This window comes from Narcine bancroftii, chromosome 2, assembly GCF_036971445.1.
Source record: "Narcine bancroftii isolate sNarBan1 chromosome 2, sNarBan1.hap1, whole genome shotgun sequence".
Taxonomy (NCBI): domain Eukaryota; kingdom Metazoa; phylum Chordata; class Chondrichthyes; order Torpediniformes; family Narcinidae; genus Narcine; species Narcine bancroftii.
The window spans coordinates 344895047-344967135 of NC_091470.1; the positions used below are offsets into that span (position 1 = coordinate 344895047).

The window sequence follows — 72089 nt, forward strand, 5'->3', positions numbered from 1 at the left end:
TGGACTGGGGCCGCCGCCTCCCACTCCCTGTCCGGACCGGGCAATCCAGGAAATCCAGGAGCTGCTGGCAAAGAAGCGAGCTGCCCACCAGGCTCACCTTACAAAGCCGTCCTGTCCAGAGAAAAAACAAGCCTTCCGTCGCGCATGCAGCCATCTTCAGCGCAAACTCCGGGAGATCCAAAATGAGTGGTGGACTAGCCTCGCCAAACGAACACAGCTCAGCGCGGACATTGGCGACTTCAGGGGTTTCTACGAGGCTCTAAAGGCTGTGTACGGCCCCTCACCCCAAGTCCAAAGCCCGCTGCGCAGCTCAGACGGCAAAGTCCTCCTCAGCGACAAGATCTCCATCCTCAACCGATGGTCAGAATACTTCCAATCTCTTTTCAGTACCAACCGCTCAGTCCAAGATTCCGCCCTGCTCCAGCTCCCTCAACAGCCCCTAAGGCTAGAGCTGGATGAGGTTCCCACCCTGAATGAGACATATAAGGCAATCGAACAACTGAAAAGTGGCAAAGCAGCAGGTATGGATGGAATCCCCCCAGAAGTCTGGAAGGCTGGCGGCAAAACTCTGCATGCCAAACTGCATGAGTTTTTCAAGCTTTGTTGGGACCAAGGTAAACTGCCTCAGGATCTTCGTGATGCCACCATCATCACCCTGTACAAAAACAAAGGCGAGAAATCAGACTGCTCAAACTACAGGGGAATCACGTTGCTCTCCATTGCAGGCAAAATCTTCGCTAGGATTCTACTAAATAGAATAATACCTAGTGTCGCCGAGAATATTCTCCCAGAATCACAGTGCGGCTTTCGCGCAAACAGAGGAACCACTGACATGGTCTTTGCCCTCAGACAGCTCCAAGAAAAGTGCAGAGAACAAAACAAAGGACTCTACATCACCTTTGTTGACCTCACCAAAGCCTTCGACACCGTGAGCAGGAAAGGGCTTTGGCAAATACTAGAGCGCATCGGATGTCCCCCAAAGTTCCTCAACATCATTATCCAACTGCACGAAAACCAACAAGGTCGGGTCAGATACAGCAATGAGCTCTCTGAACCCTTCTCCATTAACAATGGCGTGAAGCAAGGCTGTGTTCTCGCACCAACCCTCTTTTCAATCTTCTTCAGCATGATGCTGAACCAAGCCATGAAAGACCCCAACAATGAAGACGCTGTTTACATCCGATACCGCACGGATGGCAGTCTCTTCAATCTGAGGCGCCTGCAAGCTCACACCAAGACACAAGAGAAACTTGTCCGTGAACTACTCTTTGCAGATGATGCCGCTTTAGTTGCCCATTCAGAGCCAGCTCTTCAGCGCTTGACGTCCTGCTTTGCGGAAACTGCCAAAATGTTTGGCCTGGAAGTCAGCCTGAAGAAAACTGAGGTCCTCCATCAGCCAGCTCCCCACCATGACTACCAGCCCCCCCACATCTCCATCGGGCACACAAAACTCAAAACGGTCAACCAGTTTACCTATCTCGGCTGCACCATTTCATCAGATGCAAGGATCGACAATGAGATAGACAACAGACTCGCCAAGGCAAATAGCGCCTTTGGAAGACTACACAAAAGAGTCTGGAAAAACAACCAACTGAAAAACCTCACAAAGATAAGCGTATACAGAGCCGTTGTCATACCCACACTTCTGTTCGGCTCCGAATCATGGGTCCTCTACCGGCACCACCTACGGCTCCTAGAACGCTTCCACCAGCGTTGTCTCCGCTCCATCCTCAACATCCATTGGAGCGCTCACACCCCTAACGTCGAGGTACTCGAGATGGCAGAGGTCGACAGCATCGAGTCCACGCTGCTGAAGATCCAGCTGCGCTGGATGGGTCACGTCTCCAGAATGGAGGACCATCGCCTTCCCAAGATCGTATTATATGGCGAGCTCTCCACTGGCCACCGTGACAGAGGTGCACCAAAGAAAAGGTACAAGGACTGCCTAAAGAAATCTCTTGGTGCCTGCCACATTGACCACCGCCAGTGGGCTGATAACGCCTCAAACCGTGCATCTTGGCGCCTCACAGTTTGGCGGGCAGCAGCCTCCTTTGAAGAAGACCGCAGAGCCCACCTCACTGACAAAAGGCAAAGGAGGAAAAACCCAACACCCAACCCCAACCAACCAATTTTCCCTTGCAACCGCTGCAATCGTGTCTGCCTGTCCCGCATCGGACTGGTCAGCCACAAACGAGCCTGCAGCTGACGTGGACTTTTTACCCCCTCCATAAATCTTCGTCCGCGAAGCCAAGCCAAAGATAATATGATGCTATTTTAACACATCTTTTCAAGAACATTCCTTTTCAAGATTACTTTGAGTTTTGAGCATGTCTAATAACAATAAAAAAAATGGCCACTTTAACATTGTATGAGGTCATGAGCTGGAATAATTAATCACAGATCCACTAGCAATGAGGATGAAGGCTGCAAGTACCGCTGTTTTGTATATTTTGTATGAGTAGCATTGAAGTCATATTGTTGATTTCTGATAAAGTGTGACATATTCTCACCCCAATATACTAATCGTGTGGGGCAATATCAAAGCATATGTTTAAATGGGCAATAATCCCCAATATGTTCAGTGCTTCATTTGCATGCTATTAAGATGGCTATCTTTTTGATAATTTTATGATATTTGACGTGAAATTCTTAACTATCTTTGATCCAACTAAAAAAAAAATTGTGCAGGTTTGAAAGTGGATAAATTAAGGGGAAACAAAAGTTCTTGGACTTGGGAAGTAAGAATGACAGGATACAGTAATGACTACAAAGGAACTTGGATATATATTTTTACCTCACTATACAATGTTATATTCAGGATTATTGTGTTCTGTCGGACAAGGCAAGAAAGAAAAGAAGCAATTACATTCATCTGAGACAAATTGCCTCAATTTTTCCTTCATTTTGAGCTAAAACACAAATCACTGAAGTGTTCATTTCAGTGTAACTTCAGCAAAAATACAACCCTTAAAAAGAAATCAAACTATCTGAGGTGAAACAGGAAAGTCTGCTGGAGCTGTGATTGTAGTAAAAACAGGGAAATGCTGGAGGATCTCACCAGGTCTCGCAGAGTCCACAGGATGTAAAGATATATCACCAACGTTTTGGGCTTGAGCACTTCTTCAAGTAAAAATCAGGCAGGTACCTGAATAAAAAGGCTGGGGAAAAGGAAGAAATGGCAGGGAAAGGGGCACAGTCCAATAAACAGAAGATGATGATTGGAGATGGATAGGAAGACAAGAGAGGAAAGGTGAGAATTGATCAGGGGAGGGGATGGATCTGTGGAAACAGAGCTGGAGGAAAGGAGAAAGATGGATGAAAAGACAGGGGCTAACAGAAATCGTAGATGTCGATGTTCATGCCATCTGATTAGAGGATGTCCAAACAAAATATGAGGTGTTGTTTCTCCAATTTGTGTATGATTTCTGCCAGGGAATGCATGACACTATGGACAGACATGTTGGCATGGGAATGGGCCAGAGAAATAAAATGGATGGCCACTGGGAGATCCCCACTATGGCAGCAGACAGAGCCAAGATGCTAAGCGAAGCGACCTTCACCTGTATCCAGTTTCTCCAATGTAGGAGACACCACAACGGGAGTAGATGACCCCTGCAGATTCACTATTGAAGGGTTGCTTCACTTGGAAGGGCTGTTTGGGGCATCATTTGGTGATGAGGGAGAAGGTATGGATACAAGTTGGCTTCCCTGTTCACTCAATAACTTTACAGCACCAGCGATTGGGACCTAGGTTCATATCCCGCATTGTCTGTAAGAAGTTTGTTTGCTCTCCCCGTGTCTGTGTGGGTTTTCCCTGGGAGCTCCATTTTCCTCCCAAGTACAGGGGGTGTAGATTAATTGGATATAAATTGGGCAGCATGTGGGCCAAAATGTCCTGAAAATGGGCTATATGTCTAATTTTTTTTTTAATTAAAGGGTAGCATTTCCTGCTGACACAATGGTAGGTGGCAAGGGGGCAATTGGTGGGAAGGGAGGTGGATACTATAATCACAGAGGGACCAGTCCTTAAGGAAGGTGGATAGAAGATGCGTCTGGTGGTGGAATCATGTAGTAAGTTGTGGAAATGGCAGATGAGCATATGTTGGATGTGGAGGCTGGTCGGGAGGTAGGTGAGGACAAGGGGAATCCTGTCCTTGTTGTGTGTTGTGGTTGAAAAGTTCAGGGCAGATGTGCAGGTAATGGAGGATGTGTGGGTGAGGGCTGAATTGATGGTAGAATAGGGGTAGCCATGATTTAACACAATTGGAGGATTATAAGAATCAAATGGAATCCTTATGAGGGATCTTGACAGGATGCCAAGAGGTTAGTTAAGGTAACTGTGAGAGTTGGTGGATTTGTAGAAAACATCTACCGAGAGTTTGTGTCCCAAGATGGAGACAGAGAAATTGAGAAAGGGCAGAGTGTTTCTAGAGATGGACCAAGTGATTTTGAGTTTGGGGTGGAAGTTGGCAACAATGTGGATAAAGTCAAAAAGCTCATCATGAGTTCATGAGGCAACACCAAAGAAAAGAAATGGAGGAAGAGTTGAGGAGCCTTGTCTGGGTGTTTGTACCATTTATTGCTCTATGGAACCAACATACAGTCATGCATAGCTGAGACCCATGCGGGTACCCATGGCTACCCCTTTGATTTTGGGAAAAAGGAGAAGTTACTGAGGGTGAGGACAAGTTCTGCCAGCCAGAGGAGAGTAGTTGTGGATGCGGACTGGTTGGGTTTGTGGTCGAAGAAGAAACAAAGGACTTTGATCTTATTGAATGGCAGAGCAGGCTGGATGGGCCAAATGGCTGATTCTAGCTTCTATTATGTTCTTGTAATTGTGGTGGCAATGAACCCCATGAAGCAGAATGCCTTGCCAAATGAAAACAATGAAATTGGTGCCGAAAATGTAACTATTTAATGAAGATTTATCATTCATCAAAGCTAATGCATCAGAACACAAGGAATTTGTGAGTGGTTAACCCAATGCAGAGATAAACATCAATTCTGTCAATTCTGCAGTTGTTATGTAACACCCTCAGAGAGAAAACAACTTGGTCTCAACTAAAAGTGAACAAAGGCAAATTGCCCATCAATATGCAGGTTGATACAGGTAAATCTATTACATCTATTAACATGATGAGTAAATGACTGTGTGGCTAGGCAGAAATGCCATCTACAAATTTGCCGATAAGCATAAAGGAGTGAGATAGATCAGAGTTGAGTTGGTGTCTCAACAGCCTTGCACTTAATGTCATCAAAACTAAGGAATTTGTTGTGGGCTTCAGGAAGGGGAAGTCAGGAGAACACATTGAGAAGCTGGCAGTGGAGTGGGTAAGGAACTTCAAATTCCTGGGTGTCAACATCTCTGAAGATGTATCCTTGGGCCTTCATGTTGATGCAATCATGAAGAAGACTCGCCAGTGGCTATATTTCGCTAAGAGATTGGGAAGATATGATATGTCACCAAAGACTCTTGCAAATCTCTACCATTATTTCATGGAGAATATTCTGACTGGTTTCACAGTGTCTAGTATGGAGCTGCCAATGCACAGGACAAGAAAAGACTACAGACTACAGAGAGTAGTAAACTTGGCCAGCAACATCATGACCTTTAGTCGTTACTTCATTAAGAACATCATTAAGAGGCGGTGCTTCAAGAAAGCAGTTTCTATCATCAAGGACCCTCACCTCCCAGGCCATGGTCTATTTACATATTGTCATCAGGCCTAGATTAACCTTTAAGCAAAATAATCACATGCTTAGGGCACCAAGGTAAGGGGACACCACAGAGCTTTTGCCAGTGCCGGATTTACCTTGGTGCAGCTGAATTAGGTCACCTCACTAAAAGGGAGCCCCCCCCCAATATACATTTAAAAAAAAATGTGTTGGGGGATTTGTCCTGGAAGAAAACTGCATTTTTAATCTATTATTTCACATTCAGCACTTATTGAGGGTCTTATTGTCTTGTCACTGAGACAATGGGAAGGTCGAGGGGGATCCATTGTTGGACTGTGCTTAGGGCATTAGTTGGTCTTAGTCAGGCCCTAGCTGTCATTAGGAAGGAGGTACAGGAGCTGGAAGGCACACATTCAACAATATAAAAACAGTTTTTTCCCCCTTCATCAGGTACCTGGATGATCAATGAACCTATGGTCACCACCTCATTTTTTTTCTTCCTTTGCATGAATTATTTACTCTGTTAAATCTTGTATTTGTTGTATATTACTATAAATTGTTATTTATAGTAATTTTGTATCTTGTCCAGCACAATACTGCTGCCACAAAACAACAAATTTCATGACACATGTTCGTGACAATAAACAGGATTCTGATTCTGAAACAGTTTCAACAATCTGCACTGTCGATTACACTAATTTAGCAAGGAAATCCCGGTATACTTGTTGCAATTATACTACACCTTTAGTGGTTCTTGGTAAAATTGTGTCTCAAATCACATTCTAATACAAGTTGATAATGCGGTGTTCTAATTCTCTCAGATTGTCGTTTCATTTGACATTTTTTTGTCATAAAGTCATCTCTTCAAACTTTAGAAATCTCATTTATATTGCTTACAACTGAAGTTGCAGGGATGACATATCAATTATGTCAGTACGAACACAGTGGCAAAATGGTGATACAGAGCAAGGACTGCACAAAAGAAATATATTGTTTTGTCAGTGTCTGACACCAATTCAGTTACAAAAAATGAAACATATCATGGAAAGTACACCCTTGTGTGAGCCACAAGATGAGCACGCATTTCAAGAAAATGAACTCTGAATTGCAGTTACTTCAACACTTGAGCTATGGAATTATCATACTTTCATCCCATGGATGCTAATAAAGTCCAGCAAAAGTACAACCTTCTTTGGCTTGGCTTCGCGGACGAAGATTTATGGAGGGGGTAAAAAGTCCACGTCAGCTGCAGGCTCGTTTGTGGCTGACCAGTCCGATGCGGGACAGGCAGACACGATTGCAGCGGTTGCAAGGGAAAATTGGTTGGTTGGGGTTGGGTGTTGGGTTTTTCCTCCTTTGCCTTTTGTCAGTGAGGTGGGCTCTGCGGTCTTCTTCAAAGGAGGCTGCTGCCCGCCAAACTGTGAGGCGCCAAGATGCACGGTTTGAGGCGTTATCAGCCCACTGGCGGTGGTCAATGTGGCAGGCACCAAGAGATTTCTTTAGGCAGTCCTTGTACCTTTTCTTTGGTGCACCTCTGTCACGGTGGCCAGTGGAGAGCTCGCCATATAATACGATCTTGGGAAGGCGATGGTCCTCCATTCTGGAGACGTGACCCATCCAGCGCAGCTGGATCTTCAGCAGCGTGGACTCGATGCTGTCGACCTCTGTTATGGTTATGGTTATACCATTGTTATGGTAAAGGTCTGTCACAGTATCAACTCTCCAAGGACTGATACAAATGTTCAAGTTACACAAAGACTGTTGGATTAAAGTTAATGTTGATTTGGCAGATCGACAGATCTAGGGTCATAATTTTCTTATAAATGTCGCTGACCACAGTAGAACTTTGTTTGTAGAAATTGTCATTTCTTCACTGTTGAAGGTACCTTCTGTGACATTGACCACGTCTTTGCTCTGCTTGGGTGGTTTGCAAACAATTCAACTGACATTAATAAATTGCCCTTCATCGATATAATCTTGAGAAATGTTTCAGCTTTCTTAGGTTGCCAACATCGCAAAATCAAACAAACACTAGCAAAGGTTTATTTGCCCTGCTGTTCATGCTAAAGGAATATCATAGAATTAAGAAAATTATTATCATATATGAAACTGCAGAAAATTCACACAAAATACAGCATGCCCTTCAAAGCACTCAAAACACTGCCCAGTCTCTTGGGAGTGGCTAAAAAGAGAGCAGCCATTGTTTGAATTATGTTCAACGGAATGTCTTTATAATTAATCATATGTAAGTAGTCAGAGTTTACGAGCTGATGTGATGGGTATTTATAATAATGGAATTAAAGCAAATAAGGTAGCCTATAACAATTTAAAAGTTGGATAATACCAGGGAAAAAAGATTGAAGGGACTTGCGTCAAATCAAGGACTGTTCACTGAGCAAAGAAGATGAAGGGTAACTTTCAAGGTTATTAATAGTTGCAATAATATAAATCACAAAAGATTGTTTCTACTTTGTTGCAAAACTATGACACTAGATCATAGGTTTCAGACATTAATGAAAAAAAGAGATTTAATAGGGATGTTAGTAAAATTTCTCCACATGATTAAACTCTATCATAAATAGTAAAACCCATAAACTCTTTGGAAATGAACTGCACAGATACTTGATAAAGAGCAATATTAAAATTAATGAATTGTGACTGTGTCTGAAAGTGATCATTGACCAGCATGTTCCTGTTCTGTTCATTTCGAAAGCCAGGGCTTTGATTGTGAGGCAGATCTCGTGAATGATGAAGGGTGTGACATCGTTTAGGGGTTTGAATACACATGTCTCTGACAACAGTTGAGATTTTGAACTCTCGTGCCTTGCAAATTTGTTTTGCAGTCTTCTTGTTTTTTTTTTAAAGTTGTTTTACTGTGGAAAACTATTTGAGCTGATAAACAAACATTTGTGAATTAAATGATCTCTTGGTGCTCCGTTGGTTGACTGTAATTGTCCTTTTTTTAATTTTTTTTTATTTTTCACACTATGAACCATACTAACCAAAACACACACCAACATTTCCCTCTTGAATATACACAGTGTCATTTTCTCCCCTTTCCCCCCCCCTTCCCTCCCTCCTTCACCAACCCCCCTCACCACGCACTCAACGTTCAACCTATATGATATGTTAAACCCATTAAACAATGTCATCACACAATGAAAATAAACAAGAAATTTGTGTCTTCTTCTTTTACATACTGGGTCAGTTCATTTCGTCTTCTTCTCCTTCTGTCATTTTAGGTGGTGGAGGTCCGCGGTAGGACTTCTCAGTTATGTTCCATGTACGGTTCCCAAATTTGTTTGAATACTGTGATGTTATTTCTTAAATTATATGTTATTTTTAACAATGGAATAGATTTATTCATTTCTATGTACCATTGCTGTATTCTCAGGCTATCTTCTAATTTCCAGGTTGACATAATACATTTTTTTGCTACAAGTAAGGCTATCATAATAAATCTTTATTGTGCTCCGTCCAAATCGAGTCCAAGTTCTTTATTTCTTATATTACTTAGAAGAAAGATCTCTGGATTTTTTGTTATGTTTCTTTTTGTGATTTTATTTAATACCTGGTTTAGATCTTCCCAAAACTTTCCCACTTCCTCACATGCCCAAATTGCATGTACTGTTGTTCCCATTTCCTTCTTACAATGAAAACATCTGTCTGATACTGTTGGGTCCCATTTATTTAACTTTTGGGGAGTGGTGTATAGCCTGTGTAACCAATTATATTGTATCATGCGTAACCTCGTATTTATTGTATTTCTCATAGTTCTGGAGCATAGCTTTTCCCATGTTTCATTCTTTGTCTTTATGTTTAGATCTTTTTCCCATTTTTGTTTGGGTTTACAGCTTGTTTCCTCATACTATTTTCTTGCAGTTTGATGTACATGTTTGTTATAAATCTTTTAATTATCATTGTGTCTGTAATCACATATTCAAGATTGCTTCCTTCTGGTAACCTCAGCCTGCTTCCCATTTTGTCCTTCAAGTAGGTTTTCAGTTGGTGGTATGCAAACATTGTACCATGAGTTATACCATATTTGTCCTTCATTTGTTCAAAAGATAATAATTTATTTCCTGAAAAACAATTTTCTATTCTTTTGATCCCTTTTCTCTCCCATTCTCTAAAGTAAAGGTTATCTGTTGTGAAAGGGATTAGTTGATTTTGCGTTAATATTAATTTTGGTAGTTGATAATTTTTTTTATTCCTTTCTACGTGAATGTTCTTCCAAATGTTGAGCAGATGGTGCAGTACTGGTGAATTCCTATGTTGCACCAGCTTTTCATCGCAATTATATAGTATATGTTCAGGTACCTTCTTCCCTATTTTATCTAGCTTTAATCTGGTCCAATCTGGTTTTTCCCTTGTTTGATAAAAATCTGATAGGTATCTTAATTGTGCTGCTCTATAATAATTCTTAAAATTTGGTAACTGTAAGCCCCCTTGTTTGTACCATTCTGACCTTGATGACAACCTGAGAAGGTCAGAAATGTAACAGCTGAATGGCTGCTTTCGGCTGTAAGAGACCAAGCGACTGAGATTGTCTGTAGATCAGCTAATAGCACAATCGGCAACTGCTTCAGCAGCAAACATTAGTCCATAAAAGCAATGTCCTTGGGTTGTGCAAAGGAGTTTCAATGGATAATATTTGCAGCAAAACATATCCAAAAAAACAGCCAGAAAATCATGTGCTGAATTGTGATCGAAAACTGTGTTCATTGTTCCCATTACTTCCTGTAGCATCAATGCTTATTTAAGTTGTTTTTGTTTCTGTTCATTAAAATTCACGCCAGATGGTTGAGGACAATCTTTAGAAAAGCTACTCCTTAAAGTGACAATGCTTTACCACACAAGTAATGTAATTTGCCATCCACTGCATTTATAAACTTCATATATTTTCCTGTAAAGTTTGCAGTGTCAATGCTCAAATATTGAAAAATGTATCTCTGCCGCTATTTTCCAGCATCAAGCTACTTTTTAAAGAAGTCCAGCACCAAAATCATTCCCTGCTTGCATCCCATTCTGACAACAAGAGTGATTCTTCCAATTGACACAGTAATGTTGTTGGAGAGGGAGGGCAAAGGAGTTCAGTGTCCTGACTAGAACCAAAACCCCTGAGTATCTTGAGACACGCATTCAAAATTCATTGTGACTGCAATTCTTGTGACCGAAAGCTGCACTCATTTACAAATATATTTATCTAGTCTGGTCTACATGCAACTCCAGGTGTTTAAACTTTTAATTGTCTTTTAGAATGGTCTGTAAGCTACTTGGGGAGCAATTTGAGTTGTATCATTGCCCATATTCCATGACTGAATAAACAATGAACATTTGTTTTCCCTTTGGTGTTTTAGTTGTTGTCACAATGTGACTGTGAGTTAATCTTTGTTGCTCTTTAAGCTCTGCATAGTGTGGATCTACTCTTTGACTTTATTTTTCAAGGAGATTTTTTAAAAAGTGCTGTCTACTGTTGCTGTTAAAAGTACAGAACATTTAAGAGAGCAGAATAAGTTCAACATTTCAGAAACAAGAATGGCCTGTAATTATCTGCTTCTGAAATTTGGGTCAAACTAGATATATCTGGTTCTCCTTGTCCAAGTGCCACTTAACAACAATTGTAATTTGCACTGACGCAACACATTTTAACAGATGTAACATTCCAAAGGATTTTTGCAGCAATGTTTTTATTCAATTGTTGATGAGCTGTAGGCATTACTGGCTGGGCAAGAGGGAGATGACTTTTTAAAACCATCTGCAGGCAAAGAATTGCTGGACGAACTCTTCAGGTCGGACAGCATCCATGGGTGGATTTCGGGTCAGAATCCCTTATCAAGAGAGAGATGGATTGGGTAAAATTACACATATAAGAGGGGGAAGGAACACTGTGGTTACTGAAATAAAACTGAAGCTGTGGGAGGTGGAGAGACAGGTAGAGGGAGAAACCTCTGGGAGGGGTGGGTCAGGAGGAAAAGTTAGAGAGAGGGGGAAAAATGAAGTCCAGGAGTATGTGAATGTAAATCTAAATTTGGCTTGCTGGGTTCTGAGGCAACTGTTCATTTTTCAGATCAAAATTCTTCTGAAAATGGAACAATAGGAAAACATTGAAACAGAAAATGGGAATGTATAAAAGAGGTGAAATCATAATGTTTCTCATAAAATAATTCAACATTGGTACTTAAATGATGAATGCCATTTAAGCACAAAGTTTAAAGAATTCTTCATAAACTCAGAATAAAAAAATGTAATACAATCATTTATTTGATGGTTTTTGCAAAGAATTTAGTGTAGTAGTTAGTGCAACGCTGTTAAAACACCAGCAACCTGGGTTTCAGTCCAGCACTGTCTGTAAGGAGTTTGTACATTCTCCGCACGTCTGCATGGGTTTCCTCTAGCTGCTCTGCTTCCGTCCACCCTTCAAAACCTTCTGGGGTTGTAGGTCAATTGAATGCAATTGGGCGGCCTGGGCTCGTGAGCCAGAAGGGCCTGTTAGCATGCAATATGTCTAAATTTCATTTTAAAATATTAGTGTGCAAAGTACAGTCCCTTATTTGAGCAATTCTCATGCAACTGACATATCATTCAACTGGTATCCTCTTCCCATCTCACTCTCGTATGGATGCCAGATTGCTGAGAGTATACTATAAAAGGAGTCAAACATACCTAAGATGGAGTGGTAGAGGTTGATTTGTGAGCGGGCCAGTTAGATACATGGTACAATAAATAAGACCCTGTTCAAAAATGCAGAGACATAGAGAGAGAAATCAGTTGGCATGGAGCAAAGGCAACATCATTTTACCATTCTGAGGTTCATTCAGGAGTCTGTCATTAAATCTGGTTCTACGTGATTTCATATTCGTGAACTTTGATGTAATGATGGTAGATCAGCTTTTGACAAGTTCAAGTTCTTGTCGTAACTGAGCATTTCAATTTTCCACTTGCCTTCTCTCCCTGTGACATTCATGGAAGTTCTTAAAACGTTGAGGTTATTTTTCGGGGTTTTTAAAAAAATAATAAATACTAATTCCACTGAGTTTCCTTTTGCCTCCTTTTGGTGTTTTCATGCTTTTTTTAAAAAATGTGGACTTGACCTTCATTTAGTCTTTACTCTTCATAGACTGTGGACAACATCATTAGAAATTCCCCTGTGATTGCAAATAATAAGGGAAGGGAGAGTGCAGCAGGCAGGGGATTGTCAAATCTAAACCAATTTGCCGGCTGTTCATTTGTGATTTGTACTTTGTCCGCACCCTGGTGTCCTAATACTATCAGCAGGCAATGTTAACTTAATGGAGCAAGAAAATACAGCAGATGGAAAAATGAAATGCACTCATTGTGGAATTAACTGACACATGGTAAATCTCCAAGCACTGTGCATTCTCGCTGAAAGCCACTTTAAATTAAAACTAAGAAAATTACTAGTAATATTACTACAGTACTAGCAGACTTTGCATTAATTTCACAGTAGATATGCAAGAGAAGAAAGGAAAAAAGCTCTTTATATTCATATTGCTATTTATCCAGCCACGAACAGATATAATGCTTTTTTCAAACCTGCAACTGGGAAAGCAGGTTCAGAATTTCTAGGCACTGCACATTTTGGGTCTAAACAGTAACAATACATTTTAAACTGTTTAATACATCAGAATATGAAGCTAAAGCCAAGAATTTAGACATCAGTTCTGGTTATATAAAAATGGGTCGACACAAACCAATTTCTTTTGTGCAAAATGAATCCTGTGTGTAGAAGTGATTTAGTTATCTGCCAGACACAAAATGAAGTGGGATAACAAAATTCAAGATTCCTTTATTGTCATGTAATAATTCAGAACATGTAATATTATACAAAATTGCCTTCTGCCTGCAGTAAGGCAGATGAAGATTCACCATTAGCGTCGTCCAGTGCCTCTTTATCCGGACATCTAAAATCCGGAAAGCTCCAAAATCTGGCAAGTGGGGAGAAAGGCAACAGCGCGAGTCGGGCGGGCGAGGAGAAGAGACTGGCAGTGCGAGTTGGGCGAGCAAGGGTGGGGGGGAGACCGGCAGCACGAGTCGGACGGGTGAGGAGGAAAGACCAGTAGCGTGAGTCGGGCGGGCGGGAGACCAGCAGCATGAGATGGGCAGGTGGGAGACTGGCAGCGTGAGTCAGGCGGGCGGGAGACCGGCAGCGTGAGTCAGGCAGACGAGAGGGGGTGGGGGGAAATTAAAGCGAGACTGGAAAGGGGTGGGGGTGGATACGGCAGCACATATCAGGTTGGCTTAAATCTGGCTTTCTATAATCCGGAAAAATCCAAAATTCAGAAAACACTGTCCCCCAAGGGTTCCGGATCAAATATCATGTACCTGTAAGAGAGAAAGAGAAACAAAAGAGTGCTGAAGGTCTGTGGATTTGTCTCCAGCACTCCCATTGCCTCTGCTGCTGGCACAGACTCCTGTTTGATCCATCGGCAACCCAAGCTCCAGATCCAGACAATCAACATATTTAGGGAGCCTTCAGCACCAGAAGCCCTTTGTGAGGCCTTCTTGCCCTCAGCACCCTCTCGAATTGCAGCTTTGCTACCTGTTTCCAATGAGCCAATCTCCAACAACCTGCAGGCCATGCAGGTGGCACGACCATCTCGCCCACTGTCTTTGTGGGTCCCTCAGCTGCTGATCCCCCTGCTGACCCACTGCCGTCACCATCCTGCAAGGTTGAGTCCTTTGGTTCTCCTTCTCATCAGGGGTGATATCTCTGGAGCCCTGCATCAGTCTATTACTCCCATAGAGATAGAACACCCTTGTGGCCGCTGCCAAGCACCAGAGTTACCATACTGGACACAGACGTCTGGGATTGCAGGGTTTTCCTGAAAAATGCTGTTGGCTCCTTTAACAAGTCATTTATAGCCTGTAAGGGAGCAGCTGGCATTATGACTATGCAGTTAAACCCTTAAGAGCACCATTTTGGCCCCACTCACCAACTGATGATACTGTACTACTAACAGTTAGGCCACAGCTTTATTAGCAAAACTCTCATTGTGAGAATGAATTAATAAAAATAAAATAAATATTTCCACAAACCTTCATCTTTCTCTCTTCCCCTTTCAATGATGATGTACTGAAGTGTCCACTTGAAGTTCTATTGCAATCATTCTTGTCTACTTGTGCAAGCTCTTCCAACTTCAATTCCTATTTTTTTTTCCCAGAGACATCACCACCTTTCAGAGAGTGGTCATGTCACGCGTCAGCTCTGGCCTACCAGCTAACCAATGTTCTCAAACACCTAGACACCAAGAGTACCAATGGTAGACTACTGTTCGTAAACTACAGCTCTATCTTGAATACCATTGTCCTTTGCAAACTTACTTCCAAACCTCAGAATCCAGGTCTCAGCAGCCCCTTCTGCAACTGGACCCTTGATTTTTCTGTCGAACAGACCACAATCAGTAAAAATGGCTCCTCTGGGATCATACCCAACATTAGTGCTCCTCTGGGATGTGTATTCTCCTACTATTCCAAGTGAGTGGATCACTTTTTAGTTCTAAGATGGTCTTAATTTTTTTTCTCTCTGGTAGGGAGTTCACAATTGTGCAACAAAATGGGGTTTCTACCTTTTGCTTGGGTCTGGCCTGATCTGACCAAGTAAGTCTTCCAGATATTGGTTAACAAGGTCAATCTGGAATCCTACTAGATGTCATTGCTTCACCATTTGGAGTGTATGGTACAAAAATAAAAATAAAGACTATAGTATTATTTTTATTTGATTGTTCCATACAGAGCCATGAGCTAAATAGCCAAGACTGGACAGAAGACCAAGATTATCCCATCCTCAACAGTGGCAGAATCTAATGGAGGATTCACTGCCATTCAGCCAGAGCGAACTATATGATCCATCTCTACCTCCTCCTTGGGTCTCCACTGGCTGCAGCAAACACAATATAGACAGATCAGACAAATATTCTAACTGTATTTCCTAAGAATTTCATTCGAGCTAATAGTACCAATTTACAAGCTTTACCAATACTTTTTCTCCCATTAAAAAGGTGAAACCCCAACATGGCAGAAAAAAAAAACTGCAGATGTTGGGAATCTGAAACAAAAACAGAAAATGCAGGGGAAAAATAACTCAATAGTCAAGCAGCATCTGCAGAGAGATAGAGTTAATGTTTCATACCTGAGATGGAGAGAAGCAGTTTACTCAAGAGAAGGGCAATGGATGGGAGAATGGGAATGATTTTAAGAGGCAATTAAACTCCTTTGTCTGTATAATGTACTGCTAACTATAGTTATATATAGTTTGATCAAGTGGGAAATTCCTAACTGATCAGTCAGTACTAATGAAAGAAAGTGAAAACTAAGGATGGCTGACAAAAATGTCCAATTTTGATGCAAACGGACATTATCATATAAGCGACTGCAAAGGAATTAAAGGAATTTGGAGAATGCTACTGGCATCTTCTACAAGCCTGCAGACTTCCACAAACTAGAGAAAAGCAAGTCCTGCTGATGCTGGAATCTTGAATGGAGTAATAGACACTGGAAGGACTCAATGGATCAGGACCATCTATGGATAGAAATGGTCAGTCAACATTTCAGATCAGGACACTTCATCAAAACTCAAGTGGAAAGGGGAGATAGCAAACCACAAAAAAAAATGAAGAGAGGGCAGGAAAGGGCCTGAAAGATAACAACATAGTGGACAAATGAAGGTGCGAGAGATGGATAGACAGATGGGGGAAGTGATGGTGGTTGGTGGGTCCAGCTGGAGAAAAGTGGAATGGGAGCAGACAGGTTTAAACAATGAAAGTGGATTGTGGTCAAGTTACCTAAACATGGAAAAACTTGCATTAATGCCACTGGATTCTGTGCTTCCCAAGAGGAATAAATATGTTATTCACCAAGTTTATGTTTGGTCTCACCCTTGCAATGGTTGAGGCTGATGACAGACATGTAATGGTGAAGTGAATAAATGTTGCTGACAACCTGGAATTCAACCTTGCACCCAAAATAGAACCTGCCTCAAAGAAGCAGTTGCCCGATCCGTGCTTTGTTACACTGATGTAGAGGAGGCCACATCAAGCGTGCCAGGTTGATTGAAGTGTATGTGAGAGCTTGCCTCACCTGAAAGGTGTGTTTGCAGCTCCAGGTGAAGGTGAAAAGCAAGGTGTAGAGACAAGCAGCTGACCTTCTGTGGTTGCAGCAGGATGTGCCTAAGAAGGTGCAAGAATGGATGGGACTTGATTGAACTTCTTCCTTCCCTCATTTCTTAAAATGACACTATTCCATTCACTTGTTTCTCCCATCTCAATTTCAACATCGAGGGAGTAGTCACGGTTAGAGTGGGCTGATCCAGAGTAGTAAGGCTTTGGCTCAACAGGCTTCAGCAAGAAGAGGTAAGGGGTGAGGAATAGTAGGAGTTGAAGTAAAGAAAGGGTCACCCTTTTCAAGGAACAAAAAGGATTCAGCAGGTTGGCACAAGTGAGGACAGGTTTTATATATTATATATTTTGTTCCTCTAGTCATAAACAATGGGAATGGTAGCCAAGGCAGGGGAATGCTCCTCTTGCAGAATGTGGGTCATAAGGGAAGTCAGTAATATCTCTAATGACTTCATCTGTGAGAAGTGCATCCAGCTGCAGCTCCTGACAAGCCAAGTTAAGGAATTGGAGCTGGAGTTGAATAAACACCAGATCATTCAGGAGGCAGTGGGAGTGATAGACAGGAGATAGAGGGACATTATCACATCTAGAAGGCAGACAGAAGGTAAATGGGTAACAGTCAGGAGACAAAAAGTGAGCAGGCAGGCAGTTTGGGGCACCACAATGGCCGTTCCCTCAATAACAAGTACACCATTTTGGATACTGTTGGATGGTGAGGGGGTGGGGTGTTTGGGTGGGGGAAAATTACCTACCGGGCAACAAGCCAAAGTGATCAGGTCTCTGGCATGAAATCTGGTCCTGTGGCTAAAAAGGGAAGGGAGGAGAAGAGCTGAGCTGCATTGAAGAGGATTCAACAGTTAGGGGGGCAGATTTGAGGTTCTGTGAAAGAGATCAAATATCCGAGCTGCTATGTTGCCTCCCTGGTACGAGGGACCAAGATATCTCAAATCGAGTTACAGCATTCTCAGGAGGGAGGTGAGCATCCAGATGTCATGATCCATATAGATCACAAGATCACAAGATAAAGGAACAGAAGCTGGCCACTAGGCCCATCGAGTCTGTTCCGTGAATCTACGCTAAGCTAAACTATGCCCACACCTAGTTCCAATTTCCAGCCTTTTCCCCATATCCCTTGATAACCTTTTACTAATGAGATACTTATCCATTTCCTGTTTAAATACTCCCAGTGTTCTGGCCTCCACTGCTTTGTGCGGCAGTGAGTTCCACAGATCCACAACACTCTGACTAAAGAAGTTCCTCCTCTTTTCTTTTTTAATTGGATAACTAATTTTAAGACTATGACCCCATGTCCTCAACTCGCCCATCAAAGGAAACACCTTATCCGTATTCATTCTATCAAAACCTTTCAATATTCAAAATGTCTCTATGAGATCTCCCCTCACTCTCCTATATTCCAACAAGTAAAATCAAAGAGCTGCCAAATGCTCCCCATATGCCAGCCCCTACATTCCAGGAATCATCCAGGTAAATCTCCTCTGCACTCTCTCCAACTACATCACATCCTTTCGAAGAAAGGGGGCCCAGAACTGTACACAGTACTCTAAATGGAGACTCACCAGTGCCCCATAATGTCTCATTAACACCTCTCCACTCTTATACACTATTCCTCTTGAAATGAATGCTAGTCTAACATTCACCTTGTTCACTACCAATCCCACCTGGGCATTAACTTTTAGATTTCCCTGCATGAGGATGCCCAGGTCAGTTTGGACCTCCAAGGATTGAATTTTCTCCCAGCGAAATAATACTCTGCCTATCTATTTCCACTGCAAAAATGTAGAACTGAACACTTCTCAACATTGTACTTCATCGGCCATATTTTTGCCAAGTCTCCCAAACTGTCTATATCCCTCTACAATTTTATGGTGTCTTCAACACTTCCTGCTCTACCACCTATTTTGGTGGGTAAGGAAGGTGAGTGCATGGAGTTAGGTGCTAGGTTGAAGGACAGGATCTCCAGGGCTGTGACCTCAGGATTGCTACCCGTGCCACATGCTAGTAAGGTTAGGAATAGAAGGATAATGCAGCTTAACATGTGACTAAGTCATGGTTCAGGTGGGAGAACTTCAGGTTTCTGGATCATTCAGCTCTCTTCCTGGGAAGGTGGGACCTGTTCTGACAAGATGGATTGCATCTGATCTGGAGGGGACTGATATCCTTGCGGGAAGATTTGCTACTGCTGTTTTGGTGGATTTAAACTAGATTTGAAGGTGGATGGGAATCAGAGTGGCAGAGGAGTGAGAGGAGTAGATGAAAAACAACATGATGTGGAATTACCTGCACTTTCATTGTACTGTACATTGTTGAAATTTTCTGAAGTATATCTATTTCAATGCAAGGACTTCTGTAGGATGGGCAGTCAAGCTTAGAGCATAGATTGGCACGAGGAATTATGACATAGTGACCATGAATGAAACTTGGTTGCAGGAGGGGAAGGACTGACAGCTCAATGTTCTGGGTTTCCATTGCTTTAGGTGCAATAAAATAGGGAGATGAAAGGGGAGGAGTGGCATTGCTCATCAGGGAAAATATCACATCTATGCTCAAGCAGGACATAACAGAGAGCTTATCTACTGAGGCTATATGGGAGGAGCTGAGGAACGAGAAAGGTATGACAACGCTTTTGGAGTTGTATTATAGACCACCTAATAGTCAACAAGAATTGCAGGAGTTAATCTGTAGAAAGATAGCAGACATCTGTAGAAACATAAGTTTGTGATAGTAGAGGATTTTAATTTCCCACATATTGATTGAGACTCTCATAGTGTGAAAGGGCTGAATGGGTTGGAGTTTGTCAAATGTGTTCAGGAAAGTTTTCTAATCAATATATAGAGGTACAAACTAGAGAGAATGCCATACTGGATCTTATTTTAGGGATCAAGACAGGACAGATGTCATCTGGGGAATTCACTGGCCATTGAAGCAGTGGAAGGACTTCCTCAGCAAACATTTGTAAGAGAAAGTGGACTAGATTTTGACATAGTAGGGGAATTAAGGGATATGGGGAAAATTTAGGTCAGTGGAAATGAGCCGATCATCTGATCAGCCACTGAATGGTGGAGCAGGCTCGATGGAACAGATGGTCTACTCCTATTCCTGTTACTTATGTTCCTATGTTCAATTTAATCAAAAGAAATCATTAGCTAAGTCATTTCCCTAATTTCTAATAATATGCTTGTCAATACAAATTACCAAATTATCATAAACATGTACATAAAATGTAATTGACCAGTGGCAGGGAATGAAATAATTACCTGTTTGTTCATATTTTGGAACAACAAAAATTGGAATGAAATCCCTTAAAAATTAACTGCTGAAATAAGTATTGTATTTCATCAGAAGTTAGGAATGGGGTCTGGAGTATTGGCCTATTGAGTTGGCTCCACCAATCATGGATGATCAGTCTATAGACTCAGCTCCACCTACCTGCCTTTTCCCCATAAACTCACCAATGTTCTATCTAACTGGGCCTCTACTGCTTCTTTGGGCAGAGAATTCCACAGATACACTGCTCCCTGGGAAAAACAGTTCCTCCTCTACCCAGTCCTAAATCCACTCCCCCAACACCTAATCGATGTGCAAGTTAAAGTCTCTCATCACAACTGCTGTTCTATTTTAGCATGTATCAGATACTTTGTTGTCTTCTGCCTGTACCACTGCAATATTATTTGGTGATGGACAGACAACAGACACCAATGTCCACCCTTCTCCCACCCCCACCCTTCCCTATTCCTAATTTTTACCCAGGTGAATTCAACATTATGCTCCTTACATCTTGTATCATCTCTCAATATTGTCCTGATCTAATCTTTAACTAACTGGGCAGCCCCATCTCCATTATCTCCCTTGGTTATCCTTCTAATTTATGTTGGATACTTAATTCTTATTCATCTCTACCCTGCAACCTCATTTCAGTAATGACCACTAAATCATGTGTCTTTGTAATGATTGGTGCGACAAATTTCACTGTAAAAGCACAGAAATGCTGGAGGAACTCAAAAGATCTTGCAGCGTCTATAGGAGGTAAAGATTTACAAATAACATCTCGGGCCTGAGCTCCTCCTCAAGGTACAGGTACTTATCCTTTTATCTGAGATCCTTGGGACCGGATACTTCTCGGTATTCGGATTATTCCAGATTATGGAATTAAAATGGCAGCAGTACAGATTCGAGCAAAACATAAGATGTAATGGCCGCCTTTGTTACCCATAATCCCCCACACAGCTGGAACCACTCTGGGAAACAAAGAGCAGCTCCAGCTGCATGGGGGATTAAGGGTAATGAAGAAAGCCATTGATCCTGCATTAAAACAAAAAGAGGCTCACCCCACTGGGCTCTGCCACACCCTTGTCTACCTCCTTCTGGCCCAACTCAGCAGCTCTCTCCCCATTCATTGCCCGCACCACGTTATCTTCTCCCTCTCTGTTCACCCGCCCGAGTTGGCTGCCGCTCTCTCCCCACTCATCGCACGTGTCACGTTCTCTTGTTGCTCTCTCTAGAACACTGAAAATATACTGTGCATGCAGAAAAAAAATGTTTGGATTTTGGAGGTTTTTGGTTTTCGGAATCACAGATAAAGGGATAAGGACCTGTGTGAGTAAAAAGCAGGTGCCTGAATTAAAAGAAAGGGCAAGTTAAAGTCTCTCATCACAACTGCTGTTCTATTCTAGCATGTATCAGATACTTTGTTGTCTTCTGCCTGTACCACTGCAATATTATTTGGTGACGGACAGACAACACACACCAATGTCCACCCTTCTCCCACCCCCACCCTTCCCTATTCCTAATTTTTACCCAGGTGAATTCAACATTATGCTCCTTACATCTTGTATCATCTCTCAATATTGTCCTGATCTAATCTTTAACTTCTCTGCCCAAAGAAGCAGTAGAGGCCCAGTTAGATAGAACATTGGTGAGTTTATGGGGAAAGAGAACAGATCAAAGGACAAAAGATGTTAATTGGATATGGAGATAAGGATATGGAGAGGAAAGGTGACAATTGGTTGGGGCAGTGGATTTGGTTCTGTGAATACAGAACTTAGGGAAAGGAGACAAAGGGAACAGGGAAGGAAGAGAAGCAGAGCAAGAGGATAATAGACATAGGGATAAAGGAACTAATAGTAACCAGAGAAGCCCACGTCAATGCCATCCAATTGGAGGGTGCCTAGATTGAATATGAGGTTCCTCCAATTTGCAGGCAGCCCCAGTTCAGCAAAGCATGAGACCATGGACAAATACTGGCAAGGGAATGGAATGGGGAATATCCAATTAACACCTCTGTTCTCCTCTTCCTGGTCTTACTTTTAATTCAGGTGTCTACCTGCTTTTTACTCATACCTTGAAGAAGGGCTCTGATCCAAAATGTCCTGCCCAGGTGTAGAGTGTCCAGTCTGTATTGATCCCACCTCCCACAGAACTGGTTCCACTGCCCCAGAAATCTGAAATTTTCCCTCTTGCTGCTCTGCTCAAGCCACGCATTCACCTCAACTATTCCGCTCTATGTGGTAGAGGCAGTAATGCTAATATTACTAGGAATGGTTCAGTTGAATTTCTAGATTATTTTGAGTGATTATATCATTGCTTTTGAAAAGACATGAAGCCGAAAGAATAAACGGTATGGAGGATGTGATATCTTCTTATCAAACAAATTATGCTTCCAAAACTTGCCATATTTTATTCCACATTTCGAGCATTACAGCAATTTTTTTCCTATTTGTTCAGAATGTAATTTTCTGAGGTGCCCTGAATTTCAAAGGTATGTAGAAGTGACAAAAAAAAAGTTGTATAGAATTGGAAAATGTGCACTCAAAAATCAAAGCAAATAAATAATGAAGCAAGGTGCATGAATATTTTAATCTTGAAATCACACTGCACTAGTTTGAGCAAATGTTTAATGTGTTTCAATGCAGTTGCTTTGTGAAGAAAAAGTGGTAGAAGCAACATTTTCAGAGCTCCAATTTCCTAATAAATAGTTCCAGGGAAGAAATACACTGGCAGATGGCACCTTTGGCAGCCATGTTTTGTAAGCCTCATTGAGAAAGTAAAGTAAAATTAAAGAAATTAAAGTGAAAGTAATTAAAGATTTGTTCTTTTGATTTGGAATTTTTTTTAAATTTGTTTTATTTGCATAATAATGAAATCCTGTCCATAGTCTTTATTGTCATAATATTGATATTTTATTGAGTCACTTCTTTCTGGCAGCTTCCAGGACTTTTAGGTTTCATGTGCCATGAACCTTCACTTTCTGAATCTAGTTCAGATTAGAGTCAAAATGAGAGATTATTGTCATATACACAAGGACAACATAGTAATAGGCCTTATTTGCCACTTTAAGAAAACAAACGAGATGTTTCTCCGAACCCGCGGTGCTACATCAAAAACAATATAACTACAAGCAGGATAGGAACAGAAGCACCAGGTCCCTAGAGGCTGCTGTGAGCGACTGCTGCGCTGCCATCTTTGCACTTAGCCTCCACTATATCCCTGCAGAACATTGAAATATCACAAAATTAAACTATTGTGGCAGCCCGCTACCCGGTAGGCGTCTTGGCACACAAGATGGCAACCGAAAGCGGTGATCATGCAAAGACCATGCCGGCTAAATGGCCTTTCTTCACGGGCTGCAGGCTGCACGGTGGGAAACAGAGAGCACTGGCAGGAATACTGGCCTATCTGCGGCTGGCAACCCAGTGATGGCATTTCCGCCAGAAGCAGCATGACAACCAGGCCCAGAGAGCCTATATAAAGGCAGGGCAAACTGTCAATAAATCGATATCGAATGTACTCAAGGGTCTTGCTTTCACACCCTGCTATAGCACGCGCTATGGACTGGTCCAAACGGCGCCTTGTGCCCAACAATGGAGGAACAAGCAATACTCCATGCAGTTTCTGGACTTCGCAGCAACTGGCATGGTTAGAGCAGGCCAAGGCACCGTTCCAGATTCAACAGATCACAGCCAAGGCCATAAGGTATTACTATATGGTGAGCGACCAGGACACAGTTACCAGAGTCATTGATTTTCTCTGGCAGCCTCTTGAACTGGACAAATTTGTGGCCATCAAGAAGCTATTAACCCGCACTTCTGAGCTCTTGAAATGCAAGCGCACAGCCCAACTGTTGCATGTGAATGGTGTGGGGGATGGGGCCTCTTCCACTCTAATGAATGACATGTTAGCATTAACCAATGGCCATAAAACTTGCCTGCTCTTCCTGGAGCAACTACCAGAGGATATTCGACTGCTGCTCACCAATGAGGACTTCAGCAACCCCAGGAAGGTCACAGCTTGAGCAGACATGTTCTGGTGAGTGAAGAGAGACTCCAGCATTGTGGTAGGCCAAGTCATAAGGCCCTGTGTGCAGCAGACAACTATCACCACAGAAGACCCGTAGGCCAGCGAACTGCCTCCACCCCCCCCCCCCCCCAAATCTCAGTGAGCAGTACTGTTTTTATCACCAACAGTGGAGTTTGTAGGCCAATCAATGCCGTCCTCCCTGCATGTTTCAGGGAAATACCATGCCCAACCATTGCTAGTGGCTGCAGTGGTTGGCCAACGAGACAGTCTTCTCCACATCTGGGTCTTCCTATTGGGGCGAAGGTTCCTAGTCAACACCAAAGCCGAGATCAGAGTCTTGGCACCCTCAGCTCACGACACCCACAAAGGGAAACAGGGCCCAACCCTGACGGCTGCAAACAATTCCAACATTCGAACCTTCGGCACCCACACCATTCCACTTTGCTTTGGGAACAACCAGTTCACGTGGACATTCACCCTGGCAGCAGTGTAACAACCACTCCTGGGGGCAGACTTTCTCAGGGCTCATTATTTGTTGGTGGATCTCAAAGGGGGGCAGTTAGTGCACACCAAGACTTTCAAGACCTTCCCCCCCCCCTTACAAGCCCAAGCTACCTGCCCCCCACCTACATTCTGTCACTGCCGACGATAATGAGTTTGCATGCATCTTTGTGGAATTCCCCTCCATTGTGATGCCATAACTTACCTCCACAGAACAAAAACACGAGGTACAGAACCACATCCTCATTAAGGGCCCCCATACTTGTGAGGCCACGCCACTTCCCCCTCTGAGAAACTCAAGCTTGCTAAGGAGGAGTTCCAGAAGATGGAAGAGCTGGGAATAGTGCGGCGGTCCGATAATCCTGGGCATCCCTGCGCACATCGCACCAAAAGCAGCAGGAGGATGGAGGCCACATGGGGACTCTTGCCACCTTAATGTGGCTACCACATCAGACAGGTGCTTTACTGAGAACTTACAGGGGACATGGATATTCTACAAGATCGACCTCATTAGGAGCTATCACTAAATCATTGCTAAAACCCCCATCATCACACCCTTCAGTTTGTTTGAGTTCCTGAGGAAGCTTTTAGGGCTTAAAAAGGTGGCTCAGACATTTCAGAGGCTGATGGATGTGGTGGGCCTGGATCTCAAGTTTGCGTTCATTTACTTGGACAACACTCTGATACACAACGCGACCACCAAGAACGTGTGGCCCACCTAAGACAGCTATGCGCCTGCCAGCCTGACCATCAACCCGGCCAAATGCCAGTTCGGGTGAGAGACAATAGCCACAAAATTAATAGACACAGATTGACACCTCTGCCCAAAAAGTTAAAGGCCGACAGACATTTAACCAAGCCACATTCGGTAAAAGGCCTCCAAGAGTTCACCGGTATGATTAATTTCTATCACTGCTTCATACCAATGGTAGCCTACATCATGCACCCATTATTCTCGCTCGTGACGGGGAAGCAAAAAGAGGCTGAGTGGAACGAGGAATAAAGCTTTCCAGAATGCCAAAAACACCCTGGTTAATGCCATGCTCCTGGTGCATTTAAGGACAGATGCCCAGACTGCCCTCATGATGGATGCATTGAACATAGCAGTTAGGGTTGTACTTGAGCAATTGGTTGGGGGTCAATGACAACCCTTGTCCTTCTTCAGCAGGCACCTCTGGACCCTTGAGCTCCTGGCATTGTTCCTAGGGGTTGACATTTTATGTATTTCCTGGAGGGGAGATGATTTGGGGGGGGGGGCGGCACATACTCTCTCACATACGAGGGTAGACCATCTCACAAGGTGGCCAGAGGCAGTCCCGCTGGCGGAAACCTCAACAAGAGGCCTGCGCCAGAGCCCTAATAAACTCACGAGTGGCCCAATTCGGAGTTGTGGAGTACATGACATCAGACAGGGGTGCACAATTCATCTCGGGGCTCTGGGCAGCCTTAGCCAGCCTCCTGGGAACCCAACTTCACCACACAACTGCATACCATCCCCAGACCAATGGGTTGGTGGAAAGATTCCATTGGCACCTTAAAGCGGCCCTGATGGCCCGACTCAACTGGATTGATGAATTGCCGTGGGTCCTCCTGGGGATCCGCACCGCACAAAAGGAAGACTTAAATGCATTGGCAGCGGAGATGGTGTAGGGACCACCCCTGGTTATCCCTGGGGAATTCCTGGCCACCATCAGGGAAATGGATGAACCACCAGCGGCAGCCCTCAAGAGAGTGAGGGAACGACTGGGCATGCTAGTCCCGGCACAGCCCTCATCGCACGGCCAGCCCAAGATGTTCACCCCTGGGAAACTGTAAAGCCACACATATATCTTCATGCAATGAAGGGGCTCACCACTACAGCGACCATACAAGGAGCCCTACCAGGTGCTCAGGCATATCGGGACTACATGTGTACTGGACATCGGCAGCAAGGAGGAAATATTTACTATTGACTGCCTAAAAGCAACACACTTGGGCACCAGACAGCTGATCTGCTGAGGCAGGCCACCCAGAACTAGGACAGCACCTGGATCACCAGTTGGGGGGAGGGGGGAGTCATGTGGTGGCTTGCTACCCGACAGATGTCCCAGCACATAGATGGTGTCCGAAGTGATGATTCTGGAAGAGCCATGCCGGCTAAATGGGCTTTCTTCAGGGGCTGCAGGTCACATGGTGAGAAACAGCGAGCACTGGTGACCTGTTTTCACGCCCTGCCGTAGCATGCACTACATTATCTCTCTTACACATACATCTCTAATTACACACAACTACTGAAAATGTATATAATGAAACAGTACCACAATACATTGATTTTCAGAGGTTGAGCCCATTGTTATGGACGAGACAGGTTGAAAATGTCTTTAGGTGTTAAAATGTCCACTAGAGACTGTTCACCCGATCCAAAGAAGCCATCGTAGGCTACTAACACACTGCCACAAGGCCAGGTTTCCCAGAATCTGCTGGACTCTAGATGTTAAATTCTCTTTTCTAAAGAGAAAACCACTCTCACAGTTCGCCATCTCTCAAGGTCGAAAGCACAGCATCTCCCCCACGAGGCCCCAGCGATCCTGGACATGCAACTTTAGGACCCCTGAACCAGGCCCGCGACTCTGCCACTCCGGACGTGTCGGGACACCTCGTTGGGCTCCGCCACCCTGAAAACCTTGGGACCCCTCCTCCAACTGCACCATGCTGTCTCCATGATCTTCAGCAACTGGCAGCATTAACCGAAGAGAGAAGACCACATCGCCCTAGCAGAGGCCTTGATCCCCTCAGTCTTTTGAGTCCACAACGTAAGCTCCATCCCCCTATAGTCGGTTCTGTACACTTTGCGGAGGTCTGCTCTTGCTTGGCATTCCCCAAATTTCAACGTCCAACTCCCTGCATTGCAGGCTTCATCCTTGTTAGCCTACTTGGGGGTGGGGGGTTCCAGTAGTACCTAGTCTGGAGAAGGCATTGCGGGCTACAGACGTGCCACCATCTTGGACTCTTACAGATACACTGAAATTTTAACCTCCTGCATGCCACAGTGAGGACTACAGTGAGTTGTTGAAAACATAGCCAAATCCATCACAGGCTGACTTAACCATGAACAACTCCAGGACTCTAAATAGACCAGACTGGATTATTGAGATTAAAGTCTGCAGATGCAGTGATTGTGGCGCATTACACAAAAGTACTGGAGAAACTCAACAGATCATGCAGCATCCATTGGAAGCAAAGGTATATAACCAGCATTTCAGGCCTGAGCCCTTCGTCAAGGTATGAGTAGAAAGCCTGAATAAAAAGGTAGGGTGTGGAGGGAAGGGTGGACCATAGAGGGTGAATAAGAGTGGAAGGGCAGAAGAGAAAAAAAAATCTGAGATACGATGAGGAAGGTTTAGTTCTGTCAATGGACTGAACCCGACCACTTCCAGGCTGAAGCACAGAATGCTGCCGAAAAAAACCCAATCAGTTTTTCCAAGTGAAGTTACACCTTACTTGTGAATCTGCAGGGGTCGTCTACTGCATCCGGGGCTTCCATTGTGATTTCCTCTATATTGGAGAGACTGATGCACACTGGGAGATCACCTTGTCGAGCACCTGTCCTCTGAATGCTGCAATAACAGGGACCTCCCAGTGGCCAATCATATCCATGGCCTTATGCACTGCCAAACCGAGGTTACCTGCAAATTGGGGTTACAACAACAACTATTCTGTCTGCTCTCTCTCTCTCTCTCTCTCTCTCTCTCTCTCTCTCTCTCCTCTCTTTCATTATCCTTGTCACTCTGTCTCTTGTCCTCCAGGTTCCCACCCCCTTCCCTTTCCATTCAGAAAGGTACTCCTTCCCCTATCACCTCAGCTTTATTCTCTTTTGCTCCCCCACGCATATCCACCTATGACCTCTTGCCTGTTGACCTGTGATCCCCCTGCCCCATTGCACTCCTCCTCCTATGTCTTAATTCAGGGCCCAGCCTGCTTTCTGCTCATATTTTGATGAAGGGCTCAGGCCTAAATCATTTGTTCTATACCTGTGTGACTCCAGCACTTTTGTCTAGTTCAATGGTGTGTAATAAACTCATTATTACATAGGGACATACTGTACGTTACACCAAATCTCATTCTATAATTTCAATTAGCACATTATGTCACGATAGGAAAACATAAAAGAACAGATAATTATTCACAGTTTGCAGTTGGAACAAGAAAAGAAGCAATATCTGGTCTTTCTTGTTCGATATTTCAATCATCTCTTGATGGTTCTGGAATCGTTTATGGTCAGGATTAGGGAAGGATGGGAAAATTGAAGAGCCTGATAGCTGTGGAAAAAAAGAACACTTCTCCTGAACCGAGAATTGCTGGACTTCCAGAGGCTGTATTTTCTGCCTGAAGGTAGCAATGAGAACAGACTGTGACCAAGGTGATGGGGATCCTTTTATGATGTCAGCTGCCTTCTTGCTGCACTGTCGAACATGGATGTCTTCAATGGACGAGAGGTATGTGGCCATGATGTACCTGATTATGTTTGTTACCTTCTGCTGCCTTCTGTGTTCCTGACCATTCAAGTTACCAAACCCAATCAGTCAGTATACTTTCCACAGAACACCTGCAGAAATTAACAATGTCTTCAACAATATGCTAAATTTCCTCACAGTTCTTATGTAATAAAGGTGTTGACGTCTCTTCTTCACAGTTGCCTCAATGTTTTGGCTGCAGGAGAGGTCCTCACATATGTGGACTCCCAGGAACTTGAAGGTATTAACTCTCTCTACCTTTGGCCTGTCAATGAGGATAGGTGCATTGTCCCTCAGCCTCCCCTTCCTAAAGTCCACATTTAGGTCCTTGTTCTTGTTTACATTGAAAGCAAGGTTGCTGTGCTACGCAAAACTTGATTATCATTAGTACCAAAATGGGCCCTTAACCTATCTACCTGTTGCACCCATCAATATTAATTCTACTTTCCAGCATTTAGTCCGCAGATTTCTATTTCTTGGCACTTCAGCTACTCATCTAGATGATGCTTAAATATAACATACAACCATATAACAATTACAGTACAGAAAACAAGCCATATCGGCCCTTCTGGTCCACACCAAGTTCCACCTACCTCCTCCCTGCCCATAACCCTCCAACCCCCTCACATCCATGCACTCATCCAACCTCCTCTTAAATGACAAAATTGACCCTGCTGCAACCACCTCTTCGGAAGGTCATTCCACTCAGCTACCACTCTCTGAGTGAAGAAGCTTCCTCTTATGCTACTTCTAAAGTTTTTCCCCCTAACCCTTAACTTATGACCCCTCATTCCAATCTCTCCTACACTCAAGGGGAAGAGCCTATTCATATCTACTCTATCTATCCCCCTCATAATTTTAAATACCTCTATCAAATCCCCCCCCCCCAACTTTCTACGCGCCAATGAATAAAGACCCACTCTCCCAGTCTACTCAATCTTTTTCCGTTTTCTAGATACTGCAATCCAGGCAACATTTTAGTAAATCTCCTCTGCACCCTCTCTTACCTTATTGATATCCTTCCTATAATTGGGGACCAGAACTGCACACAGTATTCCAAATTTGGCCTCACCAATGCCTTAAATAGTCTCAACATCACCTCCCAGCTCCTATATTCTATGCTTTGATTTATATAGGCCAGCATATCAAAAGCCTTCTTTACCACTCTATCTACATGAGAATCTACTTTCAAAGAATGATAAACCATTATTCCAAGATCTCTCTGTTCCCCTCCATTCCTCAATGCCCTCCCCTTCTCTGCATATGTCCTATTTGTTCACGGAAGGCTTTAAAGGGAAACTTCAAAAAGGAGATTGGGTTGAGTGCATGGATGTGAGGGAGTTGTAGGGTTATGGACAGGGAGTAGGTAGGTGGAACTCGGTGTCACCAGAAGGGCCGATATGGCCTGTTTTCCATACTGTAATTGTTATATGGTTATATGGTTGTATGTTGTATTTAAGGATCATCTAGATGAGCAGCTAAAGTGCCAGGAGATAGAAATATGTGGACCAAATGCTGGAAAGTAGAATTAATATTGATGGGTGCAACAGGTAGCTAGGTTAAGGGGTTCTTTTTCTGTCATGTCTGCAATGGTAACACATCCATTGGTGTAAATTCATGGAAATGGCTTATTGACAATTATGTAAAGGCACAATGATCTTTGAATCTCCAAATTTGAAATATAAGGTTTCCCCAAAGAAGGGTTAAAAAAAGGTAAATTTTTGCCTGTCCGAATGGAGTAAATCTGCTTAGGACAAAGGCACATAAAAGGGAATTGAAACATTGTGAAATTGTGGACATTGCAAATTCTGATGAGATCCATTGAAAATATGCTGGATAAATAAATGTTCACATGTCATCAACAGTGCCAAGCTCACATCAAAAAAAGTGCAGAGACTTTTAAAAAAAAAATCCAACTCTCTGCACGGGATCAACCAACACTTATTTAAAATTAATAAGCAAAACAAGAGGTGCAGGAATGTTCCTCTCACAGATTAATTGGAATTGACCTTCAATAAAAACATGCCATTTTAAAAAAAATAACAGTTTGAATTGCTAGCGAATTAAATAGCTATTTGGTCTGTCAATTCCACTTGATTTGTTTTTGGAAATGTGTCCATTTGAGCCTAGCCAACATCCTTAGTCCCACCGTGTGCCGCCAATAGCCACATCAACCAAATTAATTACATTGCCATCAGAAATATTTTCAAAATTAGCAAAGACAAATGTTCAATAAAATTATGCATTATTATGTTAATGTCTCATAATTTTTTGTTTGTTTTCTCCTGGCCCCACTCATGAATGCATCTGGGTAGATTCATATTTAATCTTTAGAGACATTCTGGGTGCAGTGAAAACAAAATACCCATTGACTAGGAAGCTTCAATAACTATTGGATCCTATGCTGTTTGGGTATCAGCAAGAGCGATATGAAATGATTAATCAGTCAATAATATAAGCAATTACTGAGACAGCTGAAAGAAAGCTAGATTGATCTTCGGATTTTTTTTTTAAGTCTAGTAATGATTTGTGATGAGTTTTCTTGGACAGCATTTGGCTGTTTGTTTCTTGTCCTGAAACTTTCTTCAGAAGATTGAATAGGTTAAAATTGGTGAGATGATAGCAAGCCATATTTATTTGGATGGAAGCAGAATGTTTCCTCCTGGGAGATGACTGCCCTGGGATAAGGGATGTTTTAATGCAGATGAACACGTGGGTGCAGTTTTGGGCAGGTGGACATGTGCTTATAGAATCTCAGATTACTACGAGCGTCTTGAAAAGCATCTTCAATCTGTCTCATTTTATCCTCTCCATATTCCAGTCAACTGTCCCCAGCTTCTATCTCTCACCAACATACTAGGCATAATTTTATACTGGCCAAATAACTGACCAACCCACACGGTTGATCACCGAATCGAAAAGATGATCTATAAAGACGGTACCAGAGTTCGCTGATAGATGAAGGCAAAGGCAACAGGTCTTAAATTCAGTTACCTGAGATTGGCATGTAGGCTATCGAAGCAGAGCATAACCTTCCTTGATAATTTAGAGCAACAGTAGGTCTGGAAGCTCGGACAGAGGCAAGTGTCTTGGGAAAAAGGACATATGCAGACTCTGCCTCTCAATCCCTTTAAGTGCTCAGTCAGTGATCTTCGCAGAATGGAATAAGGTCAGAATTGACAAAGTTTTAATGACCTTCCCCATTTTCTTGACCCCTTTCATTTTGGTTCTTCTCATGACTCAGGCTTAAATCCCAGATAGAAGTCATCTTGAGAACATTTTGATTTTGATCAATGACCAAGGGCAGAATTTCACTTGTTCTAATTAAAGTGAAACTTAGTACAGATACTCCCCGACTTGCGACCTATGAGACTTACGTCCATTCGCATATACAACTGAAAATATGTTAAAAAAAAATAAAATTTACATTTTATGTTGTAGTTGGCATGTAAGAGCCAAAATGTATTTACTTACCTTGTTAGTTGGCATCCCGGGGTCCATAGGCTGGGCACAGCCATCTTGATTCCTGTGCACATGAGCAAATTTTCGGTGTCGCGCATGCATGGTTTGCATATTGGAGTTCAGTGGGCACATGTGCGAGTGCTAAAAATGTAAATTCAATATCATTAGGGCACTTAACTCTGGCACATGCGTCCACCGAACTCCAATATGTAAACCCAACGTGCGTGTGCACAGTAATCAAGCTGGCCACGCGCAGCCTACGGACCCCAGGATACCGACTAACAAAGTAAGTATGCACATTTTGGCTCCTACATACCCTGTATTCCTGTTATAGATTTCCAAATACAACATAAACCACGTAAATTTATATTTTTTTCTTTAATTTTTTAACGCAAACGTAGAATTCCGACATATGTGCATTCCAAGATTCATCCGATCCTTCAGACCAAATTAAGGTCATAAGTCGGGGAATACTCAGCTCATCAGTTTAAAATTGCCATATTTGCTTCTCCCTTCAAATGACCATTCTAACCATGAATAAAAACATCAGATCAGATACTAGTTATTGTTATGTACTAAAACAGAAATATAATATATGAAATTTACTTTAATTTGTCATAAGGCATACAAAGATTCACCATTAGCATCGCCCAGCACCCATTACACCCAGAGAAAGAGAAGTTAAAGAGAGATCCCCACCCCCCCAACCCCAGTCATTGAGTGTCCAAGGATTCGCCTCCAGAGCTCTGCTATCCTTTGCAGCCACACAAGATTCCAGTTCAGTTCAAACCATTGGCAACCTCAGCTCAGATCCTAACATCCGAAAGATGAGGAAGTCTTCAGTGCCCAGGGCCCCCCTCCTTGTCCTCCTGATTCTTCTCAAGTCCCAGCTCTGATATCTGGTTCCCATAAGCCAGTCTCCAGCAGGCAGCAGCCTGGTGTGTCCTTTGACCTTCAGTCATCAGCTACCCACAGCTGTGTAGGTCCCTCACCCACAAGTCACTAACAGCTTGCCACTGTGTGCATCCTTCAGCTGTAGAGCCCCTCACTGGCCCATCACTCTGGTCATGGTTCTTATGGGTATCTCCTTTGCTTCTCCCTCTCAACACAGGTGAGGGTGTTCTCTCTGTTGCAGGTGCCTTGTGCCAGTCCATTGCTTCCCCAGGGTCTGCAACCCCTTGAGGCCATTGCCGAAAACAGACGCCCCCAACATGGGCACAGATTCTGCAGTTCCTTTAAAAGACCATTTAAAGCCTTTATGGATCCTTCAGCGGTAGGACTAGGTGGTAGGACCCCACAGATATGCTACGTCCTCTTTCTCATTATCCCAAAGTCTGTACAAGTGGCAGCACTGCCATTACATTAGCTGCAGCATAGGACAATGGAGCAGAAATAGGCCTTTCAGCCCATCAAGTCTACTCCAAAGAACTCCCCCAACTCGCTGCAGAAATTCACAGTGCCATCTTGCTTTTTCCACTAGCACCTCTACCAAAGAGAGGATATCTGTATTCAGCTGTGCAAAACTTGGGTCTGTATGAATCTCTGAATGCCTTTTTCAAGATTAACCATCTCCGAGGATTGCTTGACACCAGCCCCCAGCTGAACTACCTCTCTGGGGACACTTGAATACCACATGGAAGGTGAAGAACACAAATGAGTTGTAGGAACAAAATGTTATTCACCTTTCCAAGCCCATTCTGTCCATTAATGAGATCAAACCTGAGTTGATTCCTAATTCCAAAAAACACATCTTTATCCTAAAATTCTTCCTAAATCCTGTTTTAACAGAAATGCATTCTCAGACTTAACAAGTGCCCCATCACCAGCTTTTGTGTGCATTGGATGTTTTGCTGTGAAAGTTTGTCATCATTAATCATACATTAGACAGCGCAGTTTAAGAGCCGCTCTCGCAATTGGTTCACTACTGACCTTGGGTGCCGTCTGTGCAGAGTTTGGATGATCTCTTTGTGGCCATGTGGATTTTTTCCAGCTACTCTGGTTTCCATGTCCCAAAGGCATGGGTTACTTGCCCTCTATAAATTATCCATGGGTACACAAGTGAGTGGTAGAATCTGGGGAAAATTAAAGGGAATGTGAGGAAAATAAAATGGGTTTGGTGTTGGATTGGTGCCTGATAGTCTGCAGTGCCTTGATGGGTCAAATGGCCTGTTCCCTCTTTTTTTAGTACTGTGATTTACTGACACAAAATAATGTTGCATGTCTGTGTGTCCTTTGCTGTGGTCATTGTGCAGGTGGGCGATCCCCATGCACGGTAGCCAGGCTGCAAAAGCTTTCAATGCCTCCACCTGTTCTAAGGATTATTGGAGGACTCATTAAAAATTTATACCTCTCCCTCACATTCTCTGTTCTTATGCAAAAAGAAACCAGACTCCATTGAGCATATACTGTATATACACATGTAATAGTTGGTACCATGTGAAAGTCAACCCCCTGTAATGGCACTGATTTGCCACAGCTTACAAACAAATAAAGAATATATTCACTCATTTCTTAAAAAAAAAGGTATCTTCCTTATATCATGTGAATGGTCAACTTTCGGCCCCAGCCACCCACACCCACCCCCAGGAGCTTCCAATGCCCCGAACACGACCTCTCACATACACCCTGGCCACCCACCCACTGGAGCACCTAATTCCATGACCAGGGACTCTCGCTCAACTCCAAATGCCATCTCCCATCTAGGCCTCCACCTGCCCATTCAAGCTCCCAATGCCCCAACAGCGAATCCTCGCCCTAACTGTCCACCCATTTGAGTCCCAATGATCCAACCGTGGATCCTCGCCTCCACCATCTGCCCATTCGATCTTCTGATGGCCTGAACGTAGACTTACCACCTCGTCCTGGCTATCCAAGCTCCCAACACATCAAACGACACAGGTACTTACCCTGGTCAAAAGTAATATGCGTGTAATAGCTGTTCCCCCTAAATTTTACCTTAAAAAATGAACCCAAAAATTTGATTACTACACAAGTATTTATGGTATATGCGTAGAAGGGTATGAAAGCGGAGCCTTTGTTCAGGGTAATTCTCAGGGAGGGCGTGATTTTGTACACAGATGCATGTCTGTAGTTAGATGAAAATGTGATGAAGTTCATACAGAGATGGTGCTGGATGATAAATTGTCATGGGCTCGGCTTGAAAACATTGATTGAGGGAATGGGAATGCTAAGCATATCCAAACTGAAAAGCATATCCTATTAGTCTTGCCTTTACTGACCTGCATGGGTTATTGAACTATTTTATTCGCTGTGTTCATGGCCACATGCCTTGAACCAATTGTTGATCTTTGACACTATATCTTAGCCTGGAGTCCCTAAACAACTTCTTCTCTCATTGCCAGTGAATATTCTTTCTACTCCTTGTAGACCGTGAAAACGTATCTAACGAGCCAACAATAAATCGTGGAACCATGTTTGACCTTAATTTCATATCCACAAAATTATCCAAATACATTAGAAGGCATATCAGAGCGACTAGGAACCCTCTAGTCCAGTGGTTCTCAACATTTTTCTTTCCACTCCCATTCCACTTTAAGTAATCCCTATGCCATCAGTGCTCTGTGATTAGTAAAGGATTGCTTAAGGTGGTATGTGAATGGGAAGGGAAGGTTGAGGATCACTGCTCTAGTCGCTCTGATATGCCTCAATATCTGACTTTGGAAACAGGCCCCCGCTTCTATCTCAGAAACTGCAAAAGATTTCCAGAACAAAGGAACTGTTTCTTTTCTTTTTAAAATATCTTTATTGAGTTTAATAAAAAAAACACCACGTATTTATCCAATACATAGATTGAAATAACTGTTTTAAGGAAGATCCTGAGTTTCCTTGCAAAAATGCATCTACCTCATTGACTCGGAGAATCCCTGACACAAGAAGGATCAAAATGGAATAAAGTCATTTGGAAAGGCACTGAACATCCTGTGACTCTTCACTGAGATCATATGAAATCTCACTGAACCTTCTCTCCTTCCGATTACCCATGTAGATGGACAGAAGAACACCACTTGCTTCATGTGTTCTGTATTGTCCTTAACAGCCACCTCCAAAGAAACTCAGAAACGTGTTCTCAGCTGCAAACTAACACCTAAAAAGAAGAGGGCTTGAAATATTGAAAATTCCATGAGACTAATATTTTTAACCTTTAACATTTGAAGAGATTACCAGGAAAGTTGACAAAGGAAAGGGTGTGGATGTTGTCTATATGGACTTTAGTAAGGTCTTTGGCAAGGTCCCACATGGGAAGTAAGTCAGCAAAGTTCAGGCACTAGGTATTCATGGTGAAGTAGTGAACTGGATTCCACAATGGCTGGATGGGAAAAGCCAGAGAGTGGTGGTAGATGATTGCTTCTCAGAGTGGAGGCTTGAGTGGTGTGTCTTACGGATCGGTATTGGGACCATTGTTATTTGTTACCTATATCAATGATCTCGATGATAATTTGGTAAACTGAATCAGCAAGTTTGTAGATGACATTGATTGGAGGTGTTGTGGACAGCAAAAATGTTTTCAAAGCTTGCAGCGGGATCTGGACCAGCTGGAAAATTGGGCTGAAAATTGGCAGGTGGAATTTAATTCAGACAAGTGTGACATGTTGCATTTTGGAAGGACAAACCAAGAAAGACGTATAAAATTCTGGCAGGACTGGACAGAATGGATGCAGATGGGATGTTTCCAAGGATGGGAAAATCCAGAACCCGGGGCCATGGTTTGAGGATAATAGGCAAACCATTTAGGACCGAGATGAGGAGGAATTTCTTTACCCAGAGGGTGGTGAATCTGTGGAATTCATTGCCACAGAGGGCAGTAGAGGCAGGTTCATTAAATATATTTAAGAGGGAATTAGATCTATTTCTTCAGTATAAGGGTATTAAAGGTTACCCAGAGAAGGCGGGGACAGTACTGAACTTTAAGATCAGCCATGATCTCATTGAATGGTGGAGCAGGCTCGAAGGGTCGAATGACCTACTCCTGCTCCTATCTTCTATGTTTCTATGTTTCTAAAGGACATACATGGTAAATGGTACAGAACTGTGGAGTGCAGTGCAACAAAGGGATCTGGGAATACAGATACATAATTCCTTAAAAGTGGCATCACAAGTGGATAGGGTTGTAAAGAGAGATTTCGGCATCTTGGCCTTCATAAATCAAATTATTGAGTACAGGAGTTGGGATGTTATGATCAAGTTGTGTACGACATTGGTGAGGTCAAATATGGAGTATTGTGTGGCTTTGTTCACCTAACTACAGGAAAGATAGAAAGAGTGCAGAGAAGATTTTCTAGGATATTGCCCAAGCTTCAGGAATGAGTTACAGTTAAAGATTAAACAGGATAGCAATTTATTCCCAGGAGTGTAGAAGAATGAATTGAGATAATGTAGATAGGCTTTTGTTCACTGAGGGCAGGTAAGATATAAACCAGAGGACATGGTTTACGATTGAAAGTGGAAATGTTTAAGAGGAACATGAGGGAACTTCTTCACACAGAGAGTGGTGGGAGTGTGGAACGTGTTGCCAGTGGAAGTGGTGAAAACAAACTCAATTTTAACATTTAAGAAGGATTTAGACGGGTATATGGATGGAAGAGGTATGGAAGGCTATGAAGTGGGTCAAGGTCAGTGGGACAAGGTAAAACAAATGGTTCGGCACAGACTAGATGGGCCAAAGAGACCTATTTCGGTACTGTAATGTCCTATGGTTCTATTGTTAGGTTTTTCAAACTAATAGCCATGATTTGGAAGGGAATTTAAATTTAAATTTAGACATACAGCACAGTAACAGGCCATTTTGACCCATAAGTCCATGCCGCCAAGTTTACACCCAATTAACTCATACCACTGATACGTTTTGAATGGTGGGAGGAAATCAGAGCACCCTGGAAAAACCCACACAGACACAGGGAGAATGTAAAAAAATCCTTACAGACAGTGTGGGATTCGAACACCAGTCCCAGTCACTGATGCTGTTAAGGCATTGCACTAACCGCTACACCAACTGTGCCGCCCTTCAGTACATTTTTAATTTATTTGAGTTGACACAAAAATTCTGGAGCAGTTCACCAGAGTCTAAAAGTGAAATCTTTCATGATCCTTGTATCTGAAGTGAATACTGGAAATATTCAAGATGCCAGACAAGGTTTCTGGGAAGAAGAGCTTTTTAGGTTGATAACCCTTCATATCAGAAATAAATTACTGACATGTTCACAACTACTCTCTTCCAGAAATATCCATTTTCCAAGTCTTGGAATTTTACAGTACCTGTACAGAACTGGGAACATCAGCCCACATTTAAATTTATTTAGACATACAGCACAGAAACAGGCCATTTCAGCCCAAGAGTCCGTGCCGCCAAATTTACACCCAATTAACCTACACACTTGATATGTTTAGGATAGTGGGAGGATATCGAAGCCCCTAGGCAAAACCCATGCAGACGTGGGAAGAGCATACAAACTCCTTACAGACAGCACAGGAGTCAAACCCCAGCCTCGATCGCTGGCACAGTAAAGGTGTTGTGCTAACCACCATGTGAACTTTCTCTTCACCTCTGTGTTAATCCCATTTACCTATTTTGGCACTTTTATGTATTATCTCTTTAAGTACCTCTCTCATGTCTCTTAAACATTATATTTGTATCTCATTCCACCACTTCCTCTGGCAGTGTTTTCCAGAAGAGGTTGTACAATTCGGGTACCATTATGGTGAATCTCCTCTGCACTTTCCCAAACTATGATACATGCAAGATTTCAAAGGGTTTTGCCAAGCTGAAACATAATGTCTCAACTCTTGTATTCTGTGCCATGTATATTGCATGCGATGTAGAAAAGCAAGCCATATGCAGTCTTCACCACCCTCTTTACCTTTGTTGCCACTTTCAAGGTGTGATAGTACAGACCTATCACCAATGTATATAGTTACAGTATCTAGAGTATGTATGTAATGACTGTGCTTACAGCGATTGGCTGAGAGCTTAGCCACACCTACTGTCTGGGCCTTAAAGCGTTGTGTCCCTAGCCAGGTCGGTTCATTCCGGACTGGTCGGCCACCTGTGAAGATCTCCTGTCTTTTGCTAATAAAAGCCTTAGTTTGGATCAACAAGCCTTTGGTTCTTTCGATGAGCTCTGCACAAGGTATCCCATTTCTCTGTCTGATAAGAAGGTTTTCACAAGAGTGTTACAGAAGAGTAAGGGCTTTGATTAATGGTGTACTTCCCAATTAAAACCGAATGGCCTTTTGTATGGTAGCACCATGAGAAACATCTCTCTTTTCACTGTTGTTTCGGTGAAGCAGATGTCTTCTTCCTGCCCTGCAGCAATGACTGTTTAAATGTAAATTTTTAAGTAAGTTTCCATACCAATGTGAAGTATTTAAATATTTTTTTCATGCCTTTCCTTTGATCTTTATTGCCAGTTTATGCTTTATTCTTTCTCAGCTTTTCTGATTTCAGATTTATTGTCAGAGTACATACATAACATCACATACAACCCTCAATTTCTTTTTCCAGTGGGCGAAGCAGACTTACCCACTTATTGGTAGTGAAAAAAAAACCCACACAATGTACATGTGTAAACAAATAAAGAAATGTAAACAAATTGTGCAATTCAGAGGGGGAAAAAATCCATAAAGTACAAACAAGAATCCTTAAATGAGTCCCCAATGGAGTTTATTTTTGAGGAGTCCAATGGTGGAGGGGGGGGGGGGGTCTGCTGAGTGCTCCCCTGGATAGGTGGTTAAGAACACAAATTGTGTGTAGATAAATGTAATGGCTGTACAAATAGAGCCATGGTTCAATCAAAGCTAAAATATGAATTATAAAAATGTTTAAATCAGAATGTCTCGAGTAAGATCCATAGAACATTCAAACATACACAAATAAAGCGGCAATCTCTACTCTTCAAATTTAAAATGAAAACCATTGTAAATATAGCACAGAAAGCAATTATTCAGCCTGCCCGATTGATATAATTATTTAAACATCAGAGCAATGGGATTCGGAGCTGGTTGGCATAGTGTAACATTTGAGCATACACGTTCAGCTTGAAGGTGACTGGCATTTATAAGCTCAGACAACAGCTGTCACAAGATCATTGCAAGAAGCCTGAGAAAGGTTTTCATAATTTCCCATCCAGCGAAGCTTACCAGATTGAGGCGGCATCTGGAATGTCTGCCTTGTCTTTTGTTTCCGCTAGTGTACATGTGTAAGGGATTTTGAGCAGCTTAATTACCTTTTTGGATTACCCTAGCTTTTCAACTATAGCAGTGGAATGTTTCACATCAGTGATGTCAGCCTTTGTGTTTAAGAACATGCTGCTCGTTTTCTCTAGTTCTTCCCCTGAAGAAATCAGGATGTATCTCTGCTGGTTTTGCTACATTATTGTTCATGGCATGAACATCAGAGATAAGGCAAATAGATACAAAATTATGTGCTGGAAGACATTAAAAGATAAGATCGCGGAAATGCACAACTAGATACCTTAACGTGTAAAAGTCGACCCACCCCCCCACCCCCCCCATTTTTGGCCCTGTCTGCCCAGCCATCTGAGCTCTCAATGTCCCGGTCACTGTCTCTCACCTAGGCCCTAGCCACCTGCCCATCGCCTGGCCGCCAGTCCACCTGAGCTCCCAATGCCTGACTGTGGAGTCTCGCCTAGGCCCACTTGCAGCCTATCCAAGCTCCAAACACCGTGGACGCTCACCTAGGCTCTACCTGCAAGCCCACCCACTCGCCTATCCGAGCTCCAAGTCTTCTGACCAAGGACTCTTACTTTGGCCCTGGCCAGCCACATGCCCCACTGCCTAGCCGAGCTCCCGACGCTTCAAACGCAGACTTACCTCACGGTCCCAGCCACCCGCTCGCCCATGCGACCTCCCAACACCTCCAATGATGCAAGTTCTCATCGTGGTCAAAAGTCGTATGTGTGTAATTGTCCACTCCCTAAATTTTACCCTAAAATCCAACTATTACACATTTATTAATTATTACTTGAAGCGGAAAAAGATGTTGAATGTTTCTACCATTGTCTATTATTCAGATTTTCTGCTTTTCAACGACCAGTTGAAGTAGTGCAGGTCTTGGTTCTTGGACACTTGTTTATTATACACACTAATTACTTGGATGTGAATGTAATGGATTCATTTGTAAATTTGTAGATGACATGAAAATGAGTATTATGGGTAGCAAGGAATGTTGTCTCAGACTTCCGAAGAGTATAGATCAGATGGGAAGTCAAGTGCAGTATTGGAAGGTGAAATATGGACCAATAATCACAAAGTGAGGCATTTTGGGAAGTCAAATGGAAGTAGGATATACACAGTAAATGGTGATAAGACACCAAGGAATGTTAATGAACAGAGAGAACCTGGGCTTCAAGAACATAGTTGCATGAAAGTGGCAACGGGAGTCGATAGCATTGTGAAGAAGGCATATCCCATTCTCATCTGCACAGTTTAGGGCATAGAATAAAAGATTGGGATGATTTTAATTTTTTTTAAATTTAGATGTCCAGCATGGTGACAGACCCTTTTAACCCATGAGTCCATGCCACCCTATTACACCCAATTAACCTATAATCCCTGATACGTTTCAAATGGTGGGAGGAAACCGGAGCCCCCAGAGAAAATCCACACAGACATGGGGAGAATGTACAAATTCCTTATAGACAGCATGGGATTCGAATCCCGGTCCCGATCCCCAGTCCTGCAACAGTGTTGCACTAACCATTTAGCTAAACGTGCTACATGTTGCAACTTTACAAAATACTGGTTAGATGACACATGGTGTTGTGAATAGTTCAGATGGCCACACTGGAAAGATGCATTTGAACTGGAAAGCATGCCAAGGACAGTCACCAGAATGTTGCCTGGGTTGGAAGATTTTAATTCTGGGAGAGAATGAAGAATGTGGCCTTGCTTTCCCTGAAGTTAAGGAAGCTGATGGGTGACCTGATAGAAATATACAAAATTTATAAGTGTTGGGGATGGTCAGGGTCTTTTTTCCTTTCATAGGGTCACCAAAAACAAGAGGCTTCAGGTTGAAGTTTGTTTATTTGCCACATTATATTTGGTACATTGAAAAGAGTTCTTCAGTCAGCAGTTTAACAGGTCAACACTAAAATACAAACAGTCCTATAAAGTAGAAGGGCAAGAGCAGAGTTGCAACGGTAAAAGAGATCTATTATAACAAAGTAAGAGCAGTATAGGTGTGGGGTCCATTCAGGGCAATGATGGCTGCAGAGTAAAGACTGTCTTTAACATTGTTGAGCCTTTCCCTCAATGGAAGAGGAAGAAGTGTTTGTGCCTGAGCTTTCATGGGTCCTTCAGTGTGTTGGCTGCATTTCCTCTATGGTGGGAGATGTCGACAGAGCCCCTGGAGGAGATCCAATGTTCTCAGCTACATTCACTCTCTTCTTCCAATCACTTTCCATATGTTCACCCACCTTGACCTCAGCAGCAATAGCCAAGGAGGGTGAAAGGAAGGATTTTTCAGGGGGATTTTGGCAGTCCAGCACAGCTTTCATCCACAAGAACCAGGTATTGGGATTGGGATTCGATTGTTTGTCAATGGCAAGAAGGATTCCCAGAGGGCATCAGTTGCCGACAGATTCCTAATTGTATCAGCGGCTTGGAATGAGGAGCTCAGGATCGCTTTGAGAATACACATCAGGCCATGAAGCTGCAGGGGTTACTGGGGAGCAGAAGGAAAATCCACAGACCTTTAGTGTCTCTGATGAGGGGGTGTTGCACTAGTGCCACTTATATTAGCATGCCTTTATGTATTTTGTGTACACAACAGTAAAGGAATCTTGAACCTTGAGGTACTGAATTGAGGCTTCATGGATCACAATAAAAGATTTCAAACTCACTTTAAAAGAGCAGAAGTGATCTATGGGTCAAGATGTTTAAACATCTTTTATATGTGCCCGACATTCACTCATCCAATTCAAAGTGGTGCATCGTGTTCACATGCCCAAAGATAAATTAGCTAGTATTTTTTTCTAATATTAACCCTGTGTGTGACAGATAAAGATCTGAAATTGCTGCATTGATACATATGTTTTCTTCCCCTTTTTGTTTTAAAATGAAAAGAGCAGGAGTGTTCTCCCTCAATTCCAGGCCAATGTTTATTATTCAGCTCACCTCACAGGATTTGGGATGTTATGGTGAGGCCACATTTGGAGTATTGTGTGCAGTCCTGCTCACCAAACTATAGTAAGATTGAAAGAGTACAGAGAAGATTTACTAGGATGTTGCTGGGTCTTCAGGAGTTGAGTTACAGGGAAAGATTAAACAGGTGAGGACTTTATTCCATGGAACGAAGAAGAATAAGGAGAGATTTTTTATGCGTTTAAAAAATTATAAGGGGAATAGACAGAGTTAATGCTAGAAGGCTCTTTAGGGGAGATAAATATGAGCGGACATGGGTTTAGGGTGAAAGCTTTACAGGGAACATTAGGGGGAACGTCACTTAGGGAGTGGTGGGAGTTTGCAATGAGCTTCCACCTCATGAGATAAATGAGGGGTTACTCTTACACTTTAAGAATAAATTGGATAGATACATGAATGGGAGAGGTTTGGTGGGTTATGGGATGGGTGCAGATTAGTGGGACTAGAGGAATGATGTTTTGGCACAGACTTGAAGGGCAGTGCAGCCTGTTTCCTTTTATTCAGCTCCCCATCCCCTTCCCTCTCCATTCAGAGACCTACCCAGTCAGCTTTTTACTCTTCTACCCTCTCACCCATATCCACCCATGACCTCTTACTGTTCGCCTGTTCTCCTTTCCCTTCCCCTTCCACCCACCTTTCATCTCTACCCCCTCATCATTTTAATTTAGCACCCGTCTGCTTTTTTAAGGGCTCAAGCCTTGACTTCGCAGAGATTCTGTGTGACATGTGGAGTTTCTCCAGCTCTTGTGTATTCCACAGTCACAATGTACACTAAAATTAGGCAATAGTTAGACGTGCCACTGAAAATGTGACTGAAGTTCGAGGCCCTTCTCTCCTGGAAACCCTTGAAGGAAATTATTATTTTTTCCTCTCATTTCAGCTCTGATAACAAATGTAAGGATTTTTCCTGTTACCTATTACCTCCTGCCTTTGAGTTCATGCTCCTCCCCTTACCCCTCTATCCCATCATTTTATTTTGGGTGCCTGCCAACATTTTTTCATTCTTTAATGAAGAACTCAAGCCCAAAACATTGGTTATGTATCTTTATCTTTGCTATATAAAGTACACTGTTTGCTTCCTTGAAGAAGAGCTCAGGCCCGAAACATATCTTGGTTTCCTATGGACGTTGAAAGACTGGCTGAGTTCTTCCAGCATTTCGGTGTGTTTTTGATCCGTTTGACCTGCTAAGTCTCTCCAGCATTGAGTTTTTACCTCTTTCTACTGCTGAAGTACAATGTAATTGCTGAGACTGCTATGCTAGTTTCAAAATGCCTGTCTTGTAACAATCCATTGGTAAACTTATGTGCAATGCATATCTCTGCTTTAATTAAATGAATGGCATCTGTATGAGCTGATGTCACTTCCTTGAATTTACAATTTGCTCACCTCATGCATGGTGGTGGAGTCCTTCCACAACATCAGTCACCTTTTCACTTCCCTATTTTAATGCAGCGAAAGTGCCTGCAGACAGGAGGCTGAATATATTCCCAGTATAGAACTGAGAGACAAAATAAATCATATTTTGTGCATCCCTGATCCTGGACTTGATCAAGCCAGTGATCCATAGTATAGATTGAACACCGATAATGCTGGTAATAGGCCTGGCTGTCTGCCTTATTGTAATGACCTTCTGAATGTTGGGAGGTTCTTGAAGAAGTTTATATAACTAGACTTGGGGTCTTTTTCATTGTTGAGTAGGGCAGCGCTGTGAGTATCTGGATAATTGTAGGTGTAAGTTCTCCTTGTAAACTTTTGTGTTAATAATATTCCTTTTAATTTGTGAGGACTTTTAAACTTGTTGCCTGACGGTCACAGAGTTGTAGAATTTTACGGCACAAAAACAGACCCAACTTGTCCATGTCAACTAATTTCCCTGTGTTGGGCCCATATTCTTCTCAACTTTTCCCATCCACTTATCTGACAAGTTATCTCCTAAAAGTTTATATTGTCCTCACCTCCACCACTTCATCTAGTATACTCACCATCCTCTGTGAAAATTGTGACCCCCCTCCAACCCCCCCCACCCTCGGTCCCTACTTCTCCTGATTTTATGGAAGGCAAAATTGTGCTATATGACCTACTATATCCCTTCACTCTAAAGACAAGCACTCAATGGCACAAGGACAGCTTCTTCTTGATGCCATCAGATTTCTTACTTTTCATGCAACATTATTTTAACTTTTTTATAATAATGTCATAATATTGTGAGAGATGGGAAAACTGATCTAAAATTATGAACATGAAGGAAACTAAAATTCATACATCAGTTAATGGCTGTAACCAGTACAAACAGGATGAGCTTGGGAATTAGGATGCAGGAAAGCAGAGTCAGCATGATTAACATAAGAATCTTCAACTCTTTGTGACAAGAGCCACCATAAGACTAAGATAAGGAGTGGTAAGGAACAATAGAATGTAGGAAGTTGAGGTAGTCTGGATCAGATAAGGGTCTCCTAGCCCTGGACAGAAGTACCAAGTCCTACATATCTAATTAGCTAACCTTACACAGATTTATACATATTAAATTAGCCAACCCTAGACAGGATGAGCCAACTCTGCATATCAAGAGACTGTAGCCCCGAGAATCAGGAAGGTGTGAATAAGGACAATAACATGAAGGGACCCCAACAGGATACCCCCTGGTCCTCCAAGTATACTGAAATTGCACGTAGGCAGGAAGGATTGCCTAATGCCAAACCTCTCCAGCAGGAGGCAGAAGAATGTAAGGGGGAGGGTATTCCTATATTGAAATCAACTGTATAAAAGTTGGGTGAGCCCCAGTGTATGTGTGTATTCCCAGGGTAAGGGGAAGCACTCAACTTTGCATTGTTGCTGTAATAAATGTTCTTTGTTCTCAATTTTTGTCTCGAGCAATTTCTTTAAAGGTACTTCTATTTCTAACAATATGGTTTATATAATATGAATGTTTACACTATGATGATACCAGAAAACACTAAATATCATGACTTGTTACATAGGAACATAGGAAGTAGGCCAAAAATGGCCCATCGAGCCTGCTCCGCCATTCAATAAGATCATGGCTGATCTAATTTATGATCTAACTCCACCTACCTGCCTTCTCCCCATATCCCCTAATTCCCAACAATAAATTCTGATTCAATGTGTCTGCAATAGCTTAGCCGGTGGGTTGCGTAGAGTGCAATTGAAGATAATATCGGTAAGTTTTAAGGCCAACATGGTTACCATAGCACTTAGTGCAATGCCATTACAGGGCCAGCAACCCTGAATTGAATCTGGTGCTATCTATAAGGAGTTTGTACGTTCTCCCCGTGTCTGCATGGGTTTCCTCTGGGTGCTCTGGTTTCCTCCCACCCTTCAAAATGTGCACAAGCTCGTGGGCCATAAAATTTTAAAAATCATTTATTTTGCACTAACTTTTAAAACTATAGACTTCTACTCAACTGTTAAAGGCAAATATCACAGACTAATGTGTACAAACTCCCTACTCTGGGTAACAAGATCTCATAGGTCTGTGTACTTTGCCTGTTTTTTTCTCTAGTACCCAGCCTTTTGTCTGCTTTATGTGATTTTTGTTTCCTTTTAATGTACCTGAGGTCTGTGTAGCACAGAACTGTGGTGACTTCTACTTCGAGAAAGAAACATTGAATAACTTCAAGCTGAGGCAGCAAAACATGCACATCTCCTTCCTCAGTTGTTTCTCCTCTTATAAGCAGTGTGGTCTCTAAGCCTTATACAAGCCACACAGGAAGTCAAGAGGACAGACAGGAAGTAAACCCCTCCCAGCCTCACTTTAAAAACAGCTCACATTACAACAAAACAGCTGAAGTTAAAGATATTAGCCTTTTAACATAAAAGAAGTGTTTTAGTTATTGTGTTTAAGTATTCTTTGGAGAGCTGGGCTTCTTGGATTCCTTGAGTCATACAAAATGGAAATGGGCCTTGGTCCATTGTATCTGCAGAGAGAATCAAGCACACCATCCACTTAAGTACCACACTAATATACTCCGGAATTCAGTCAATCAGATCTTTGGCACAATATGCCAACTTAGGAAAATAGATAATAAATATAAAAGTATACATAGATAAGTATTCAGAGTTATAGCTGACATAAATTATACTTTTTTTAATTTAAATTTATTATATTTATTTTAATTTTCATGGCAACAGGCCCTTTCAGCCCACAGGTCCATGCCACCCAATTGACCTAGAACCCCCCCCCCTCCCCTCCCCTCACCCATACATTTTTGAATGTGGGAGGAAACTGGAAAAGGGGAGAATGTACAATCTTCTTACAAACAGCATGGGATTTGAACCCTGATCTGGGTTGCTGGCGCTGTAACAGTATTGTGCTAACCACTGGCGCTAACCGTGCCACATATCTGAACAAACCAGAACATCTAAGGAAAAATGGCACATTGTCTGGAAGACGACACACATTCCACATAAACAGATATCTTTAAGTTCATGTTTAATGTCACATCTACCAAGGTTCCTGGCCCCATGAGGCAGTCCTTCTAAATGTTGTGCCAGGCTTAGAGTTCGGATTAGACACTTTAATGACCAATATGCAAGAATTAACTGTAATGATTTCTATATGATTTGTATAACCAAAATGTTTGGCCTGGAAGTCAGCCTGAAGAAAACGGAGGTCCTCCATCAGCCAGCTCCCCACCATGACTACCAGCCCCCCCACATCTCCATCGGGCACACAAAACTCAAAACGGTCAACCAGTTTACCTATCTCGGCTGCACCATTTCATCAGATGCAAGGATCGACAACGAGATAGACAACAGACTCTCCAAGGCAAATAGCGCCTTTGGAAGACTACACAAAAGAGTCTGGAAAAACGACTAACTGAAAAACCTCACAAAGATTAGCGTATACAGAGCCGTTGTCATACCCACACTCCTGTTTGGCTCTGAATCATGGGTCCACTACCGGCATCACCTACGGATCCTAGAACGCTTCCACCAGCGTTGTCTCCGCTCCATCCTCAAAATTAATTGGAGCGACTTCATCCCTAACATCGAAGTAATCGAGATGGCAGAGGCCGACAGCATCGAGTCCACGCTGATGAAGATCCAGCTGCGCTGGGTGGGTCACGTCTCCAGAATGGAGGACCATCGCCTTCCCAAGATCATGTTATATGGCGAGCTCTCCACTGGCCACCGTGACAGAGGTGCACCAAAGAAGAGGTACAAGAACTGCCTAAAGAAATCTCTTGGTGCCTGCCACATTGACCACCGCCAGTGGGCTGATATCGCCTCAAACCGTGCATCTTGGCGCCTCACAGTTCGGCGGGCAGCAACCTCCTTTGAAGAAGACCGCAGAGCCCACCTCACTGACAAAAGACAAAGGAGGAAAAACCCAACACCCAACCCCAAACAACCAATTTTCCCCTGCAACCGCTGCAACCGTGTCTGCCTGTCCCACATCGGACTTGTCAGCCACAATCGAGCCTGCAGCTGACGTGAACTTTTACCCCCTCCATAAATCTTCGTCCACGAAGCCAAGCCAAAGAAGAAGTTAATGTCACCAATCGGCTTCCTGCACTCCAAGGAGAATAGTGCAGGCGTGTCCAACATCTTTCCATAATCCAAACACTCCATTATCAGTAATATTTTCATGAATCTTTCCTGTCCTAATGGCAACTTAATGACTGTTTCTATGGCTGGGCAACTAACGTTGCACGCAAGAATCTAACTGTGGTGGAGAGGGTTAATTCCTGGGAGTCTTCATATCAGAGGACTTCTAGAGCTAGCACATCCAAGCAACGGTGGAAAAGGCACACCAATGCCTTTTCTTTCTGGGAAGTCAAAGTTAATTTGGCAGTAGTAACAAAACAAAATGCTGGAGGAGCTCAGCAGGTCAGACAGTGTCCAGTAAAACAGCGTCCGTTATGTAGGAAAGGCAAAGATATGTAACTGATGTTTCGGGCTTGAGCCCTTCATCAAAATATGAGAAAGTGCCAGTAAGTCTCCGAACAAAAGGGTAGGAGGGGAGAAGGGCCTGTGTGGCAAGGCAGGAGATGATAGGTGGAGGGGACAGCAGCAATGATGCGGAGGAGGGGGATGGAAAGGCTGTGTGGGTAAAAGAACAGGAAAGACAGGAAAAGGGGAGGGGAAAGTAAAGGCAAACAGGTTTAATGGAAAGCAATGGTCAATGATTTGAATGTCATCAAATGCTCCATTAAACATCTACAGAATTACTGTTGAATATATACTGACCATCATGTCTGGCTTTGTAACTTGAGTGCCCAAGAATGAAGAAGTGGCAAAAGAGGCAAACCTAATCAAGCCCATCACCAGCGCCAACCTATCGTCCTTTGAAGACATGAGCCCTGCCTCAGTCGTGTTGCCAACATTATATTGGATTCCCTTCACCCTGGTCACAACCTCTGGCTTCTGCCTGAAGGTAGCAACTCATGGTTCAAGGCTGTTTTTATCCAACAGGTATCAATCTTTTTAACCTCCGGGTCGTACTCTAACCCTAACTATAAAGTGCTCCATGATCACCAAACTATTTGTCAGACTGATTGAAATGCCACTTTGTTATCTTCCATCTCTGAATATTTATCTATCTTTCATTATTTATTATTTATTATTTCTTTCTGCCATGGTGTGGCAATTTAATATAAATATTGTAGATTATTTGACTTGTGTACCTATTTGGTTGCGGCAAGTAAGGAGTTCAGCAAAAACCTCTCATTAATCTTGTTCCGAGCCCAGTGGACCCCAAAACCCAGCAGCAATAGATATTCACCACGACAAATGGCTACTTAAACAAAACTTGTTTTTAATTATCTTTAAACATGGAAACAGAATCAAACTTTAACTTATCTCTTTTGACTTACTTAACCTAACTTTACCCCCTTCTCATTCTAAGCGATGATTAGTTCTAAGATTCATTCTAAGTATGTGATGTGTGTGTGTGTGTGTGTGTAAGTTCAGAAACGTTCTTTGGTTCCCAGTCCAATCTCACTTCTCACTCCTCCAAGTTCACTGGGGGCAGGCAATTCTTATCCTGTGCACAGAATTTAACATTTATAAAATTTACCAGGCCTTGGTGCTTGAAAGGTAAATGGTTACCACTCAGAAAGGTTCTTGTCGGTTTTCAGAGAGAGATTTGTTTTACCACAACATCCACAACTGATGTACTTCCATCAGCCACTCCAGTGTCTTGCTGACAAACTTGCCCCTTCAGGGTTCTCCAAATGATAACCTCTTTCTTCCAGGTCACCACAGAGTTCATTTTTGTTTCCCTTATTCCAAGTGAAATATTAGACAGCCAGTCCTCTCCTCTTGGATGAACCACAAGGGCTTCAACCAGGCCATCTTACAAATGGGCTTTCCATAAGTTTGCCAGCTTGTCCTGTTCCAGTACTAGCTGCTGTAACTCTGTACGTGATCTCTCTTTCTCTCTCTCTCTCTCTCTCTCTCTCTCTCTCTCTCTCTCTCTATCAAAAGGCAGTTTGACTCTCTCTGCTTTCAAATCCACATGACCCTCTTAGAACAACAAGCTTTCTTCCAGACAGAAGCAGCTCCTACATGCTCTTTCATCTGTTGCCTTTTGTAAACAACACTCCATTAGGGAAGTCACTTGTGCACTCTTCAAAGCCCTTGCAAAAGTGCTGAGGCCCCGATATGTTTAGCATGGGGAAGAGCTCCACTATTTTAAATAAGATCTGTTTTAAAGTGTTTGTATGTAACCTACTCAAACAAACCTTTCCCAATTTATCTCCCAAAAACATATCCATATACTCTGTCATACTCCTTATTCATTATCAATGCCTTCTACAGCCGCAACTTGACATCCCCTGATTGGCCTTATTCTGCATGAAGAAGGAGAGGTAAAGGAGGAAGTATGAAAAATAAATGAGATAGGGATGCTTTATCAATGACACTCGGGTTCCATTTTAAAGAAAGTAGATATTTCAGATGTGTGGAGCGGAATGCCTCATCCTTGGACCTACAAAATCCCATTCTTAGAGTATTCTTTTCCCACTGTGTATCTTGTAAGGACACTATCCCTTCCCCTCAATTCCTCTGCATCCGCCATATTTCGTATCCAGGATGAGGCATTCAATCAGATTAAACTAGACTCTTACATCAGACTCGTCAAGCCTGATGAACCATTTCATAGGGCTGATTTATGCTGGCCTCTACTCCTCTTCTGTGCCAATTTTGCATAACCCTCGATTCCTCAATCTTCCAAATATTTGTATACCTTCAATTTAAATAGAATCAGTGATCTGGTCTCTATAACTCCCTGATCAGAGAATGCCAGAGATTAACTATTCTCTAGGAGAAGAAATTTCTGTGTCCCACTGCTTGAAATAATCGATGCCTTTTTTTGTAAGTTTCATTGTTCAGGACATTCCCACTGATTAAAACTTATCCATATTTACCCTTTCAAACCCCCTTAAGATCTTGTATGTTTGAATAAGATATCTCTCATTTTCCTAAACTCAAATTGTCCAGAATTTTACATGGACACTGGTAAGTGTCTGGAACAGGCTGCCAGGATTAGTGGAGGAAGCAGATACAATAATAAATTTAAAAGGTTTCTGTATAGTCGCATGAATTTGAGTGGAATGGCGAGCTATCTAACATGCAAGCAGCAGAGTTTGATTTGGGCATCATGTGACCCAAAGCGTTCTCTGATTTATGAACAGCATTACTTTGATTTGCTATGTTAAACGTGCTACATAAATATTACTCTGTTGTATTTGCATACGTCTGCTTGAAGGATTATGTCTTGTGCATCTACCAAGGAGAAAAAAAACAAGTGATATCTTGAAGAAACAGAATAAGCAGATACACATGATGAATGTTCTTGATTCAGTGATACAGCTAATGCAGCCTCCACCTCACAGCACCAGTCTGACCTTGGCTGCTCTATGTGTGAAACTTACATCGTTTTTGGAACTGTGAGTGTTTGCTCCCGGTCCTCTGTTTTTATCCCCTCATCCCAAGTTCAAGTCTGATGGTCAGCTCGCTGTCAATTGCACCTGAGTGGGTGACGCTCAGGAAAATTGGTGAGAACGAGAGGAAATTTTTAAAAAAAGGTCTGCTTGATGATCAGAGTGGACTCATTGGGTTGAAGGGCCTGTTTCTGTACGTGATCCCTCTGTGTCCATGGCTGCTTCTTTTTGCCATCAGTCCAGCAAAATGGACAGAGCAGCAATAATTATCGAGAGAGGCTTCTAATTTGAATGGCAGGTGTCTGGAACAGGCTGCCCGGATTAGAACCTCGCTTAGAATTAATCTATCTGTTGCTGCTCTTTCTTTCTTTTTCTTTGGCTTGGCTTCGCGGACGAAGATTTATGGAGGGGGTAAAAAGTCCACGTCAGCTGCAGACTCGTTTGTGGCTGACAAGTCCGATGCGGGACAGGCAGACACGATTGCAGCGGTTGCAGGGGAAAATTGGTTGGTTGGGGATGGGTGTTGGGTTTTTCCTCCTTTGCCTTTTGTCAGTGAGGTAGGCTCTGCGGTCTTCTTCAAAGGAGGTTGCTGCCCGCCAAACTGTGAGGCGCCAAGATGCACGGTTTGAGGCGATATCAGCCCACTGGCGGTGGTCAATGTGGCAGGCACCAAGAGATTTCTTTAGGCAGTCCTTGTACCTTTTCTTTGGTGCACCTCTGTCATGGTGGCCAGTGGAGAGCTCGCCATATAACAGGATCTTGGGAAGGCGATGGTCCTCCATTCTGGAGACGTGACCCATCCAGCGCAGCTGGATCTTCAGCAGCGTGGACTCGATGCTGTCGACCTCTGCCATCTCGAGTTGCTGCTCTAATGTTCTGAAAAGAAAAGTCAACCTTCATGTGTTGGTCTGGTGAAATGGTTTGCCTGCTGTGATGATGAGATCTGTTGAGTGCCTACAATTTTTCTACAACCTAGTGTCAGTTTATTCAATCTGCACTACATTAACAATATACCTAACAGGAAAATGAAAACACCTTTGCAGGCTTTCTCTTGTTAAAGTTAAATCTAACCATGAGAATAAAAAAACAGTTCCAGAAGATGGGTAACATCACTGATTCTGCTTGGACTGCAGAGAGCAAAAAGATTGAATATAATTGATTGCAAGATGGAGATCTAATTAAGAGGCTCTGTGGAACTATAAACTGGAGAACAAAGCAGTTTTATGATCATTGTCTGAAGGTCTATTATTACACTGTGAAAATGATATGCTAAGTTATGCACCATTCACTGTTTCAATTTTCTTTCATCTTTCTGTTATCAGCGCTGATGTTTACTGCTGGAGTGCTTTATGTCCTTGATATTTGATGAGTTGCACAGCAGGAGATCAGGGATTGTGAAGTTGGAGTGAAGGTGCCGTCTATTGCTACACATTCTTCTATTTTGGTCAGTAGCTGGAATTTGGAGTCCTAGTTCTACAGCATGGTAACAGACCTTTTGCCTCCACTTGTCTGGGCTGAGCAGGCTAGTCCCTCTACCCTGTACTCGGCCCATAACCCTCTGAACCTTTTCTATCATGCAACTATCCAGCTGTCTTATGAATGAAACAATTATCCCCATGACTACCACTTCCTCTGGGGGGGCGGGGGGGGAGAGGGTGGGGGCGGGTGAGGATTAAGCCTGATGTCCCGCTCACCCAGGGAAAGTGTACATGTAATACATTGCCTCTCCTTTCTCGGTGTAGTGATCACCTCGTGGCCACTGTCTGGATTGCCAGGTAAAAGGTCACTGCAAATGGCCTCTCCTACATTACTGTATCCGGAGCAACACCTTCTCGTCGGTGCCCCCTGTTTTCACTGTGTTTGCTATGTCAGTGCTGTGAACTGGGATTTACTGGTATGTGTGGTGTTGATGGCTGGCTCTGCCTCCCAACTCCACCCCCATCTGCTCACATATAACCCTGGTTTCCCACCTGGAGACGCTACCTGGCCGGTAGAAAATTTACGCTCCTCACTGACCAGTGCTCGGTTGCACTTAAGTTTAATAACGTCAAGAGGGGCAAAATCAAAAATGACAAAATTGCTAGGTGGAGGATGGAACTCTCCACCTAATATTATGACATTGCCTATCAGCCAGGAGCCCTTCATGACCTTCCAGATGCCTTAACCAGAGAAAGCTGTGCCTCTGCACACACCGGTCATCTGCGAACTCTGCATAATGAGCTCAGCCATCCAAGGGTTACCAGCATGGCTCATTTTGTCAAGGCGTGTAATCTGCTCTACTCCATGGAAGACGTCAGGAAAGTGACCAGGTCTTTCCAGGACTACGTGGAATGCAAGCCACACTTCTATCCCCCCACAAAGGCGCACCTGATCAAGTGATACAGGCCCTTCGAATGGCTCAGTGTTGGTTTTATGGACCTCTCCCCTCCACGAACAGGAATACCTTCTTCCTCTCTGTCATTGATGAGAACTCTCGCTTTTCGTTCGCCATTCCATGTCCAGACACATCAACTTCTAGATTCCATTTTCTCCCTGTTCAGGTATCCCAGCTATGTTCATAGTGCCTGGGGCTCATCCCTTATGAGTGACCAGCTATGGCAGTATCTGCTAGCGAGGGGCATTGCATCCAGTAGGATTACTAGGTACAACCCCTGGGGGAATGGGCAGGTTGAAAAGAAGAATGCCGCGGTCTAGAAGCTATCAGACTGGCCCTGGTCAAAAGGCCTTCCAGACTCATGCTGGCAGTAAGTCCTTCCTATGGTGATCCATTCCATCCGGTCACTACTATTTACAGCAACCAATGCTACTCCTCACAAGCTCCTATTCAATTTTGAAAGAATTACACTCCCAACCTGGCTCACCATCTAGTCCTTCTCAGGCAGCATGTGAGGAGAAGCAAGACTGACCCCCCGGTGGAAAGGGTGAAACTGCTCCACGTCAATCCCACATATGCCTATGTGGAGTACTTGGATGGCAGAGAGGACACTGTTTCCATCAAGGACCTGGCACCTGTCAGAACAGATAGGTATGCCTCAAGTGCCATACGTGTCACGGAGCTTATTCTTGTCACCCCCAGTCATGGCTCCAGGGGATCCATTTCACAAGGAATGTGCATCCCCTCCACCGTAGAACCGGAGACCCAGCTCATCTCTCCTCCCTCACAAGGGGACCAGGAGACCCAAGAAGTCCAAGGCCCCCCTGCTGCTAAGGCAATAGTTGTGTATTTTTAAACTTTTTTTCTGAATCCATGTTCTCTGTCTTTTTTCTGTTACGAGCCCAAAAGATCCCAAAACCCAGCAGCAATAGATATTCCCCATGACAAATGGTTACATAAACAAAACTTGTTTTTAATTATCTTTAAACATGGAAACAGAATCAAACTTCAACTTATCTCTATACGTAACTAACCCAAATTAACCCCCTTCTAATTCTAAGCACACATATATGATGTATGTGTAAATTTAAGAAAAGTTCTTTGGTTCACAGTTCAATCTCACTTCTCCTTCTTCCAAGTTCTCTGGTTGTAGGCAATTCTTATACTGTGCACAGAATTTAACATGTATAAAGTTCACCAGGCTTTGGTGCAATAAAAGTAAATGTTTACCGCTCAGGAAGGTTCTTGTAGGGTTTGCAGAGAGAGATTTGTTGTTCCAGGATTTCCACAAACGAGGTACCACCATTAGTCACTTCAATGTCTCGCAGATGAAACTTGCCCCATCAAGGTTCTCCAGATGATAACCTCTTTCTTTTAGGCTACCACAGAGTTCCTTTCTGTTCTTCTTATTCCAAGAGAAACATCAGATATATAGCACTTCCAGCCATCCACCACTCTGGAGCTTTTCATCTGTTTCAACCAGCTTCCTGGCTTGCACTGTTCAGCTGCTTTCAGTGTCACACACACTAGCTGAGACAGCTTGTTGAATTTTTCTTCCTCTCTCTCTCTCCAACTGCCAACTGCCAGAAAGCCCATATGACTCTTTCACTTGCAAAAACCCCCACCTTCTTCAGCAAACAACAGGAGTTCTCCTCTCTTGGTCAAGCTGTTGTCTTAGATAAACAAAACCCAGGAGTGACTTTTCTGTGAGCACACTGTAGGTACTTTTAAACAGCCAGTTTGTCTCCTCCAAACAATGGTCTATTCATTTCATGACATCATTTCAATTAGCACCTACTTGTGAAATGTGCATAAAATTCTCCATAGTTTTTGCAATGTTCCTGAATATGAAGGACATGCCCATGTCTATGATCCTGACTAACTTTTCGAAGCCAAGCCATGACTTCCTTTGGAAGCACCACTTTCAGGTAATGAGTGCCACCTATCTTCTTCTGATCTACTTCTGTACTTCCCTTCAACAACCCTTACCACCCCCCAACTTTGTCCCCTTTCCCACACACACCCGCCCTGCTGCCCACCAATTTTCAACCCCTTCTACCAACATTTCACCAACAGATTTGCCCAGCCTCCCACCTTTTGCTCCAACTGTCCAACCCGTCTTTCATCTCCCTCTCTCTTAACAGCATCTATTATGACTCTACTTGTCAGCTTTCAACACTAATAGCCTTTGTATCCAGTTATCATCCTCTATTTAGCTGTCACCATCTGCACTCTGCATGACTCATCTTACTCCACCTGACACCACCCTTTCCTCTTCTCTTACCCCCTCTCACTCTCCTCCTTTTGCACCTGCCAGTCAACTGCCTCTGTCTCCCAACTCCTCTTCATCCCTATCTGTCTGTTAATCTTCACCCCTCTCTGATTCACCCATCCCCACTTAGCCCCATTCTGTATTCACTGCACTGGCTGTGTCCCCTCTAAACTCTCAGTTTTAATGAAGGGCTCTGACCGAAACATTCTTTATCTTCCACTGATGACCTGCTGAGTTCTTCCAGAGAGTTTTTGCTCTAGCTTCCAGCATCTACTGCCTTGTATCTTCACTGGCAGTTCGATCCATTTACTCTCCACCCTTTGATGAAATCTTTCCCGTCACTTTAAATCCCTCATGTTTTTAAAACTTGTATAAGATTCCCTCTTTGACTCCTACACCGAATCGAGCCCCTCTCTCTCCATCCTCTCCTTATGATTTAATCCTGCATATCCAGTGACATGCTTGTGAATCTTTCTGCATTCTGATCTTTCCTGTACGTCCTTCCAGTGTATATTTCTATAGTTGGGTGACCAAAATTGCACACAACAGTCTAAGTGTGATCTGATCAACTACCTGCTCTGTTGTGACATGCTCTCCCTGCTCCTGTACTCAGTGACTTGGACAATGAAGGCTGGCACGCCAAACTCTTTCTTTATCACCTTGTCTAACTCCATGGCCATTTTTTTTGTGGAATTTACTCGCATCATCACATTTGTTGCTTTGTCTCACTGTGGTCTATTTTAACCATAGGTGGACAACATGCTTAGTAGTGGGATCATTCTGCTGCCCATTGTTTAAGGAAGACCAGCGAAGGTCTTGTCAAGGGATCGCGTGGCCAGAGAAAATCTTGCACACGGTTGGGCAAACCACTTTGTTATTCAATGTTCCTCTTTGCATTGACCTATTTCAGTTTATAAGAAGCGTATGACTTGCTCCACTGATTTTGAAACAATTTTTGTAAGCAAGGAAGATTTATCTTCAAAAGCAACCTCCTTCATCTCTGTTCTAGCTGGAAGGGGCTGTAATATCAGAGGTTGGCTGGCTTTTGTTCTCAAAATGAAGGAACCAAATTTCATCAGATTCACATGTCACAAGTATGTTTTATGAGTCAAAATGTCAACACACCGACGCTTTGAACCCATGATCTTCATGGAGTCTCCCATATTGCCCTGTTGGACATGTTAACTTCCATTTGAATCAATGTGTTATTTACTATATTGTACACAGTGATGAAAGATCCCATGGCAAATCTTGTTATTTTCCCAGTCCCATTATCAAACTTTCATTGCCAACCCACTGCTAATATAATTCAATTGCTGTTTTACTACTTTCCTGTTCAGGGAGTAGGTTAGGCTCAGATTTCCTAACGTATGTTAAAAGAAATAGACTTGTGCTTATTTCATATCATTTGTAGCCTCGAAGGTAAGACATACTTTAAACTTTCAGAAGGAAAATTGAGGAACGGAGCAACTTGTGCGCATCCAAGAATTCCTAACAACACAGGCAAGCAGGTGAAGAAAGCATGAAGAATACTTGCTTTCGTTAGCCAACGCACAGAATACAAAACTAGGGAGATTATAATATAAATTCATAAAACATTGATTTGTCCACAATGTAAGATATAATTTTACTGGAGAGGATGCTGAGGTGATTTGTTTGGAAGTTGCATCAGATTAATTGTTTCCGTTATAAGTAGAGACTGGATTAGAGTAGGTTTGTTTTTATTGGAGTTCTGATGGGAGTGTTTGCAGCATATTGCGGGAAAAAGTTCTCCACAGCAGAACCGGCAGAAACTAGAGATGTAGGTTTAGGGAAAGGGGAATGAAGTTTGGTGCAGACTGAAGGATACAGTTTTTCACATGCAGGATAGTTGGAATCTGCAACAGATTGCCTGAGTGGGCAGGGGAGGCAAATGCTCTCAAAACATTAAATAAGTAATGCCATAACATAGAAAGGGCTATGGTCCAAGTGCTGGTGAATGGGATGAGCATTGATTAATACTTAATAGTCAACATAAACATGGGTTGAAAGACCTCTTTCTGTGTTTTCCAAATCTCTTCCATCCTGAAACAATTTATTTTTTGGTGTGTGGAAAGTGCAGAAGCCAATGTTTGTACTGAACAATCTCACAAACAATGTGCAAATGACCAGAACCACACCTAGCAATTCAACCCAGATCAGTACCAATAGTCAATAGAACTGACTTGAAAACACAGAATAGAATGTTGAAGTCTCAATACATAGAGACTTAACCAGTTATGGATGAACCTCTAGCAGAATTGTTTTAAGATGTTGATTGAGGGTATGATATTGTTCAGGATAATATTATAATGATAATTATCTTCTTCTCTTTGGCTTGGCTTCGCGGACGAAGATTTATAGAGGGTTATGTCCACGTCTGCTGCAGGCTCGTTGGTGACTGACAAGTCTGATGCGGGACAGGCAGGCACAGTTGCAGCGGTTGCAAGGGAAAATTGGTGGGTTGGGGTTGGGTGTTGGGTTTTTCCTCCTTTGTCTTTTGTCAGTGAGGTGGGCTCTGCGGTCTTCTTCAAAGGAGGTACACTGTGAGGCGCCAAGATGCACGGTTGGAGGCGATATCAGCCCACTGGCGGTGGTCAATGTGGCAGGCACCAAGAGATTTCTTTAAACAGTTCTTGTACCTCTTCTTTGGTGCACCTCTGTCTCGGTGGCTAGTGGAGAGCTCGCCATATAACACAATCTTGGGAAGGCGATGGTCCTCCATTCTGGAGACGTGACCCACCCAGAGCGCAGTTGGGTCTTCAGCAGCGTGGATTCGATGCTTGCGGACTCTGCCAGCTCGAGTACTTCGATGTTGGTGATGAAGTCACTCCAATGAATTTTGCGGATGGAAGTGTTCTAGGAGGCGTAGGTGATGCCGGTAGAGGACCCATGATTCGGAGCCGAACAGGAGCGTGAAAGAATGATAATTATACATTTCAGATATCTACTTAACTGCGGTGTGAATATTTTTCAAAAAATCCCAGATTAATAAAAGATGCTGTGTAAATGTACTCTCAGTTTCTTGAGTTAAAATAGCAATCCCCTCCAATAAAAGTATCAATGACAGTGTGTCTGCATTAAGAATCTGTAGGCCAGACCAGCTATTAGAAAAGATGAGCTGCATGACAATTGCAATTTGATTGGGCTTATTTCATCCGACTAGCAAGTTGGAATTCGTTCAGATGAGAGAAGGGGAGAATGACAATCTTTACCCTGCAGGTATATTCTGCACAGCGTGAACATGCAGCCCATCTTATTCCAGAACTACAGGCTTTGATATGTATAATAGGAATTTTTTTTTAAAAAGTTCATTTGGCACAAATGTGACATCCTGATAATTGCAGACCACATTGTAAAATCAGGACCAGAAAAGTGAGATATGCGCTCTTTCAGTATAGTGTATTTAACTCCAATAAATCCTATTTAAAATGCAAATTAAAAATTGAATCATGACTCTTAAACCTTTAAAATAGTCTATTTAAATGCATTGAAATCAAATACTAATACCATTTATCTGTGTAGAATGGGAGAGACAATTTTAGAGACTGTTGGATTTTGACCAACGGAATAAACCTAGTTAGTCTAAGGTGAGTTTTGAAACGTATGGATTTTTCTTTGATTGGTTCGTCCATTCAAGACTCACCTGATGGAGTTGAAGCAGTACTTTTACTAATTCAGGTCCAATTTTGAAGAAGCCTTCATGTAAGAAGGAGGACTCGATATATTTCCAGAGTTGTACCATTTCAGAACACCACCCCCCCCCCTTAATATTCCTCCCACAAAATCGTAATAGATGGTCTGTTGAGGGGTGCCTCATGAGATTAGTTTGATGGCATCTTGCACAACTCCACATGACAATTCAAATTCTCTGCATCTCATCCCATCACTAACTATTAAAGCACAATTTAACCCCTACTGTGGATGATTGCATAATGCTAATATTCTGAAGGTTACAGGTTTGAGAGCCAACCACATTAGTGGATATTGATTTGGTTTCGCCAGGATTTTAAAATTCAAATGGCAACGAGTGGAAAAGAATTCTCTTAATGTGTTAGATCTACCAAAATATTAACCATGGAAACTATGTGCCAATTATGCCAAGTTCATTGAGATTATTTAGGTGAAGGAGTGCCATTTTCCTGCCCAGACTATACATGTATAGTTAATTCCTAATACTTGCAAAGGAAATTGACGTGGGAATAAAAATACTACATTACATACTACTCACATAATTAGAACACTTTATTAAGGAAGAGTAATGATGGGAAAATAATTACTTAGAGCTCTAGACTGTCAGCTACATCTAATGCTTCCAATTACGCTTTCCTATGGAAAATAGCTTGCACACTGTATATCCACCCCATACATACTGAATGAAACATGGCCTGCAAGGAATAAAAGTGCCTCAAGAAAACATTTTTTTACTCAGAGAATTGGCAGCAATATTCAACTAGTTGGTCAATATCTGAGAAATAAATCATTTTAATTATAATTAAGCATCTATTTGGTTGAGAGCCCCATTGGAATCATTAATCCATGTCCGTTTTTCATGGGTGAACAATGAATTGGAAAGCATGTTCATTAAACATTTGTAAGAGATGTTTTAGAATCCTTTATGCTGATTTTGGATGTTTTAATGACTTTTTTTTCTCTTTATGGTGCATTTACTGTCAGGCATAGGATTGAATGAGTCAAGAGAGAAATAAAGGTTCCAGAGCTCAATTTTTAAGATTGTATTTCGTAGTGCCTCTCTATTAGGCCAGACCAACCATACTACAAAACAAAGTATTGTGAGGTTTAAGTGCAACATATTGTCATTAATCATATTAATGATTATAGAATTTCATAAAGATGCCTGGTACCAGCTAGAAATGTGTTGACCCTTACAATGGGAGCTGCAAGTTGACTGTCTCCATTAATAGCAATTCTTTAGTGAGAGCATTAGCACTTCATTTAATACCCTCTACTCATGTTAGCTAATATTCACAAGAATCACATGTCAAATTATCTTGTATTTTTTAGGAAAATATATTTGAGGGTGACTTTTTAAATTGAATGGCTTTGTAACATTTATTGTATATTTTTAGCAGCCCGCTAACCAGGACACGTCCCGGTACGCAAAACAGCCAATGAACGCAGCGACCGCGCAGACCCCGACTTTTGTCTCAGGTGACAACCTGCATGCTAGGAAATGGCGAGAATACCGACCAATCCGAGGCCAGCACTGCTGTGATGTCACTCCTGTTGTGGGGAGAGGATATGAGCAGAGCTGCCGGTGCAATAAATCAGTCTCCGACTTTGACTTCTTGGGTGTGTCATTCTTTCCACACTTTGTGGTAGCACGCACACTAGAATATGTGGAAAATTTCCCATTGTCATTTTCATTTAATACGATATTTTAATACTTGAAAATATCTGAAAGAACTTAGGACTTTTCTTTCTTATTCTTTTCTCATTTCAGTCACTACAGGCCACTTCAGCAATCCCAAGAACTTATCTGCTGGTGTGAAAAACAAAAGTCCACAAATGTAGTGCTTATAGTCAAAACACAACGCTGGAGAAACATAACAGATCACACAGCATACTTTATATAGCACATATATATATAACAAACATTTTAGCCCTGAACCCTTCATCGAGGTATGATTAAAATGTAGACAGGAGACTGAGTAAAATGGTGAGGTAGGAGGGGAACAGGCAAGAAGGTATATAAAGGGAGGAAGGAACAAGCGAAAACAAGTGGGAATGGCAGCCAAGACAGGGGAATGCTCCATGTGCAGAATATGGGCCGTCAGGACAGCCAGCAGTATCCCTGACAACTTCATCTGCGAGAAGTGTGTCCAGCTGCATCTCCTGACAAGCTGGGTTAAGGAATTAAAGTTGGAGTTGAATTGGATGAACTCTGGATCATTTGGAAGGCAGAGGGAGTGATAGACAGGAGTTACAAGGACACTCGCACCTAGGAGGTGGGGGCAGGTGGGTGACAGTCAGGATAGGGAAAGGGAACAGGCAGGAAGTGCAGGGCCCTCTGTGGCCATTTCCCTTAATAACAAGTATATCATTTGAGATACTGTTGAGAGGGGACATCCTATCAGGGACAAGCCATGGTGATAAGGTCTCTGACATGGAGTTGGACCTGTGACTAAGAAGGAAAGGGTGGGGAAGAGGTGAGCTGTGGTGATAGGGGATTCTATTGTTAGGGAGACAGATAAGAGGTTCTGTGGAAAAGATATGAGTATCCTGGAAGGTAGGTTGCCTCCCTGGTGCCAGGGTCTGAGATATCTCAGATCAAGTTCACGGCATTTTCAGGAGGGAAGGTTTATCAACCAGGTGTCATGGTCATTTGAGGGACTAATAACATGAAGGGTGAAAAGGTCCTACAAGGAGAGTTCAGGGAGTTCACGCTAGGTTGAAGGGCAGGACATCAATGGTTATTACTTAACCTACCTAATTACTTAACCCTCCCCCTCTAATAATAAGTGCAGGTATGTGTAATGTATATTTAAGATTAGAAAAATTCTTCGGAACAAAGTCCAATCTCACTGGTTGCAGGCAATTCTTGTACTGTGCACAGAAGTTAGCATTAACAAAGTTCACCAGTGCTTGGTGCTTTACAGGGAATGGTTACCACTCAGGAGGGTTCTTGCTGGTTTTCAGAGATAGATTCCTTTTCCAGGACATCCGCAACTGATTCCTTCTCAATCAGTCTTGCTGAAGAAATTTTCCCCCTTCAGGGTTCTCCAGATGATCCTCTTTCTTTCAGGTCACCTTTCAGACCGCCAATCTCCTCCTTTGACCAGGAAGCCTTCCAAAGTTTGCCAGCTTATCCTTCTGGAAGTGATTTCTGTCTCCTCTCTCTCTGTTTCACACCCTCCCTCTCTGAGAGCAAAACTGTTCTCCTCTGCATGCAAAGATCACATGTTCTCCCAGGCAAGCTTTGTTGCCTCTTGCAAAAAGCATTCTACAGAAGTCCTGCAAATATTTTGTTTTAAAATGTGTGTGTGCAAGCTGCTCTAACAATTCCTCCCAAACCACCTCTAAATACTCTGTTACATAGGGCACTGCGGAGTGTGGTAGAACAGAGGGATCTGGGAATATAGGTACTGTACATAATTCTCTGAAAGTGACGTCACAGGTGAATGGGGTTGTAAAGAGTACTTTTTAGCATATTGGCCTTTATAAATAAAAGAACTGTGTCTTGGACTTGGGATTTTATGTTAAAGTTGTATAACACATTGGTTAGACCAAATTTGAAATATTTTGTGTAGTTTTGGTCATCTAGCTACAGGAACGATATCAATCAGATAGAAAGAGAGCAGAAAAAATTTACTAGAATCTTGCCCAGACTTCAGGAACTGAGTTACAGGAAAAGGTTAAACAGGTTAGGACTTTATTCCCTGAAAAATAAGGGGAGATTTTACAGAGATTTTAAAAATATGAGGGGAATAGACAGAGTACATGTAGGTAGTTTTTTTTTCCACTGAGGGTAGATGAGATACAACCTGAGGACATGGATTAAAGAGTGAAAGGCTAAAAGTATTGGGGGAACATAAGGGGGAACTTCTTCACAGAAAGTTGTCGGAGTGTGGATCGATCTGCTGCTGACACGGGCTCAATTTTATCACTTAAGAAGCATTTGGACAGCAATTAGGATGGAGAGGCATGGAGGGCTATGGGTTGGGTGCAGGTCAGTGGGACTAGACAAAAAAAAGTGGTTCAGCACAGACTAGAAAGGCTGAAGGGGCCTGATTCTGTGCTGTAAATTGTTTTGTGGTTCTGATTCTAACAGGGGGGGGGGGATAGCTCTCTGAATGGAGAAGGAAGGGGGTGAAGAACTGGAGGAAAGACAGGGGATAGGGAAGAGCGGTCAAACAAGGAGCAGTCCAGCAGAAATCGATGTTAATTCCATCTGATTGTAAAGGGTCCAGACAGAATATTAGGTGAAACTCCTCCAATTTATGGGTGGCCCTGGTTTGGCAGAGCATGAGGCCATGAACAGACATGTCAGCATGGGAATGGAAGCAAAATTGAAATGTGTCTGGTGGGAGCAGAACTGTCCCATCAATGTACAAACCTTAGAGAGTAGTTCACCTCCTGAATCCCTGATCCATAGTTGCTTGGGTGGCTACAACCAGGAAATGCCTCCTAAATCTCAAGGCTGATGCATTTGATTAGCATCTCATCTACTTAATAAAGTATACCTTCCCTCCATGTTGTCATATTGTATTACTGTGGCAAACACCAAGATTCTTTCAGTGGTATCTTTGAAGACCATAAATGCTCTGCTACAACAACACCAACAAAAGCTTGAGGAACATGTCCTCTTCCACTGCACAGCCTTTCAGACTCAATGTCAATTTCTCCAACTTTAGATAGCACTTCAGAATCAGAATCAGAATTTTATTGTCATGAAATTTAGTGTTTTACAGTAGCATCAAAGTGTAAATGTTCATATTATAACCATTTTGCACATTACTATAAAACAAAATTAATAAAGTACGAAAAGTAAGACAGTGCGTTTGGTTCATTGATTATTCAGGAATCTGATGGCAGTGGGGAAGAAGCTGTCCTTGTGCCATTGGGTACTTGTTTTGAGGCTCCTGTACCTTTTTCCCTGATGGTAGCAGAGAGAAGAGGGCATGACCTGGGTAGTGAAGGTCTTTGAGGATAGAGGCTACTTTTGTAAGACACCCTCTCCTGTAGATATCCTCAGTGGGGTGAAGTCTGGCGCCCATGATGTCATAGGCTGAGCTAACAACCCTCTAGAGTTTATTCTTGTCCTGAGAGTTGGTGTCTCCATACCAGGTAGTGATGCAACCAGCCAGAATGCTCTCCACAGTACTCCTGTAGAAGTTTACAAGAACTTTGGTGAAATACTGAATCTCCTCAGACACCTCACAAAGTATAGCCTCTGGCGAGACTTCTTTGTGATTGCATCAACGTGAAGGCTCTAGGACAGATCCTCGGAGATATTGACACCCAGGAATTTGAAGTTCTTGACCCTCTCCACTACTGATCCCTCAATGAGGACTGGGTCGCGTACCCCTGACTTCCGCCTGATGTCCAGAATCATCTTCTTGTTTTTGCTTACGTTGAGCTCAAGGTTGTTGTCGTTAAACCATTCAACGAGCTGATCCATCTCCCTCTTGTCCACTTCCTCTTTGCTGCTTGTGATTCTTCCAACAACTGTGGTGTCATCGGCAAACTTGTAGATGGCGTTGGGATTGGGGCTGGCCAGGCAGTCACGGGTGTATAATGAGTAGATCAGTGGGCTAAGCCCGCATCCTTGGGGTGCACCTCTGGTGATAATCAGTAAGGAGGAGACATTGCATCTGTGGTTTTCTGATGAGAAAGTCAAGGATCTAATTGCAGAGTGTACAGAGGCCTAGAGTTTGTAGCTTCTTAACCAGCACTGAGGGAATAATGTACTGAAGGCCACGCTGTAGTCGATAAAGAGCAGCCGTATGTATAAATTGCTGATTTTTACATTAATTCTCTCGTTCTTTCTGTCTGCCTCAGAAATAGCGATTTTCGCAGGTCATCATTTTGATTCACCTTATTCTATTTGATAGGCTAGCTAGTTGAAAAGCCTCACGGCCTCACCACCCGGAGCTACAGTCATTTCACAGGGAAAGAAAACTGATATGTATGTAACTGCTCCAATAAACCCATCTGGTCTCATCCTATCGAGATATTCCCTTTTATTCTACCCATCAGATCCCAAATTTGTTCTTCAATTTCAAACCAACTTGTTTTTTTACTTTTTTGAAGTTCTGACAAAGGTCCCAGAACTGAAACGTTAACTGTTGCTCTTTTCAAAGATGTTGCCTGAGCGTTTCCAGCATGTACTGTTTTTATTTTGGATTTCCAACATCTGCACATGGCTGATTTCCTTCCATACATTTTTCCTTTGAATTCATGTGTTCATGTGGAACCCCGAGGCATCTCCTGACCTACCCTCATCAGTTCCAGAATGTGTGTCATCTGGTGAGTGTTCTGTAAAATGATTACTTAGGTTTACCCAACTCCCCACTAATCTGTACTGGTGGAGAGAGTTCCTCAGAGTCCACTGAAGTGATCTATCCTGGAAAAATAAAATCTCCTCATATGTCAGGAAGGTGCAACAGTGACTGCACTTCCTTAAAAAAAGATGAGGTGGGCAAGACTACTTTCTGTCAACTTTCTACAGGAGCTTTATCAAGTGGCTGGCTGCGTCTCAGTACAGTTGTACAGTTGCTGCAGAGAATCGGATGTCAATCTACAGATTCAGTTTTCAGATTTATTGCCAGAGTACATATATGACATAACATACAACCCTGAGATTCTTTTATCTGCGGGCAAAGCAGAATTACCCCTTTTTGGTAGTTCACAAAAACTGGTCACAATGTACACATGTACTTTGGCTTGGCTTCGCGGACGAAGATTTATGGAGGGGGTAAAAGTCCACGTCAGCTGCAGGCTCGTTGGTGACTGACAAGTCCGATGCGGGACAGGCAGGCACGGTTGCAGCGGTTGCAAGGGAAAATTAGTTGGTTGGGGTTGGGTGTTGGGTTTTTTCCTCCTTTGTCTTTTGTCAGTGAGGTGGGCTCTGCGGTCTTCTTCAAAGGAGGTTGCTGCCCGCCAAACTGTGAGGTGCCAAGATGCACGGTTTGAGGCGTTATCAGCCCACTGGCGGTGGTCAATGTGGCAGGCACCAAGAGATTTCTTTAGGCAGTCCTTGTACATGTAAACAAATAAATAAATGTAAACAACTGACTGCAATACAGTGTGGGAAAAAAAAATCAAACAATGAAGTGCATAAGTCAGAGTCCCTCATTGAAATTATTGTTGAGGAGTCTGATGGTGGAGTGATAGCAGCTATTTCTGAACCTGGTGTTGTGAGTCTTGTGGCACCTATATCTCTTTCCTGATGGTAGCAGTGAGAAGAGAGCGTGTGTTGGGTGGTGAGGATCCTGCATGATTGCTGTTAATCTCTGATGGCAGCGTTCCCTGTAGATTTTCTTGATGGTGGGGAGGGTTTTGTCTGTGATGTCCTGGGCTGTGTGCACTACCTTTTGAAGGGCTTTCCACTCAGATGTATTGGTGCCCCCATACCAGCTAGTCAGCACACTTCCCACCACACATCTGTAGAAATTTGCCAGGGTTTCTGGTGTCATAATCCTGAGGAAGTAGAGGTGCTGACGTGCTTTCTTCATGATGCCATTAGTGTGTTGGGTCTAGGAAAGATCCTCTGAGATAGTGACTCCCAATAACTTAAATTTGCATACCCTCTCCACCCCTGATCCCCGGATGCACATCTGGTTTTCCCTTCTTTTTTAATTTTTTTTTCACACTATGAACCATATTAACCAAAATACACACAAACATTTCCCTCTTGAATATACACAGTGTCATTTTCTCCCCTTCCCCCCTCCCTTCCCACACCCTCCCCACCCATTAAACATTCAACATATACAATACAATAAACCCATTAAACAAGGTCATCACACAATGAAAATAGACAAGCAAATTGTGTCATCTACTTTTACACACTGGGTCAGTTCATTTCGTCTTCTTCTCATTCTGTCATTTTAGGGGGTGGAGGTCCGCAGTAGGACTTCTCTGTTGTGTTCAATGTACGGTTCCCAAATTTGTTCAAATACTGTGACATTATTTCTTAAATTATATGCTATTTTTTTCCAATGGAATACATTTATTCATTTCTATGTACCATTGCTGTACTCTCAGGCTCTCTTCTGATTTCCACCTTGAAGTCAATAATCTGCTCCTTAGTTTTGGTTACACTGAGTGCAAGGTTATTGTTGGTGCACGATTTGGCCAAGTTTTCAACTGCTCTCCTGAATGCTGACTCATTACCCCTTTTTATACAACTCACTTCCACGGTATCGTCAGCAAATTTGTAGATGATGTTGTTGCCGTAACGAGCCACACAGTCATAGGTGTAGAGCAAGTAGAGTAGAGGGTTAAGAACACAGCCTTCTGGTGTTCCAGTACTGATGCAGATCCTGATAGAGGACCATAAAAGAAACAGAAAGGGTCATTGGAGTCTCTCACATCAACCCGATCAATGTAATTTACTGGGATCATTGTTTAAAGAGGGCTCGTAAAATCAGGGAGGACCCCAAATACAGCATTTTCCAGATACTCTCAGGAAAAATTTACAGAATTATCAGTGCCTAAGCTAAAGAACAGTTTCTTCTTACAGGCAGAGAAACTGCTGAATGACTGCAAAAACAAAGACAGCCAGCATGGTTTCCTTTAGGGAAAATCTTGCTTGAAAAACCTATTGGAATTCTTTGAAGAAGTGACAACCAGGCTCAATAAAGGAAATTCAACAAGCTTTTGATAAGGTGCCATACACGAAGCTACATGGAAAGATGAGAGCATATGGTATAACATGAAACATGCTAGCATGGTAGAGCATTGGCCGATTGGCAGGCAGCAGGGAGTTGGAATACAGGAATCAGATTCGTTTTGGCTGCCATTTGCTGATGGTGTTCCACAAGGGACAATGTTGGGGCCACATCTTTTTTATGTTGCATCTTAAGGTTTTGGATTATGGATTGAAGTTTGCAGATGATATGACGGTAGGTGGAGGAGCAGGGAGTGTTGATAAACAGGGAGGCTGCAGAAAGACTTAGATTAGGAGAATGGGCAGAAAAGTGGCAAACAAGATGCAATGTCGGAAAGTTCACAGTTATGTACTTTGATAGTAAAACAATCAAACGGGGCAGACTATTTTTTAAATGGGGAGAAAATTTAAAATTTCCAGATGCAAATGAGTCCTCATGTAGGATAGCCTGAAGGTAGTCTTAAATGTTGTGAGGAAGACAAATTCAATGCTAGCGTTAATTTCAAAAGAAATAGAATATAAGAGCAGATAAGTGATATTGAGGCTTTATAGGCACAGGTGAGACCTTACTTGGAGTATTATGAGTAGTTTATAGACTTCTCATTTAATTTAATTTAAGAAATTATGTGTTGACATTGGAGAGGGTTCAGACGAGGTTCACAAGGATGATTCCATGAATAAAAGGCATGTACTCATTGGAATTAGGAGAATAAGAGGGAGGGGGGGGGGATCTCATTGAAACATTTTGAATGTTGAAAGGCAAGGACAGAGTAGATGCAGAAATGTTGTTTCCCCTGATGGAAGAGACTAGCGCATGAGCGCACAAATTCAGGATGGAAGGAGAATCCACTTAGAACAGAGATGTGGAGGAATTTCTTCAGGCGGAGTGTGATAAATCTGTGGAATTTGTTGCTGCCAAAGGCAGTTGTGGGTGTCAGGTCATTGGGTGTATTGAAGACAGGGATTGATAGGTTCTTGACTATCCAGGGCATCAATGGTTATGGGGAGAAGGCCGGTCAATGGAGCTGAGTGGGGAGAATGGATCAACTCATGATTAATTGCTGGGCTGACTCAATGGGCTGAATGGCTTATTCCTGCTCTTATATCGTATGGCTATATGATTCAAGAAGATTAACCATTAGTTTTTGTCCACAGGTTACTGGATACTTCCATTAAATGATGGTCTTGACAGAAACACGTTCTCGTATGCAGTCAGTGGTAAGTCCCAAGATATAAGAATCTTCCAGCAATTCTGGCATGCAGCTGTAGTTGCATTGCAAATATTTCACCTTTGCTCACTTTCCCTTTACCTCACTTGCATATTATTCTTTGACAATAAATTGTCTTCTCTAGAATTGTAATTGTAACATTTTGTTATATTTTATATTATGTATAGATAAGTTTTTGGAAGAAAATTGTGGGGTTTTTAGTTAGGTCACACACACATACAAACACTTGAAAGATCTCAATTAAAATGACGAAGCTTTGCTCAAGCCAGACAGTCCAGTCTCCGGGTGCCTTTGCAAAACTTTGAAGAATGCCTATAGAGACTTCACAAATAGATGTTATTTGGACTTGCTGTGGAGTCATGGATTATTGTTTTGGAAAGCAACAGATGAACAAACTCGGAAGATTGGGTGGGTCTGGTTCCGTAGTCAGTCTGAATGCAGTTTGTTGTTCTAAGAGGGTCATGTGTTATTCTCTGAGTGAGAAGGAGAGAGAGAGGAGAGAGAGAGAGAGAGAGAGAGAGAGAATTCAGTTCTACAGTTCAGAAGCCTTAGCTGGTACTGAAACATGACAAGCTGGCTGGTAAGCTTGAAGCTTGTTTGAAACCCCATTTTGAAGATGGGTTGTGAATTCCGAGTTCAGCCTGCTCAAAGCCCTTGTGGCCTATAGAGGAGATGGCTGGCTGTATAATGTTTCACTTGAAGTAAGGGAAGCAAAAAGGAACTCTGTGGTGACCTAAAAGAAAGAGGTTATCATTTGAATAACCCTGTTGGGCAAGTTTCTTTGGCAAGACACTGAAGTGGCCGATCGGAAGGTATCAGTTTGTGTTCAATGAACAACAAATCTCTCTCTGAAAACCAACAAGAATCTTCCTGAGTGGTAACCATTTACTTTTCAAGCACCAAAGCCTGGTGAAATTCATAAATGTTGAATTTTGTGCAGAGTGTAAGAATTGCCTGATACCAGTGAACTTGGAGGAGGGAGAAGTGAGATTAGATTGTGAATAAAATAACTTTTCTGAACTTATACACACATTACATACTCATGGGCTTAGAATTAGAAGAGGGTTAAGTTAAGTTAATAGTAATAAGTTAAAGTTTGATCTTGCTTTTATGTTTAAAGAAAATTAAAAGTTACTTTTGTTTAAGTAACCATTTGTCTTGGTGAATTTCTA

General features: G+C 42.7%; 1 long non-coding RNA gene across 1 annotated transcript; it reads left to right on the plus strand.

Annotated features, from left to right (window-relative positions):
- The first annotated feature begins 28377 nt into the window (after positions 1 to 28377).
- Positions 28378 to 54177, plus strand: LOC138752807 (uncharacterized). Its single transcript, XR_011350958.1, has 3 exons — positions 28378 to 29104; positions 29302 to 29363; positions 53992 to 54177. It is a non-coding gene; the product is annotated as an uncharacterized lncRNA (long non-coding RNA).
- Positions 54178 to 72089: the final 17912 nt, after the last annotated feature.